This window comes from Oculina patagonica, chromosome 4 (assembly GCF_052425735.1).
Source record: "Oculina patagonica isolate OP01 chromosome 4, crgOcupat, whole genome shotgun sequence".
In the NCBI taxonomy this organism is placed as follows: Eukaryota; Metazoa; Cnidaria; class Anthozoa; order Scleractinia; family Oculinidae; genus Oculina; species Oculina patagonica.
The window spans coordinates 51,683,552-51,741,748 of NC_135761.1; the positions used below are offsets into that span (position 1 = coordinate 51,683,552).

Sequence of the window (58,197 nt, forward strand, 5' to 3'; positions counted from 1 at the left end):
TTTTAGTTTACTTAATTATAGTTAACGATGGAAAGTTCAAAACTCCCTAAGTTGATAAAGAGATAAGGTACTTTATTGTACTATCAGGTGTTATGGTAACTTATTTTTATCCAAATTTTAAAGAAAAACAGAACAAAAAAGGCATGGCGAAAAATGTATCATAAGTCAACATGTTATAAGTAAAGCAACATGATTTGTGAAAAAGAGGTTGCAATGGCAAAGCTTATTGCTTTAAACAACTTTCGTGCGGCATGTAAGAACCGAAAATTCTAGTTAATACTTTACATATGCTGGAGTGTGGTTCGCCCAACTGTGTTTAAATATAAGATGACCTATTGTTTTCTATTTCCGTAATAAAATAAAACGTCGCCTTTTTGTCACATAAACAACCATGATATTTGAAGAGCTCATCGATACGACGATTTGTACGTATGGAGGGTCATAGAGGGTTACAACGGGTAAACCCTATCGGGCCCTTAAATCACAAGATCTTCAGAAAAATTGCTATATTTTAAACTAATAATATTACGCTACATAAACACTTTAAATTAACCAATCGGAGCGCGCATTTTCCATGGAAATAAATTGCCGTTAACGTTTTAACAGAGAGAATTTTAATAATTTAAACCTACACTGCAGTCAATTGCTGAGCGGCTACAAGATAATGTGAATTTCAAGCTCTTTCAAGAAAGTCGAAGGTTAGTATTTTTTAATCACAAGTGAGCTTCCATAAAAGCAGCATGCCTCAACTTAGTAATATAGTTCATTACGTTGCAAAGGAAGCGTAAAATTCTACAGTGGGACAATAATTATAATTCAAAACAAACGAATTTGGTAGAGGTTTTAACCATTCACGCAAAACTGACAATTCTATCTATACTAAGTAAGACTATTTGACATAAATATGTAAAGAGACCTTTTCAAGATAAGGCCTGTGTCGCCATCTTCACAAACGGCAATGGAAGTACAAATCGTTATATTTGAATTTTTGAATTTCGATCAAAGGTATTAAAAATTCATAGCTTATCGACAACAAAGTTGGTCTTTGTTAATTCAAAGGAGCGATCTAATATTGTTCCTTCGGGAAGAAAGCTCAAACAAACAATGTCATAAAAATAAATAAACTGCACATAAGAAATAGTTCAAAATTACATAGAACACAGTTCTCTTTCATTCTTCAAATTTCTTTGTAAGGAATTCGGCATAGTTAATTCGTTAGCGGGCCACCTTGGTGGTCCATATTGGAAAATTCGCACTACTCAGAGAACCAGTTGTCATCACAAACCACTTTGCCATATAATAATTGCAAATACAGATTATTTACTATATTCAAAACTAAACTGAAATAACTGAAACACTTTTTGCACTTCATATGTTACTATTCGGTTGTAATGTGCAGAGTAGAAAATGCTTAAAAATATTTGGTTTGTAGCTAGATAAAAAAATAGGTTAAAAGACTGACACTGACTTCCAAAAACTATGTTGGGAGGAGAGCTATAACAATGGCGCAATAATTGTTCCACTTTCCATGTTCCATCTGCTGCACAGTGAATTCAAGTGATTAACTATTAAACAGCGAGTTACAAAAATACATATTTACTAGGCAAAAGATTGTTATAAGTTTCTATTTGTAAAACACGAAGAAGTGGTCTAAAACGGCATTTTCTTTCAGGGCATTTGAAATCATGTTGCATCAGCGTTATTTTGGTATTCTGTTCATTGTAAACTCCGCAGTGCTACACGATGCCTTGAAAACGTGCAAGGAACAATCGAGATCTACTTTTGGTCACTACTTGAGAGGCCACGTGATTTCAACAAGGACTTCTTCCAGTCTTTCCCAGTGCGTAATCATGTGCTCATACGAGTTCCGCTGTAAAAGCATGAACTTCGTCATGAACGATAAGTCATGTGACTTGAACGATGCTGACAGACACACCCACCCAGAGGATTATGGACCAAAGGAAGGATCCGTGTACATGGATACTACTGACAAACACTTAAAGGTCAGTTGATAACATTGAAACATTTTGATGCTGGATTTCGAAAGAAATAAAAACAATCTTATACATGTATGATGAAATGTCTTTGTATTTTTGAAATTTACCGCAAATGAGAAAAAAAAAATGAAGAATAGAAATAACAGAATGAAAGTCACACCTTTATGTTGCAATATCTCAAAAGACAGGATACCCAAACAAAACAAAGATGAAGTTTTATCATAATATCATAAATACTACTTCAATCAAAAAAATCAATCTTTATTAACGTGGTCACCACGCTTCGCTAAAGAGCTAATTTGCAGGGGCGCCACGAAATAAAAATACAAACTAGAAAAATAAAAACTTCTTGGAAGTGTATAAAAAGTGTATAAATTAAGCTATAATTAAGAATAATTATAAAATCATTAAATCATTTTTGGTACACTTCCTTTTATTTTAGTTGTTACTTTGAAAGTGAAAATTGTATGGATGCGATGTATTTGTGTTTAATTTTTTCTCCACAGAAGGGTGGTTTTAAGTCTTGTGCGGAAATACACCAGGAATTTCCTCAGGCCGGAAGTGCTTATTATTGGATAATGATAGGGAATAAAGAAGCACAAGTTTATTGTGACATGGAGAATTATGGTAAGTAAAATGTGTATAGTGTACGATGTGTACAATGCTTATAGCTTTTAGGAGAAATCGGGAGCACCTGACAGCTTCGGATGTAAAAGTTAGAGATAACAGAACTATCTAGGAAAGTCATGGAAGCAATGTTTCTTTCTCAAGATTTGTCTTACACATTGGCCATTTTCACACTAGAGACGAACAAATCGTCTAGACGGACAAATCGTCTGAAACGGAAAAGTCGTCTTAGTGTGAAAACGGGACGGATACGATTTTGGACGTACAAGTCGTCTGACTTTGTTCGTCGATTTGGCCGAGGACGACTTGTTCGTCTAGGCGGACAAGTCGTCAAAAGCCTTCTTAAATTAACAGACTTGTCCATCTAGACGATTTGTCCGTCTTCTAGTGTGAAAACGGCCATTAATGGTATTGGTTAATTTAGCTTCAAGTCTCCTAATCTGCTGTCTCTGGCAGTTGCGTTTTGTAGCCAATGACCATTGAGACTAACAACCTTTTTTTATATATATAAAAAAAAAAAAAATCATGTAATATTCATCCAGGTGGAGGCTGGACTTTGGCCGTGAGTATCAGTTCGACGAATATCCATCATCTTCGGAGAAATGCCATCAAATGTCTGAACTCAATACTGTGTGTTTCTTTTACTGATACTGACAACACGGGGCGGAAACTGAGCGACGAAGACATCCATAAGCTGGCACGAGCTGAAGGTAGAGTAACATTGCGATACTGTGAGATTGAAAACTAACTTAAATCTCATGGCGACGATCTGCAAATGAACCTTGAAATAAATATGCATATGGAACAGCCAAAACCATACATCACTTCGTCGCTTTGTTAAAAGTAACAAAATAGAAAAAGAAATGTTTAACTTTTTTTATTTTCTTTACAACAGAGCGAATCTTCCTTATTTTTTTACTGATTAGTTCCTCTATTACGCAAATACGTAGGTGTGCTAACAAATATCTAAAAAAACAAAACAGAAATAATTAATTGGAACCACACGTGAAGATAAGACTTCCTATGTTTTAGTTAATCGATATCGAAAGAACATAATTATAATGGAGATCCCTGATTGACCTCTCCCCCCCCCCCCCCCCCCCCACCCCCTCCCCCCCCAACTCCCTAAAAAAATGGAGAACAAATTGACAAGCATGTCTACTCTCTTTGAGCTAATGTGGTTATAAGTATGTGGGTTTAAACTTAAAAGACTGTTCTCCGAACTAACCTTGGATTCAGACATGTTTGGAGTGGGCTGACGGCTCTGTTGGTTTTCTTTGAAGAAGCTATGGGTGCTGTATTATTGAAGTGAAATTTGTTTTTTTTTTTTCTAGAAAAAAAAATCAGGATTTATTGTAATTGTGAACAGATTTGACTTTTTGTAATTTCAACTTGTTGCTGTGCTACTGGCGAAAATACATGTCACCTAAACGTTTGATCTGTTCACGCGTACAAGAAATTAATCCCTTATCGTTTCTCGAACAGACCGATTTCATATATTAATATTTCTATGAACAATTCATGTATTGTGTCATTTAGAGTTGCTATGCGGTGGAGCAGGTCCGAATGCCTTGGCAGATAATTGCTGGCGTTAACCTGCACAGATGACGAAGACCTAACAATAAGTCCCAAATATTTATATTTTTCTAGGAACTTTTAGAGTCGATGTGTTGGATACCCAGGTCACTATGTTTTATCAGGTATGAACTGGTTTGTTATGTTTTAACGTTAAGGGCACTGTTTCAAAATAAAAGATAATTCTAGTTTGCAAATTTAAAAGTACTTTTGTTTGTAATTTCAAGATTCCGAGTGGACCCGAAAATTTCGACTCTTCATGCAGCAGGGGAGAGTAAGTGCGTCTTTTTTAATCATAGTTTATTGGTAAGTTTAGCTGCATTATTGACTCCATATATTGGGGTAGTGTTATTTTGTAGTTTAGTGTAGCGTAGCGTAGCGTGCCGTGCCGTGCCGTGCCGTGCCGTGCCGTGCCGTGCCGTACGGTGTAGTGTAGTGTAGTGTAGTGTAGTGTAGTGTAGTGTAGTGTAGTGTAGTGTAGTGTAGTGTAGTGTAGTGTAGTGTAGTGTAGTGTAGTGTAGTGTAGTGTAGTGTAGTGTAGTGTAGTGTAGTGTAGTGTAGTGTAGTGTAGTGTAGTGGGGGGGGGGGGGGGGGGTAGTGTAGTGTAGTGTAGTGTAGTGTAGTGTAGTGTAGTGTAGTGTAGTGTAGTGTAGTGTAGTGTAGTGTAGTGTAGTGTAGTGTAGTGTAGTGTAGTGTAGTGTAGTGTAGTGTAGTAAGGGACATCGCATCACAGTGCAGTGTGGTAATACAATTACCATAGAGGTTTCAGTTATTTATTAGCTAATAGCCTCTCATTATGACCTTCACCAATAATAAACTAATAAAATTGGAACATTAAGAATGTTGGTACCTATGTTGAGAGACATTTTGTAATTCATTTTAGTTGTCCGCGAATCATCATATCCGATACTTATCCGTATCAGTGGGAGACGAACCCTTGTACAACTACTGCTGTGGGATATCGCATTTCGAATGAATGTCACAGAGGTAAAGGCAATAGTGAAGCATGGTGTTGACCCGGCTAGGAATTAAAAAGTCGCATCATGTCAAAGCAAATAATAATTAAAAGCTAATACAAGTAATGGAAAGGGAAATATTTTTTAAAGAAACCGTTGCGCTACGTTAACGAAAATCATAAACAAACTTTACTACCAACGTGAGTTATTGAAATGGCTATCAGTTTTTGACTGTAAGAAAAATTATTTCTTCGTCACTCATTTCTCTTAATTGTAGCAAAATCTAATCGTGTCGTATCTCTAATTTTAGTTTTTGACGGACATGATGATTCTGAGTGCGGCAGTCTATGGCAATCATCTGGTTACCGTAAGTACAGGATACCTTGTTTCAATCTAAGTAGAGCAGGCATTTCAAACGATGAAGAATCAATACCATAAGGGGAGACGTAACCAACGCGTCGCAACAATGTTGCGTTAAAAAGTTGTCTCGAGAGACATGCCGGATAACTGAAACGTGAATTAGAATTGCAGTTGAGAATGATCTTGTAAAATGCCACATTTATAGTAGCACGACTGCTACGCCATTGGCATTGCAGTTTAAAAAAATCTAGTCCACTTATAAATGATCCAGCTTATTGTGTTAAAAGAGATCGGCGCTTTGTTCTACTCAAAAAAGGTTATATTGTTAATGAAGCCGTCTCAAACAATAAAGAGGGAAATGATCGTCAATAATAAATTCATGTGTATGTGCACAGCTTCCAAACTTGTTGTGTATCGTTTTTTTTTTTTTCATAATCCAATCAGTGGCTGAAAACGGGCCTTGTATGGTTATCCTATCCTTTGCTTGTTGTGTATAGATTTTTTTTCATAATCCAATTAGTGGCTGGAAGGCGGGCCTTGTATGGTTATCCTTGCCTCGCGGAGAATCCTCAAAAAAACAGTCTTGGTATATATTTGAACAGTACCGGGATGCTGTATGTAAAGTAACAAGTTCAGCTTATGGCACTGATGTATCTTGGACGTATACCGGAGTATTACAGACGAATCTTTGTTTGCAGTATTTGCCAAAGGATGAGCATTTAAGTTTTAGCAGAGCCCTATACCTATAGAAAATCAACAGAAATAGCGGAGCCCAAACAAGGCGGCCATACTCCAGAATTAGGTTAACGTTAAAGGTCAAATGAACAGAACTTTCGATTTTTTTGTGTGTTTTGCCCATGTGTTAATTAAGAGCCAAATAAACATATCCCGAAGTATCAACGTAATCGGACATTGCATCGCAGAGATATAGCAAGTTGAAAAATGCTTTTTTGGCTTTCATAATCGTAGAGTGCTCGGAAAAGTTGTCGGAAAATTGACGTAAATAAAAAACTTGTGACTTCATATTTGGTGTTTTTGAAGACGATCGCAGACCGATTCCGCAGACCGCACCTTAGATTTGAAATAAATGTTTTTGGTAAGATTTCAAGCAGTTATTTCGTTCTGTTCGGCCCTTTTGATTGATTGTTGGTTGTTGTTCAGAGACGCGCATTTTTTTTTACTAAAATAGCTAAAGCTCAAAAAGAGCTTAAAGTTTTGTTTGCTGTAGTTTTGCATAATCATATGAGACAGGTAGAATGCACGCTGGTATGAAAACAAATCTAGGATCTCTATTGTTCTGCACGTGCGTTAACTATGCACGTGCGTTTTGAATCTTGGTACACTTCAAAGCCATTCTCTACCGAACAACAACGTGAAATGCGAAATTCTGCGTATTTTGGACAACGTCAGCCACGGCGGCTAATATATATTTTTTTCGATTTGGGGTTAAACACTCTCTTTGAATATTCAGCGGGAGCTAGTTCTCATACCAATAAATAAGCAGAATACGTCCGGAAAGTTGCGAGATTCTCAAGTAAAATATAAATTCATTTTAAACCAGACTTTTTCGTTGACGTTGCTGTCGGTGCGGTCTGTGGAATTGGTCTGTGGTTGGCTTCAAAAACACCAATTACGATGTCAAAAACTCGTTCCATTCCTTCCATTTCAGTGCGCAGTCATTCAAAAACGTATTCGTGAAACCTTCGGAAATCTTCGTATTTTTGCTGTTGTTCACGCTTTAAGGCTCGGAAAGCAAATTTTTTTCTTAATTTTACTCAATAATGGATAGTTTTAGAGTTTGGTTGGTTAAAATAGCATTTTGAACTTTCTGTTTATTTGACCTTTAAGGTAAACGTCAGCTTACATCTTTGATATTAGACCTTTTACACTATTGTCAATTGACAGCTGTCAAAACAAGGTATCTGCTGACCAGTATCACATGACTATAGAGCGGCCTCAGGTGATGAACTCATCGTGGTTGCGTGTTTTTTTTAGTAGACCGCTGACCAGGTAATGGTTTTTCATTGGATCGCAGGCTAATGTCGTATTTTTTTCTGTCTATAGCCAGTAAAGTCAAATTTAAATAAAGGGCAAAGTTAATAACCGGGGAGTTCCACTTTTAGGCTTGGCTAAATCTATTTAATAGATTGAGCCACAACAATATAAACACAGAACAATGAATCGAAAGTGCATTAAACTATTTAACACTTAACGAGGGAAAAAGTTAATTTTGTTTCTCGAGAATCTCAATGTTTCCCGAGGCGGAAACATTAAGCATTTAGGTATATTTAAGTATTAAGCAGCGTAAAAACAGAACAGAGAATACACAATTGATTAGTGTACGTAACAATACTCGTCAATAGGAACATAGAAGTTCAGTTTCTGATACGGAAACATAAGTCATAGTCATAACAATTTTTCTTGGTCAATTCTGTCCAAGGGGGAAACGCACAATAAATTATTGTTAAATCATATTGCAAATATTGCAAAAGATATATCTGTCACTGCAGAAACAACACACAACTTATTTTCAGTGTCTTTTTATCAAGACTTGATTCATTTTATCAACTCAAAAATAGGATTGTTAGATGCATGTATTATTACGTGGGGCAATCAAGTATCATAATTAAATGTAGACCAACCAATGAATATAAATTTTCAAAACATGCATATTTCTACATATTCTTAATTTGAATCTTAATTTACAACTCTAATCTTTAATTTGTCCGGTCCATGTAAAGGTCTGTATGTAAAAATATTAATGTTGGTAATGTAAGTATTTCGTTTAAACTTCTGTACTCTAAATGAGTATTTTAATAGAATTATTTTGTATTGTAAGTATTGTAATCTAATGTAAGTATTTTGTAGCGTAAGTACCCAACTTTTTTCTTTTGCAAGCATAAAAAGTAAATTAAGAATCGTTAAGTGTAAGCATCGTGTATGTAGTAAATATCGTACTGTTTAATTTGTGTAGTATACCATTAAAAAACAAATAAAAGTACCAAAAAAAAATAACGTTGCGCTCTTTTAATTACTTATCTTTTTATCACTTTTTAAAGCTGTTAATCTTAGGAAGATTGGTATTAATTTTAGTTATATTCTGATTCTGAAAAATGGTGAAGTCAAATATGGCGGACCCAGTGACGTCGTATGGCGTCAAATGACGTCATAGCCAACGTAGTGTTATTTTGTAGAATAAGGTCGGTGGGGTCATTAACCTCGATCTCCCTTATGCCACGTTGTGGGTTTGAATTTGCTTGTACGTGTATAGGACGCTAAAAGGTCCTCTTTTTGTTCATCTTTGAGCGCTTTATTTAGTCTTTTATGGTGCTCGTGATCATTTATATATTAATTAGAACAGAGCAGTAGACATTCTAGCTTTTCTAGCAAAGCACTTTTTACTTCCAAAAACAAAACAAAAGGCTACTCTACAATACACTTTTAAGTCCAAGATAATGACGCGATACACATTTTTGAAATCATAATCAACATTCCAACAGTTCTGTTGGATATATCGATATAACCTCACAGGTGCATTACATTTTGATGCAGGTTACAAACTCTTATTATTATAGGAATTATGCAAGAAATACTAATATATATATTTTTTGATGGGAGTTACTTTTAATCTTAATCATGCGATGAGTTCGAAGATAGTTGCCTATGACTGGGGCAATTGTATCCCTGTTACATGATGCAAGGTAGTTGAATTAAGTTGAAAGAACCAGTCTTGGCACTGTTCAGATTCAATCAATCAATCAATCAACCAAACTTCATTTAACGAGGGTGACACAGCTAATGAATTTGTGGCCCTCTCAAACATATTTATATAGATTGCGCATGGCACTCTTTGTCTCGTGTTGTCGTCTGTCAGTCTCCGTCTACTTCACCACTCCACCTTCCATATGCCCTTCGTGTCTGTTTTCTTTCACTCTCTTTGTTTCTTATTTCACTATTTCACTTTCTCCTTGCCAGTATGACATAACAGAAAGGGTTTGCGAGCAAGTTGGCTTTGCATAGAAACCGGGCAATAAATCTTGATGCTATAGAAATACAGAAACGTGCTTTAATCAACTGACGGAATCGCATGCGTAAGGGAAAGAAGCGCTATGACCCAGTGAAAGTCAAAAAGACGCATTCTTATCCGGAGTCGGAATCTCGATGAGAATCGGCATCAGAAGGATCAGGTCAGTTTCTATTTCTCCCAAATCCGACTTCACTTATGTCGCTTACGTGGCTAGAGTAAACAAGTGCCAGAGTAAGATAAAAAAATAGTTTCTATCAGAAAACGCCAAACTTCAGCGAAGTTCGATCAGGCCAATACATGGAAGTAAACGAGGTAAGAACTTTTTTCAATGTTATTTACTTCTATAAAAAGTTTATTTTGTATAGAATCAGTTGCTTCACTGAGATAAGTTATTTTTTTTCTGAATCTTAACAATGGTTTTCTTGATCAAAATTCTCTTTCTGCCGCCGGAATAAACGTCGAGAAAGATGTAAAAGTTTTTCTTGTTAGCCACAGTTGTGAAGCAAGGTCATATACTGAAGAACAGCTTATATTTATTTCAGCAGCACGGAAACAAAAAAAAAAGTTAATAGAAACGTAAACAAAACCCGTTGTGTTCAATGATAAATTGAGAATTCAGCAGGGTGATAATTAATTTAAAACCTTTACGGCATCTCTTATTACCGCACACATAATTAAATAGTGTGGGAACACCACAAAATAAAGAGAAATGTTAGAGGAAAGCAAAATTACTTATAAGGTGAGTTGCAATGTCGTGAACTTACTTACTTCTGAATTACAAAGACATTCATGTCGCAACTAACGACTAATAATTATATTCTATGTCCTGTCTGCTTTGTTTACATACCCTGCTGTTTTCTTTTGGTAATTAAATTCGCTAAAAAAACGGTCTTTTATGGTTCTATCAGCCATGTTCTTTTATTCACTTTCATCAAGTTAAAAATTTCCCACACAATTCAACGGTATCGAGGGTCTTTCATAAGTACAGGGGTTCTATATTAGAATGATAAAAAACTCTAACTTTGCAACGGTGCTTGGGGGGTAAAACAAAATAAATTATTTATTTATCCTTTAAACTCGATGCGATTTTTTTAAATTTTATTTTCCTATGGAATAATCGGAGCTATAAGTTAATACTTTAACACATCGAAATTGGCCAATTCAATGAATAAAATATTCATTTGGTACAGGAGAAGGAAGCAATCATTCAGTCTCTTCTTGTGCATTAATAATTTAAAAATAAACACAAGCACTCACACGGCTTTCCCTTGGCCAATCAGAGCACGTATTATCTACAGGTTGTTTGACGTTATAATGGAAACCAGTTCAATAATTTAAGCACACACTGTTTTAGCTTAAACGGTACGTAATTTTGGTTGCTAACCAGAGGTGATCTTTAGTGTTCCAAAACACTATGATTTTTAAGCTCTTACATGACCGAAACAAGGTGAGTATTCTCTACCTTCGCCAATCAGAGCACATATTATGTACAGGTTGTTTGACGTTATAATGTAAAACCCGTTTAATAATTTAAGCACACACTGTTTCGGCTTTTAAAACGGTAATTTTAGTTATTAACCAGAGATGATCTTTAGTGTTCCAAAACACTATTTAAGCTCTTAAAAGACCGAAACAAGGTGAGTATATATTCTCCAACTTTGTATAAAAGTTATCATCGTTATCTTGCATCTTTACTTTGCATTATTCACCGTTGTTAAATACTTCAAAAGGATACCCATCGCTCTGCAGTCATAAACATGGAAGGTTATTTTGAATTTAGGAAAAACAAATTCAGTAGGTAACATTTGAAACCTCAAAATTGGCTATCCACTGAATTGCTTAGGTTACCATGTCGTTTCTTAGTAATTTTAATCATGACAAAAAAATGTTTTCTAGTTAAAAATTTATAAAAGGGTATTGCTTTGGGCTTCCATTCAGCAGCCTCTGACGAACGATACACATGATGCGAATGTATTAATATATAAGATTAGTCAGTGTGAATTCGTATGCAAAACAACATAATATGTACAAAGAAAGTAAAAACAATAAAAATTTTCTGATTAAATGTGGCAGTGTTTACAAAAGAGTATTGCCTTGGTTCCGGCTTAGAGCTATTATTTGCTTTGTTGTTCCTGGTTGTTTTTGAGGACTCAAGGGCTTAATCAATCACTCTTGCATTTTCAAAGTCAATTAGATGAGGTACAAACAAGATCTGAAACATTAGATACTTTCTTACATTTCTTTGTGATAAATTTATTGTGTTGAAAATGAATCGAATTTCGTATTTTAAAGACATGATGAAGTCGTCTAATTAAAATAGAAAATTTATTGCAGGTTCGGTGACGTCATGTGGCAGAAGTATTATTTTGGCATTCTATTTCTCATCAACTCAGCAGAACTACTCGAAGCCTTGGAGAAATGCAGTGAGCCAATGAAATCTACTTATGGTCATTACTTGGATGGTCACGTGATTTCAACAAAGATTGCTTCCAGTCTTTCCCAGTGCGTAATACTGTGCTCATACGAGTTCCGCTGTAAAAGCATGAACTTCGTTATGTACGATAAGTCATGTGACTTGAACGATGCTGACAGACACACCCACCCAGAGGATTATGGACCAAAGGAAGGATCTGTGTACATGGACACTACTGACAAACACAGAAAGGTCAGTTGATAATTGAAATAAAATAACCAGTTATGATCCAATATTCCTTAAGGTATCACGGAAGGAAAATTGGCGTTTTCATTCCAAGTGAAATTGTGTGAAAACCATCAAAGGTAACCCCAAAAAGTATATATTTTCTGAAAGCTCATTGAATAAAGAGTGTAATTTTGGATTTTGTTTTGATCATATAGACCATAATAAGCAACATCAGCATTTTGTTTGCAATTGTGATGTTGCAGAACATTAGGTTTATTTACGCGAGAGCTTAAACTTTTATGTGGAATTTAATCTACATATATTAGTCAAAAAGCGGTGTCTCAGATTTTTCTTTTCTTTCTCCATTATATTTTTATAAATTTTATTTTAATGGCGTTTTAATGGCTTCTTTAGGATTAAAGGCACCGTTTTTTAGATCAGTAACTGTATTGGATCATTTGTATTACTCTATACTGAACAGAAAACAGAAAAAAACGTATGTTTTGCTAATCATTCCGCATGGAAATAAAAGTTTCATCTAAGCAATTGGTATATGTGCTTTTTTTTTTCTTTAGAAGGGTGGTTTTAAGTCTTGCGCAGAAATACAGAAAGATTTCCCTCATGCCGAAAGTGGTTATTACTGGGTAAAAATAGAAAATAGAGATGCGCAAGTTTATTGTGATATGGAAAATTACGGTAAGTGCAACCAGTTACTTATTGAAATCCCAAAAAAGAAAAAGTCAATACGTATTCAACATACTGTTTGTATAAAGTATTGTTTTTTTGGATTTACCGCTGGCCGGACTTTGTCCCTTAGCAAAGCGGGGGTGGCGGGAAATGAGGTATAAATTACAGCATGTAGTTATCAACCTTATTATGGTATTTAAAGCCACCAAAGTGTTAGAACACCCTTTGAAAAAATGGTCGCCATAAAATCGTTAACTCACGTGTTCAAGTAATTAACACACCAATAATAATAATAATAATAATAATAATAATAATAATAATAATAATAATAATAATAATAATAATAATAATAACAACTTTATTTAATGAGGGTTACACATTACAGTTAAAAACTGAAAAACCTGTGGCCCTGTGTGACCAAAATTATTTTTTCTTGCTACTTCTTTTAGCCATTATTGCGTGAAGGCTTTTAAAACTAAGATAGGTTTGAAATCAGCACGAGCACTTTGCGCCCCTCTCCCAGCGTAATTTTTTTAAGTTTGCGGCAAACTTCTATCCTAAATACCCCCCCCCCCCCCCCCCGCCTCCTCGCATATAACCCAGACAAGAGAATAGCGAAAATGTTTTTAGGTTTACACAGCTCTAAACAGTAATGCATTTTTTTCCTTGATTGTTTAGGTGGTGGCTGGACTTTGGCTGTGAGTATCAGTTCCAAGAATATCGATCATCTTCAGAGAAATGCCAATAACTGTCTCAACTCAATACTGTGTGTTCCTTTTACTGATAATAACATTGCTGGCCGGAAACTAAGCGACGAGGACATACATAAACTGGCAGGAACTGAAGGTAGAGTTACATTGTTAATATGTAAGAGAGTGAAAATAACCAAAAATACCAAGGTGGCCACTGAGGATTAATATTAAGAATTATTTAAATAAATGTTACAGCTAACCTGTCTTCAGTTAAAGTGCCAGCGAGGTTGAAAAGGGAATTTATTTAATTTGGCTATAGAAATACTACCATCGTCAATACTTGCTTTTGATTAGTCAAAAGCAGCTAATTTTATTTCAAATTCAATAATTGTGTCGATGGCTGAACAATAAAATTTAATTGTATCGTTCGCATTTTGCGTTACGCCAAAAATAAAAAATTAAATTAAATTAAAAGTTAATAAATAAAAATAAAAAAGAATTCAGCCAGGATAAGAGCACAAAGAACATGCAGTCACTTGAAGAAAGAAACAGAAGTTTAACATATCAATTGTGATACTCTTGGTAATGAAAGTAAAGAAGAATTAATGGCCTACATCTTAGAAAAATAAATAAATAAATAAAAAGATAAAAAAAATAAATAAAAAAATAGATAAGTAAATAAGTAAATGAATACATAAATAAATAAATAAATAAATTCATAACAAGGTTTGCTAACATTTGAGACAAATGATAAGCACTATAATTGTAAAGAAGCGGCAGTACATTTGAACACACGAAACAAAAAAAAATCCACCCAAAACTTCCATTTGGACATGTTTGGATTAGGCTGACGGGAGATCTTGACGACATTGTTGGTTGAAGCCATGGTTGCTGCATTATTAAAGGAAATTTCTTTCCTAGGAAAAAAAAATCAGGATTTTTTGCACTCGTGACTGTCAGATCCGACTTCCACTTGTTGCTGTGCGACTGGCGAAAATTATTCCCTTATTGTTTTTCTATACTAATGAATTATCTCTATGAACAATTTATTGTGTCATTTATAGTTGCTATGCGGTGGGGCTGGTCCGAATGCTATGACATATAATTGCTAACGTAAACCCGCACAGATGAGAAAGACCTAACAATAAGCCTAAAATATTTATATTTTTCTAGGAACTTTTAGAGTCGATGTGTTGGATACCCAGGTCACTATGTTTTATCAGGTATGAAATGCTTTGTCATGTTTGAACGTTTGGAGCACTGTAAAAATAAAAAATAGTAAAATAGTACTTTTGTTTGCACATTTTTAAGTGCTTTTGTTTGTAATTTCAAGATTCCGAGTGGACCAGAAAATTTCAATTCTTCATGCCGAAGGGGAGAGTAAGTGCGTTTTTTATCACAGTTTATTGGTTAGTTTAGCTGTATTATTGAATATTGACTCATATATTGGGGTGGTGTTCTTTGTAGCGTAGCGTAGCGTAGCGCAATGCAGTGCCGTGCAGTGTTGTGCCGTGCCGTGGCGTGCAGTGCAGTGTAATGTAGTGTGAGGTAGGGTAGGGAAGGGTAGGATACAGTAGGGTAGGGAAGGGTAGGGTAGCGTAGGGTAGGGTAGGGTAGGGTAGGGTAGGGAAGGGTAGGGTAGGGTAGGGTAGGGTAGGGTAGGGTAGGGTAGGGTAGGGTAGGGTAGGGTAGGTAGGGTAGGGTAGGGTAGGGTAGGGTAGGGTAGGGTAAGGTAGGGTAGGGTAGGGTAGGGTAGGTAGGGTAGGGTAGGATAGGGTAAGGTAGGGTAGGGTAGGGTAGGGTAGGGTAAGGTAGGGTAAGGTTGGGTAGGGTAGGGTAGGGTAGGGTAGGGTAGGTAGGGTAGGGTAGGGTAGGGTAGGGTAGGGTAGGGTAGGGTAGGGTAGGTAGGGTAGGGTAGGGTAGGGTAGGTTAGGGTAGAGTAGGGTAGGGTAAGGTAGGATAGGGTAGTGTAGTGTATTAAGGCACATCACTTTACAGTGCACTGCTGTGGAGTAATAAAAATTACCATAGAGTTTTTAGTTATTTATTAGCAAATAGCCTCTTATTATAATCTTCACCAATAGTAAACTTATAAAATTAAATATTTAGAATGTTATATTTTTATTATTTGGTTCTTCTTAAAGAGTGAATACTGAAAGGGAACAGTGATAAAGAAAAGAAGGCAAATAACAACTAAAATGAGGATTGGGAAACCTGTTACTCTTGTTATTGTTAACATCAAGTCATTCAAGCAAAAAACATCCATAAACTAAATAAATATTATCAAGCAAATTTGGTTTTATTGATGTAAGTAAAAAAAATGCTTCATTCAATACAAATCTCTACCAACTAAAGTATAAATTGTCCATTTAGAAGAACGACAATTTGGTGTTTGATTTGTGCCCGTCAGGATAAAATCGGGATGTGATTACGTATCCTGACACAAATCATATTTGTGAATCACAGATAGTAATCTTAAAGTTAAAAAAAGAAATAAATGTAGTTGATAAAAATATTTAGAATATTCAGGCATCCATTTAGACTGAGAAACAAATTTATATTTCCGTTGAGGCCTACATTGAAAGACATTGTTAAATTCATTCTAGTTGTCCGCGAATAATCATATCCGATAGTTATCCGTATCAGTGGAAGACGAACCCTTGCACAACTACTGCTGTGGGATATCGCATTTTGAATGAATGTCACAGAGGTAAAGGCATATATAGTGATGCATTGTGTTGACCGCCAGGAATTAAAAGGTAGCATCATGTCAAAGCAATTGAAAGCTACTACAAGCAGTGGAAAGGGAGAAATCTTTGCGCTACGTTGACGGAAATCATAAATAAACTTTACTACCAACGTGAATTCGTACGAAAGCAAAGATACCTGCTCTACGGTGTGGCTACCGCTCAAAACTTTGGCTGTAAAACTGTGATTAATATTAACTAAATCATAGCTCTTGTCTATAGGAGCATTTTTTCTTACTCAATACTTAATACTATGGGAGGCGCGGTGGCCTAATGGTTAGTGCGCTGTACTCCGGATCGAGCGGTCCGGGTTCGAGACCTGGCCGGGGTCCTTGTGTTGTGTTCTTGGGTAAGACACTTTACTCTCATAGTGCCTCTCTCCACCCAGGTGTGTAAATGTGAATGGGTACCGGTGGCATAATGCTGGAGGGGGGGGGGGGGGGGGAATTCTTCGTAACTTATTTTTCATAATTGTAGCAAAGTCAAATCGTGTCACTTTTATCATTAATTTTAGTTTTTGACGGACATGATGACTCTGAGTGTGGCAGTCAATGGCAATCACCTAGTTACAGTAAGTACAGGATACCTTGTTTCAATCTAAGTAGAGCAGGCTTTTCTAATGATAAAGAATCAATGCAATAAGGTGACACGTAACCAACGTGTTGCAACAATGTTGCGTTAAAAAGTTGTCTCGAGAGACATGCCGGATAAAAAAAAAAAAAAAAGAAACGTGAATTAAAATCACGGTTGAGAATGATCTTGTAAAATGCCACATTTAGTAGCACGACTGCTATGCCATTGGCATTGCAGTTTAAAAAAAACCTGGCCCACTTATAAAATTTATCCAGCTTAGTGTGTAAAAAGAGAACGGCGCTTTGTTCTACTCAAAACAGGTTTTATTGTTAATAACGCCGTCTCAAACATTAACGAGGGTAATGATCGTCGATAATAAATTCATGTGTTTGTGCACAGACTTGTTGTGGGGGAGCAGTGATAGCGCAATGGTGGGAGCGCTCGCCTCCCACCAATGTAGCTTGGGTTCGATTCCCGGACTCGGCACAATATGTGGGTTGAGTTTGTTGTTGGTTCTCGTCCTTGCGACGAGGGTTTTTCTCCGGGTTCCCCGGTTTCCTAAAAACCAACACTTTTAAATTACATACAAAAAAAAACATACATACCTTATTATCTTTCCCCATGGGGGCTTTTCGAAAATAATATGCTACTAAAATCAATAATATTACATTCTACTAAAATTAAAATTTTAATTTTAATTAATACTATTACGTTACGTTTCAATGCTTTTTTAAAAATTGAAATAGATCTATACTGAGTTTTAATTTGATTGGGAATCCGAGGGCCACAGGTCTGTCAGTCGAAAGACTGACACGTGCAACTCTCGTAAAACAAAGTTTATTTATTTATTTTTTTTTTATTTGTTGTGTTTCGATTTTTTTTTTCATAATCCAACCAGAGGCTGGAAAGCGGGCCTTGTATGGTTATCCTTGCCTCGCGGAGGATCCTGGACATCACAGTCTTGGAATATATTTGAACAGTACCGGGATGCTGTATGTAAAGTAACAAGATCAGCTTATGGCACTGATATATCTTGGACGTCTACCGGAGTATTACAGACGAATCTTTGTTTACAGTATTTGCAAAAGAAAAAGCGTTTTAGTTTTAACGGAGCCCTAAACCCATAGAAGTAGGGGAACCGTGCATGCCTTTATTATACGACGTACAACGTACGTCGCCCTGGTCGACCAAACATGGCGGCCATACTCCAGAAATAGGTTAACGTTAAGGTTAACGTCAGCGTACATCTTTGATATTAGACCTTTTACACTATTGCCAATTGACAGCTGTCAAAACAAGGTATCTGCTGACCAGTATCACATGACCATATAGCGGGCTCAGGTAATGAACTCATCGAGGTCGCGTTTTTTTTAATTAACCAGGTAATGGTTTTTCATTGGATCGCAGGCTCATGTCTTTTTTTTTCTGTCTATGGCCAGTGAATTCAGATTTGAATAAATGGCAAAGTAAATAACCGGGAAGCTCCACTTTTAGGCTTGGCTAAATCCATTTAATATATTTAGCCACAACAATATAAACACAGAACAATGAATAGAAAGTGAATTAAACTTTTCAACATTTAACGAAGGAAAAAGTTAATTTTGTTTCCCGAGAATCTCAATGTTTCCCGAGGCGGGAACATTGAGTATTTAGGTATATTTAAGTATTAAGAAAAGTAAAAACAGAATACAGAATACAAAATTGGTTATTATTTTTATTTGTTTGTTAAAAAGCCGAGGGGAAGACCAAAAGCAGGAACAAGTTCCCTTACAAATGGCCACCGAAAAAACCTAGAATGTACGTAACAATAGAAACATAGAAGTTCAGTTTCTGATATCGACAAAATGCTAGGTCCATAGAAACAAAGCAATTTTTCTTGGTCAATTCTGTACAAGTGGAAAACGCGCAATGAATTGTTGTTAAATCACATTGTAAATATTGCAAGCGATATATTTTTCACTGCAGAATCAATACATAACTTAAGAACATCTTTCAGTGTCTTTTTATAGCAACTCAAAAATAGGATAGTTAGATGTATGTATTGTCACGTGGGGCAAACATACATCATAAATGTAGACCACCTAATGAATATAATCTTCAAAACATACATGTTATTACATAGTCTAAATTCGAAACTTAATTTACAACTCTAATCTTTTATTTGTCTGTCCATGTAAAGGTCTGTATGAAAAAATAATGTTGGTAATGTAATTATTTCGTTTAACATCTGTACTCTAGATGAGTATTTTAATGGAATTTTAAATTTTTGTTTTTTTGTATTTTGTAGCGTAAGTACTAAACTTTTTTTCTTTTGCAAGCATAAAAAGTAAATTAAGAATCGTTAAGTGTAAGCATCGTGTATGAGTAAATATCGTACTGTTGTATTTGTGTAGTATACCATTAAATTAAATTTTAAAAAAATCAAGTTGCAATCTTTTAATTACTAGTGTTTTTATCACTCTTTTTATAGCTGTTAATCTTAGGAAGATTGGTATTGATTTCAGTTATTTTCTGATTCTGAAAAATGGTGAAGTCAAATAAGGCGGATCCAATGTCGTCGTATGGCGTCATATGACATCATAGTCAACGCAAATAGTGTTATTTTGTAGAACAAGGTGGGTGGGGTCATTAACCCCGATCTCCCTTATACCCGGGGGGGGGGGGGGTTTGAATTTGCTTGTACGTGTATAGGAAGCTAAAAGGTCCTCTTTTTGTTCATCTTTGAGCGCTTTATTTAGTCTTTTACAATGCTCATGTAAAAATTACCTGGTTACGTATTATGAAAGCCATCAACGTGTTAATTAGAACACAGCAGAAGACAGCTTCTAGCTTTTCTAGCAAAGCAATTTTTACTTCCAAAAACAAAACAAAAGACTACTCTACAATACACCTTTAATTGTACTTTTTTTTTTGAAATCATAAACAACATTCCAACAGTTCTGTTGCATATAAAACCTCACAGGTGGATTACAGTTTGATGCAGCTTACAAACTCTTTTTTATGCATGATTGCCAATTTTAACTCACAACTACGGATGTAAATGTTCACGATCAGAGAAATAGCCTAGAGCAGCTATTGCAACGCATTTCCCTCCTCGGGATCATCATCATCATCATCATCATCATTTCATTTGCCACTTTAGAAATTAATACATACAAAATAACTTAAATAGATAGGGCGAGGAGACCTCCAAGAAACCAGAAGGCTTATGGGGGAAGCCACCTCGGGTTAGCAATAAGTTAGTAATTTCGCTGTGAATGTGCATCTAGGCCAATTTTAGACTCATTTTAATAGAAATTTAATCATTTTTTTTCTTAAAAGAAGAGAAGCTACTCGAACCACTGATTGATTCTGGTAGATAATTCCAAATTTTAGAACCCTGGGAAAAGATCGTAAACTGCTTAAGATTTGTACGACAATGATGTGGTCGATAACACTTGGCTATTCTTGTGTCATAACTGTGTATTTGACTACTAGTAGAAAACAAATTGAGAAACATCGGGGGCAATAATTAGCAATAATTGGGGTCGCTTTCACACGTTCAATTTATTGACAAAATTGACGTCCAGTCTTCCAGTCTGCCGATACTGGCGGTTGTTTGTTTATTTTTTTGTACTATTCATGCAGGTGGTGGCTGGACCTTGGCTGTGAGTATAAGTTCCAAGAATAACGATCATCTTCAGAGAAATGCCAAGAACTGTCTCAACCGTCCATACTATGTGTTCCTTTTAAAGATAATAACATTGCGGGCAGGAAACTAAGCGATGAGGACATACATAAACTGGCACAAGCTGAAGGTAGGGTGAAATTGCGGATAGGTGAGAGAATGAAAAATATATAAAATCTCGAGGCGGCCAGCAACAAATCAATGGCACTAAATTTGAAGTTTTAAAAGGGTAAAAATGGTCAAGCATTGTATGTTTTTCCTTAACTATAGAGTGAATCAGCTCTATTTATTTACATGTTAATTTCGCCAATATGCACATATGCAGATGTGTGAATACATATTTTCAATTGTTTCCAATGCAAGATAAGGTTTCTTCTGTGTGTAGAAACGTCTTTTAGTTTATCAGTCATTACTAATAGGAACGAATTCTGATATCACTTTGGGTTCTGTGATATGCTGTCAACAGATTTAAATTTTCTGTCATTTAGAATCCGAACATTGAGATTAAAGAAAATTACATGTACCAGGATCTCATATAAATTTTAAATATTTATGTTCTTCTAAGAACTTTTAGAGTCGATCGCGATCCGTTAAATAATCGAGTCACTGCGTTTTATCAGGTATGAAATTATGTGACACGATCTAAAGCTATTTCCAACCTTCCAAAAACTTTTAATTGAATAAAACAATAATTTCAGTGATAAAATAGACCGTGAAGGCAGCTAGCATATTGTTCAAAAAATAAAAAAGGAAGATAATGAAGTAGAAACAAAACAAAACGAAACAACACGCAATTATGATATCCAACTGTGAAATAGAACTGATAATTCATGTCAGCTTTATATAACATTTTTTATTTTTCAAGTCAAATCACCTCCTACCAGGAGATCACCGTTTACAAACAGCAACGAAATTTCTGATTTCTATTCCTTTTTAGGATCGAAACAAAGTAAAAATATTCCAAAAATGTTTCCATAATTATGGCAATTAATTCTGCAGTTGTTAATAGGTATGAAAAAACCGAGCAATCTCACAAAATATCTGCGTTTCTATTTTATAGTGAAATCTAATAAAACGTTCTTTGGATAAAAGAAAAATGTGTTAAACACTAAGCTTAAGGCTACCAGTCTATAGTCTTTGAAGAAAAGTTATTTTTTTTTACGTTTAGATTATTTTTAACCTTGGCTGTTAGTTGATTTTTACTCCTCAGTTTTCATTCATTATTTTTGCACAAAAAATGTCTTGCCAGAAGGTGCAAATATTTGAATGATAAAAAGCTTTTTCAAAAGCCTTTGGAGAGTGACAGCGTTCAATAAATTTCTGAACTTTTTGCCTCTATAATAAGATTAAACTGCTTTTGATATTATGGCTCTATGGTATTAGCGTATTTTTCTAAAAATAATCGAAACAAAAATAAGAAGTAAAGTTAAACATTTAGAAACTTGAGGATTTTTACACCAAACAGGTGTGTTGTCCTTGCCTGCTGGGCTTGTATGCATGTCCTGCTGTTTTGTTTTTCTTAAGTTATCTGCTTCTGACCGATCATAACCATATGGCAACAAGCTAATTTTGTGATCCAAGGTGGAGAAAAAAATTCAAACCACTGTTCAGTTAAATTCTCTTGAAATTTTTAATCAAACAGCACACGCACGCTTTTGTTCATGATACGAAAACACTGCTATTAATGTTTTGTGTTTTTTTTTTATTTTTTTTTTTCTCACGTTGTCTTTTTCAATAGTGCCATGCGGACACGAATTTCACATAACCAATCAGAGCGTGTATTTCCGTGTGCCACTGATAGTTGTTTATCGTTTTACATATTGTGTTAACCTGGGGAAGTAACTAGTACTCATTTCAGCTATTATAACTGGAGGTTGTTGTCAGCAGCTGCAGACTACGACAAATTACATGAAATGTCCTTTCAAGCACAAAACAACGTAAGTTTCAATACATATATATGCCATGTAACTCTGTGAAGCTTTCTTTAATAGACTTTATGATTTGTTTATATCTGTGAACTCACAGAACATCCTTCAAACCTTTGCCAGGTTAACCAAACAACAACAACAACAATAACAAAAACAACAGGACCACAATAAGTTGATAAGTTTTCTTTTTTGTTGAACACAGATACTACATACTTTCGGTTTGTTGGCTTTAGGTTTGTTACAAAGGCGAAACAAGCTTTTAAAAATACAACAATCGCAACAACAACATGAACAAATAAGGTGAATAATAGAATTCAGTAAAAATTCGGGTCTAACTGCTTCTATAATTAATTAGGATATTGTATCAGCGCATTGTTCATGGAATTTTCACAAAACCGAGAAAAGATGAAAAGATGCTAACCCTTTTGGACTCTGTATGCAAAAAGCGGTAAAAAGTGTCTCTGCATATTTCAAACTCGTAAACTCAAAAAATAGACGAATTCGGCTAACGTGTTTACATCCTTGTTGCCGCACAATTCAGATCATTTTATGATTCGTTTGGGTGGTTATAACTGTTCTGTTCGAACATATTCCCATGTACTTGGTTGCGTGTGACAAATTGCACAATTGTAACCTCCCAGATGAATCATCACATGACGTGAATTGAGTAGCAACAAGGATGTAAACACGTTAACCGAATCCGTTTATTGCAACGCTCTTAGATCCCGTCCACACTGACCAGGGTAAATTTGAAAACGGAGAAATTTGAAAACGCCGTATAAAATGTTTTTCGTCCACATTAACCCGGGTAAATTTGAAAACGATACGCTTCATCGCACGCAGAGTAACCACGCATGCACAGAGCTATTGTTAAGCTAATTAAACCTTTTGTTTTGACAGAAAACACATGACTATTTGACGAGCGACTATTTCGAGAGCGTTTTTGAAAAGTACCGTTTTCGGTAACAGAAAACGGCGGTTCAGTGTGGACGGTTGGCCAAACCGAGGGAAAAAAGATGCATTTTCAAAAAATAACGCTCTGAGAAATTTTGCTTATCTTGAAATATAAATATTTAGATTAAACTGTACCTAGAAAGATGAATATAAATGTTTAGTTGTAGAACATGATAAATTCAGCCAAAATAAAATTTTTTTTTAGGTATGTGAAATAATGTTGCAGAAATATTATTTTTGTATTCTGGTCGTCCTCATAAGCTCTGCAGAGCTACACGAAGCCTTAAAAAACTGCAAGGAACAAACGAGATCTACCAATGGTCATTACTTGGCAGGACACGTGATTTCAACACGGATTTCTTCCAGTCTTTCTGCGTGCGTCATCATGTGCTCATACGAGTTTCGCTGTAAAAGCATGAACTTCCTCATGAACGCTAAGTCATGTGACTTGAACGATGCTGACAGACACACTCACCCAGAGGATTATGGGCCAAAAGAGAGATCCGTGTATATGGACACTACTGACAAACACTTAAAGGTCAGTTGATAATTGAAACATTTTAATTCTTGATTTAGAATTGTGAGTTCTTACAAATGACCTCGCTCTCAATGTGAGGCTTCAATAGCTCAGTTGGTAGAGCATCGCACTGGTATCGCGGAGGTGACGGGCTCGAATCCCGTTGAAGCCTTATTATTATTTTTTTTTTTTTTTCAGGCTTCTTTATTCCAATTGCTTAAATTGGAAATTCACTGCGATGATCACTTATAACTTTCATATACATCCGCATCAAAAGAAATTCTGACGCAATCTCATTATTCCCCTATAACTTTGTAAAGTTTTGGCGAAATTAACTTTCAAAACTTTTTGATCTAAAGTGTTTTAAATTAGCACTCCTACCAATATTTTGCTAAATGAGTATATTCATGACAGGATGTATCCAAGCAAATGCTTAGAGATAAATTATCATAAAATAATAAATACTACAAAAAAATTATTTTTTTTGGAAAAAAATCCATTCGTGTTAGCTCTTATGTTGAAAGTGAAAATTAAATGGATGCGATGCGTCTGTGTGTCTTTTTCCTCTACAGAAGGGTGGTTATAAGTCTTGTGCCGAAATTCACCAAGAATTGCCTCAGGCCGAAAGTGGTTATTACTGGGTAATGATTGGAAATAGAGAAGCACAAGTTTATTGTGACATGGAGAATTATGGTAAGCAAAATGTGTATAGTACGTGTACGATGTGTACAATGCGTATAGCTTTAAATAGAAATCAGGAACCCCTCACAGCTCCATATATAACAGTCATAGATAGAGAAAGTATCTAGGCAAGTCATGGGAGCAATGTTTCTTGCTCACGCATTGATTATATTGATAAATTTGGCTTCCGGTCGTCGAGTGTGACGTAGTGTGCTGTCTCTTGCAGTTGCGTTTTATAGCCAGTGATGATTAAAACTTGCGACATTTTTTGTAAAGAAAATTACTTGTAATATTATTTCAGGTGGTGGCTGGACTTTGGCTGTGAGTATCAGTTCCAAGAATATCGATCATCTTCAGAGAAATGCCAACAACTGTTTGAACTCCATACTGTGTGTTCCTTTTACTGATAATAACATTGAGGGCCGGAAACTAAGCGATGAGGACATACATAAACTGGCACAAGCTGAAGGTAAAGTAACACAGTCGATACGTGTGGGAATTAAAAAAATTAATTAACTTAAATCTTATTGCGACCATCTGCAAAATACACACAGTCAAATAAACGCATACCTCTACGCTTTATTAAAAGTTATAAAATAGTAAAAGGATAAATAGTATATAAAGGTTAAACATTTTGTCTTTTGTTTACTAGATATTGAAACTTCTTTATTTACAAGCTATTTCTTCCAATATACAAATTTGTTGGTGTTCTAATAAATATGTGAAAAAAATATTTGTTGAATCGACACGTGAAGGTAAGAATTCTCCTGTCTGCCGAATAGAAAAGTCATCTCAAATATTGCGAAACGTACCACAGTGTCCCCTGACAATGACAATCTATGAAACTTAATGGGTAAATGGATGTAAAAAAAATAGATATAATGAAGAGTCCGCTTGCACCCCCCCCCCCCCCCCAAAAAAAAAAAAGGAGAATAAATTGAAAAGCGTGTCTACTCTCTACGAGCCAATGTGGTTATAAGTATGCGGGTTTAAACTTTGCTATCTTAAAAGTTTAAACCCGCACTATACCCATGCGACGTTTTGGAGCGAGAGCCGATGCTAGCCAATTTTCATCGGACAGTCGAGTGTTTCGAACGTCGCATGTGTTCTCCGTTGTAATAACTCAAATTGACCGACATAATGTAAGACTGGGTCCCTTTTAAAGAAAACACTTCTAATGTCATTTTAAGTTCTGTGCTATGCTGTGAACAGTTCTAGATGTTGTGAAATTTGGATTGCGAACATAAACTGAGACGATAAGAGAGAATTACCAGTATCTTTTATAAATGTTTATTATTTATGTTCTTCTAGGAACTTTTAGAGTCGATCGCGATCCGTTAAACTCTCAAGTCACTGTGTTTCACCAGGTATGAATTATATGTTTTAAAGTCATTGGGTAACCGTTTGTTATTTTAAACGTTTTTTTGGATAAAACTGTTTTCTTTTTGTTGACAGATTCCGAGTGGAGCAGACAATTTCGACTCTTCTTGTAGAGGATCAAAGTAAGTGCGTTGTTTGTTTGTTGTTTTCGGTTTTTCTACCATAGTTTATTAATTTAGTTGCGTTATTCACAGGGGACCCAAACGCTGTGCTAGCTGTTACGAATCTTAAAATAACCTGCGTTCCGTTTTTTTTTTTTTTTTTTTTTTTTTGAAGCGATTTGAATCGGAGCGAAGGCGGTTTACTTTGCAGTTGTTTACTGGTCTGTCGCAACATAAGGCGACGCGCCTAAATTGATAGTAATAATGGGAACCTGAGCCAATATTGGCGCGTTGCATTACGAAGCTACACAAGCCAAAGACTTATAATAAGCATTTTACGATATGAATTAAAGATGAACAAAAAAAAAGTGAAAAAATATAAATTCGCGTCTTTGTGAACCAATAGGAAAATTTTCAATTACCATTACATCACAGCTCTTAATGTTAAACACTGTCGGTTTAAAAAGGTACTAAGGCCTCCATTGGTGCCCATGTTTTAAGACATGTTTCCTTTTCTTTTCAGTTGTCCGCGAATCATCATATCTTACAGTTATCCGTATCAGTGGGAGACGAACCCTTGTACAACTACTGCTGTGGGATATCGTATTAAAAACGGTTGCCACAGAGGTAACGGGAAAGCTAAGTATTGTGCTGTCCACTAGCTATTGACGTAAAGTATGTGAAATAATTCATATAATATTATGTGAACTGTGGATGACATGTAACGTGAAGAAATGATCCTCGTAGTGAATTGCAAAGAAAGAAACCAGAAAAATTCTGGCTTCAACGGAATTCGAACCCGTGACCTCCTCAATACCAGTGTGATGCTCTACCAACTGAACTATTGAAGCCGCACAGGTCAATTATGATTTCATATTTTTCCGTGAAAGGAATAGAATTACGTAAAGTATATGAAATAATTCATATATGGACCATTAGCCATTCTTAGGCGAAAAGGCGAACTGTAGTTAGAACAAATACAATGTAGGTAACTAATATTCCATTCACACCAGAAAAACGTACTTATTAATACAGGTTTTAAAAAAGGAAAATCAGAAACAAAAAAAACTGAAAGACTGAATTTGTCATAGGGATCAAGTACTCGCTAACTTGTTATTTTAGTGTCCTTAGCTAAAAATCGACATATATCAGTTTGCAACGCCAGCGGAAAAGAACTACCGTTTTGAACTAAACAGTTTTAAACTTGTGTTAGTGTAAATGGGGTATAAAGAACAAACCAACCAACCAACCACCGAAATGACTGACTGACTGAATAACTGACTGACTGACTGACTGACTGACTGACTGACTGACTGACTGACTGACTGACTGACTAAATGAATGAACGAACGAACGAACGAAAGAACGAGGACGGACGGACGGACGGACGGACGGACGGACGGACGGACGGACGGACGGACGAACGAACGAACGAACGAACGAACGAACGGACGGACGGACGGACGGACGGACGGACGGACGGAAGGACGGACGGACGGACGGACGGATATTCCAGACTATCAACATACAAAACAAAAATGACCATGTAAAAAAAACGGGTGCGCTACGTTAGAGAAAATAAAGAACATTTTTGCTACTGTTATGTATCTGATAATGTGTTTGGTTATTGCGGTTTTTAGTGATATGCGAATTCTCAAACTCAATCCTCAACCAACGGTTTACGCTTTTTGCTGTGGTCAATTATCTTAGCGGACCTCATGGGAAACAGAAATCCAACCGGGTCTACATCTACTTTTTATTAGTTCGGTAATACAATACAATAATACAATACTTTAATTTGACACTCCCCTTACGGGGCTTTTCAGTGACAATAAATTACAATAGAAATAACAATTTTAAAATTACAATGATAAAAAATTACAATGATAAAAATTTGGATAAAATGAATTACTCCTAATTAATCTATGTTAAAAACTCCTCCATTAATTTTGATTTTAAATGAAATTTAAAAGATGAAATAGTTTTAAGAGTTTTTAAGTTCGATGTAAGATTATTCCAAATGTTCACTGTTCTATAATGAAATGTTCTTTGACCAGAGGCAGATTTAAAAAGGGGAATATTTAAAAGCTGGCAGTTCCGGGTCGCTCGTTTGGTAATTTTGTTGTGGGTGGTGAACTGATCGCTAAGATAGCGAGGCGCGCATCCAGTCATACATTTAAAGGCTAACACAGCGTCACGAAGGTAGAGGTGTTGTTTAATAGGAAGCCAGCGTAGATCTTTCAATGCTGGCGTGATGTGGTCGAATTTCCTCGTATCTGTGATGATGCGGGCGGCAAAGTTCTGGACCAATTGCAACTTTGCAGATAATTTAAAGATATCACACTAACCGTTAAAAACTAAAAAAGAATGTTAAAAATTACAATAAAATGTTAAAAATATTAAAAACTTCTAACTAACTTAGACTTAAAACTATTTACAGACGTTGTATTTACAATATAATCTGGAAGGTAGTTCCATTCACTGATTGTTCGTGGGAAAAAGAATACTTAAAAACATCTTTCTTTGCCCTCGAGTCAAAAGGTCACGTCCGTCAGTTGTGATTGTCAGATTTCGATCTATTTTGTTTGTTTCTGTTTTTTATAGTTTGTTCGCTATCACCATAATTATCATCGACTTATTCTTATTTTTCCAAGTTAAGTAGTCTTTTTTTTTATCTATGACTTTAGTTTTTGACGGACATGATGATAGTGAGTGTGGCAGTGTATGGAGGTCATCTAGACATCGTAAGTAAAGACCCAATATAAGTAGATGGGGCAATTCATGTTAAAAGCGGTATAAACGTATGAGACTTAAGGTCGGTGCCTCTTAAATACAAAGATTTTTTGCGCAAATGATGACTATGCAGGTAAAGCAGATGATTTCTAAAACAGACAACGAGGCCCACCATCGTGTTCTGTTCGTGAATAGACAGTAAAACGAAAACCAATCAGAAACTTAGGGCCGATTATTTAAACGAAGTTAAACGTGGTGTAAGGCTAAACCGAGGTTTAGACGTCGACTCCAAAAACCATGGGTAACCGGATTGCTTACCATATTTGGCCAAAAAATCCGGAAATTTGCACTACGTTTATAGGTAGTCATTTCATTCCGGTTTGTACGAACCGTCGGAAATTTTCTTACCATTTGAACGAATCTTCCGTTTCCAGGCCCTTTTCAGGACCTTCGCGCGGTTTTAGTCATCTTTTTAATATAGTGCCTTTATACCGACGAGCATTATTTATGTTCAACTCGACCATTTAAACGACACCACTTCTTTTACAAAAAGGGCCTCTGGTATTCCATGTTGAAATCGTTCATGAGTGCATAATATCTCTGCACAGGAACTCGAACGTGCCAATTGTCGTTCGAAAATCGGACTGCGTAGCCGGGTGAGAAGAGTAACCAAAAAATAAACTTTGTATTCGTTTAAGTCGCGTCTCATGGAACAGCTGACGTCACTAAACAGCATTTACCCATCTTGTTCGTCAAAAAGTTTGTTTTTTTATGATTTTTAACTCAAAATATACAGGTATATCGACAAGAACACTAAATTTCGCGTTAGATCAAGTGAGCGGATAGAAACGCCTGGTAGAATAATGGTAAGCGACATCTCATCCGGTTGGTTGGTATATTCGGAAAATCGCTCACCATTATGCAACGGTCACATCAACTGGATTTTTCTTACAAATGGTAAACACCCCCAGAGTCTAAGGGCCAATTCGCACTAGTGGACAAGTTAAAATGTACTGACATTTTTGACGAAAACAAAATTGTCGCACCAAGTCAGAGAAATCTTGAATTAAGAGAACAGGGGTGAAATTATTAGTACAATAGCTTTGCACGTGCTTCTGGCATCCGGCTCTGTTTATTTCTCAGCATCCCAGACGTGCGCTTATTAAAAAAAAAATCTCGTCACGCCGATGGACGCGGCTTATGATAAGCGTTGTTCAAACAATTGGCATCGCAGGATAATTCCCATTTTAGTCCACGACTTTCTTAGCCGCGACCTAAATTTCGTATAATCGGCTCTTGTATTCCCAACGAACACGCTGATTGTCCACTTAGTCTATTCATGTCTTGACGTTACTTTACTACAGTAGTCAAATTATTTAGTGTTACGTTACTAACTTGCCACATCGCTAACTTTTATTTAATCAATTTCAGCTGCTAGACGGCTCCTGTATGGTCATCCATGTCCAGGGACCCCCCATCTTGATAGTCTTGGCATATATAAAAACCTTGACGGGATGCTGTATGTAAAGTAGCCGGATCAGCTATGGGATGAAAGCATCTACGACAGTCCCCTTCCAAGATATACTTTCACGTAGTTAGTTTGGCTGAGACTCATATAGATGGTTCCCGCCGAAGCCAAACCAAGGGCACCATTGTTGTGCACACACTAACGAACACTTTTCGTCTTTTATTCATTTTTATCATTCTGGCCGTTGTCTTCTTACAGTATGTAGTGTTCATTAGAAATGTGTAAATTGTAATAAAATAGGAAGTGAAGACGACTGATTAACAGACCGTAAATCAACCATGTTGTAAGGTCGTTATCGAATAATGCACAGCTGTGAAAGGTCATGTATTTCCAGATTTGCATGTAGATGGACGTGTGGATAAAATTCATTTTCATATGAATGGTTTCGCACGTAGACTCCTTTTGAAACAGACGCAAAGGCTAACTCAGAAATGGCTTATTGAACAACAGCAAAGTAATATTTTAATTCATTTCATTTTATATTTGCGTTTTATTGTAGAAATTTGCGTCATATTAACGACATACGTTAAACGCAAGCAAACGGTGTCTTGCTCGTGTTATATTGTAGCGTGCCATCCGAGATTCCACTACCAAGAACTTAATATTAAACGATGAATCGCAGACATCGTTTCAAACCGGCTTCATACAATGCACCAGCAGGGTTTATCTTTTTTCGTTTGCTTCGTCATCAATCCTTCAAATTCAACAGCAAAAAGCCTGTTTGCCTATTTGCCAAGAGTGTATAAATATGTATAAATATAAACTTTTACGCTTTTTGTCAAACTTTGGAAAAATAAAGTTGAATGAGCTTGACACTTTAATTAAGATAATAACCAAACCTGACAGAAACTTTTGCTTGTTTATCATAAATAAGATATAACACATATATATATATATAACTTTCTCGTGTAATTTTGTATAAAAAAGCACTGCAGTCTTCAAAGACTACAAACTGCCCTAAGGGATCGTGCAGTTTTTTAGAACTGCTCATAGATTTTTAACCAAACTTTGCCGAATGGTTGTTTACCTTAAGGGATCTTAAATTTTGGAACAAAAAAAGGGGGGAGACCGTATTTGTTTAGGAGCAGGAAGACCTACACGTACACGTACACGTACGTTTCATGGCAACGTACACGTTTTCGGTAATAATGTATTATTCTGTCATAGAAATTGATCTATATTTATTTTATAGAAGGAATTTGATCGCTACTCTCGAAGTAAGAGAAAAATATGATAGGTCACCGTACTCGTTCACGAGAGAATGATGATTTATCTCTCTCGCGAGCCAAGCCGCATATGCATAGAGAAAAGCGGCCATTTTGTTTGTGGGCGCGCTTATAACGCATAAACTTCTACGTAGTAAGGATGCGCAATGCAATACTAGGGAATCACCTTAAGTCATTGGACACTGCCTTGCGACCGAAAACATATAAGATGACGGATGACAGAGTCAATGGAGCAAAACCGGTCAGGAATGAACATTTTCGAGCGAATCTTTTTCAATGAAGAAAAACTTATCTTTTACTAGAACTAACTGATCTTCTAAAAGATTGCCTCCAAAAGATTGGCTGTTGATGGGAATGAATGGGTGCTGTAATTCAGATATGTAATAGTCACCTAAAAAGAAAAAAATCCGTCAGTTCGGTTATTGGCTGGTGACAGGAACAGGACGAGTGGTTCCGAGTTATACACTTGTCTGCATGGAAGTAAGTCTACAAAAAATCTAATTTCCATTTTATCTGTGGAACTCTAAGGCAATATTTTTTGTTTTTAAAACGGTTCTTAAGCTACTGATAATGATATTAGCTGATTTCAAAGTACGAAAAAGACCTAAAGCTGCTGGTAGATTTTCTTTATGTAATTACTCTTTTCATGATTTCAGTGATGAAAAATGCCGTGAAGGCAAGCTAGCATGTTGTTCGAAAAATAAAGAAAAGAAGATGATGAAGCAGAAACCGCAGAACAAAACAAAACGCAACAATGATATCCAACTGTAAATTGGAACTTATAGTTCACGACAGCTACATTACATTTTTTTTTTTTAATTTTTCACAGGAGAAAAAAAGTAACAACAATTACCTTACTCACTGTGCTAAAAGCTAAAAAAGGAAACATTTTTTTCTTTCTTTAGAGTTAGGGTGACATTTCAGCCACTCGGAGCATGCATTTTTAATGGCCTCAGTTGACTCCTTACTCCAATGTAGAAATTATTCAAATCACTTCCTACCATAGGCCACCGTTTACAAACAACAACACATTTCTGATTTCCATTCCCTTTCAGGATCGAAACAAGGAAAAAATTTTCCAAAAATGTTTTCTATATGGCATTTAATTCTGCAGTAGTTAATAAGTATGAAAGAGCGAGAGGGAATGCGTATCGAGAGGGCGTAACGTTTCTATTTTATAGTGAAATCTAATAAAACGCTCTTTGGCTAAAAAATGTAGAAAATACTAAGCTTCAGGCTACTAGTCTGCAGCCTTCGAAGAAAAGTTTTTTTTAAGATTATATCGTTTTTAACCTTGGTTTTTTTTGTCGATTTTTACTCCTTGTTATTTCCATTATTTTTTTTTGGTACAAAAATAGCTTAGTTGGACAGCCATTTAATTATTAAAGATAACTGTGCCCGAAGGTGCAAATATTTGAATGTTAAAAAGCTTTAACAAAAGCCACAGACAGCGCTCCTTAAAATTCTGATTTTTTTGGCTCTGTAATTAGATTATACTGTTTTTGATATTATGGCCATGCTCTATGGCAATAGCGTATTCTTTAAAAAATATCAAGACAAAAATAACAAGTTAAGTTAAACATTTAGAAACATGAAGGCATTTACACCAATTATGTGTGATGCCCTTGCCTGCTGAGCTTGCATGCATTTCCTGCTGTTTTTGTTAAGTAATCTGCTTCAATCGATCAAACCAATACGGCAATAAACTAAAGTTTATTTTCTAATCCAAGGTAGAGAAATAACGTTTAAACAATTGTTCAGTTTATTTCTCTCGACATTATTTATATATATTACAACACACGCACGCGTTTTCGTCATGATACGAAAACATTGTTATTAATGTTTTGTGTTTCTTTTTTAATTCAAGTTGTTTTTTTTTTTCAATGAGCGTCATGCAAACACGAACTACTTTACTTGACCAATCAGAGCGTGTATTTCCGTGTGTCATTGATTGTTTTTATCGTTTTACATATTGTGTTAACCCGAGGGAAGGAACTACTCACTTCAATTATTGTAAGTGGAGGTTGTTGAGACTACAACAAATTATATGACTCTCTAGCCCTTTCAAGAAAAAAGCAACGTAAGTTTCAATATTTCATGTAACTCTGTGAAAGCTTTCTTAGACTAGAGGATTTGTTTATATCTTTGAAACTCACCGAACGTACTTCATACCTTTGCCATGTTAACCAAAAAACAGCAAAAAAGATCGGAACAAAATAAGATTTATTTTCTGTTGGTCACATATACTACATGCTTTTGGTTTGTTAGCTTTTGGTTTGCTACGAAGGTGAAGGATAGAATTTATTAAAAATTCGCATCTTGCTGCTTCTATAATTAAGAGTGACTTTTACGAACGGCCGAGCAAGAATTTGATTTCTTGGCAGAAATTGGATAATCGATTTTTCTTCGTTTTTTGCTCATTATTAGCTTTAAGGTAGATAAGAAACCTGATGTAGTTTGTTTCCCCTAGAGGTCTTCTAATTTTAAGAAAACAAAGAAAATCCATTTCGGTGGACGAAGTCACAAATTTCCTAACTTTTAAACCCGAAATTAGCTATTATGAACACTCCTCGCGTTCGCCTACAAAACCGCGCAGAGAAATTTGGTCACTTCCTATCTACATAAAAACTCTTTTTCTTTCGCTGGAATATAATTTCAGGGCTTTATCGCAACTCTTCCAACTGAAAAAAATGAACTGACGAGGAATGCTTTTTACGATAACAAAAATTTGAATGAAATAGTAATTTTCAACGGCAGTATTTAGCATGTGGTATAGCATTAAATTTTTTCAATTCTCGCTCAAACATGCATACAGATATTCTTATTAAACATACCTGAGAATTGGCTCGGGTTATTGGAAAGATTCTCACTTAGAGGGCATCAAACTTCGGCAAATTTTCACAGCATGACCGTAAACTGTGTAAATACTTCTAATTGCCAAACGCCACGATAATGAATGTTTTAACCCCAAATGCTCGTCTTTTCTTCTTCTTGCCGAATGTTCCATTGCAAAATTCCCTTTTCAACGAAAGAGTGAGATAAAAAAGCCAACCTGGGTCAATTAAGGTCCATTTTGATCGCAAAACCTCTTCGCCATTTTGCTACAAGATTAGATTTGTGACTTACGTGACATAATACACGTGACATGAAACACGATATTGTGACGTAAGTGAGTCTGCGCAGTAAGAGCTCTGGGGTCGAGAATGTCACGGAGTTAAAATAACGCAAAACAATTCTCCAGCACCGACAACGCAGTTTGAGGAAGCAAATTGAGCGTTCTGGCGTTCTGTACACACTTTCGTCAAGAGAAAAGAACCACGATAAAGGACAATTGCTAAGGATGAAGATGCAAAAGGAATTTCGCGCTTAAGGTCATTGCCCTGTTTTGCATTGCGCATCCTTACTGCGCAGAATTTTACGCGTAATTAGCGCGCGCGCGCGCGAGCACATCAACAAAATGGCGGCTTTTTTCTATGCGGCTTAGTCCGCGAGAGAAGTAAATTGTCATTTTCTCCTAAACGAGCCTGGTGACCTATCAATTTTTTCTCATATTTTGGGTGTAGCGATCAAATTCTTTCTGTAAAATGAAAACAGATCAATTCATGTGTTTGAAAAATAAATTATCGCTAAAAAAGTGTACTTTGCCAGTACTCGCAGAGGAATTATAAAGGAATTATATGGAATATACATGGTCGTCCTGCTCCTAAACGAATCTGGTGACCCCCCTTTTTTATTTCAAAATTGAAGTAATAAACCAGTAGGCGAAGTTTGGTGAAAAATCTATGTTCAGTTTTATTCGGGGCAATGACCTTAACAGTTGCTTTGTTGCATTTTGGAGCCAAGAAATGTTTAGCTGTAAGTTAGGCTATTTTGATCGATATCACAACATTTTGTGGGACTACGATGCATTGATAAATATGCTGCCTTCAACAACCCAAGCAAATTCTCAGGTATGTCTTAGATAAACATTTACATGTGTGTTTAAACGACAATTGAGGAAATTTGGAGTTATACCACATAATAAATAATTCCGTTGAAAACTGCCGTTTAATTCGACTTTCTAGTATCGTGAAAAGTATTCCCCACCTTTTTAATTATTTCAGTTCGAAGAGTTTTGCTTAAGCCCTGAAATTATATTTTAGCGAATGGAAAAGAGTTTCTCTGTTGATAGAAAGCATCCAAAGTTTTCAATGTGGCTTTGTTTGTGAACGCCACGAGAGTAAACGATAGCGAATTTCGGGTTGAAAATTGTGTCACTTTGAGGCTCCGATCACGAAAACTGACTTTGGTTTTTTTCTCGAAATTAGAAGACTTCTGGGGGGGAACAAAATACATCAGGTTTCTTATCTACCTAAAAGCTATTAATGAGCAAAATAATGAAGGAATTTGATTGAATTTGCTTTCTGAAAAGCTGCAGAAGCTTCAAAATCGAGCAAGCCCTGTTTTTATGTCCGCAGCGATTTGAACCGAGCACTGGGTTGGTCTAAACTTAACCCTTAATATGCTGAAATAACTCCAACCATTTATTGATTTTCTTGACTCTACGGTACTAAATTTCTCTAAACTTTGCTAGAAATGCACTTTCTGACACTGCAGTAAACTTTTGATGAAATTTCCATGTAAAAATGTACAATATTTTACTTTGGCGCGTGCGCATGCTTCTTTCCTTTTCGTTTTTATCTGCTTTCTTATTCTCTCTATGTTTACTCTGTGCACCTCTTCTACTGGCCTGAAAATTTTTGATCTTAATCAATGGTAAACACTGGAAAGGAGACCTTGATCAAGTACGGGTATATTGGCCTGTTTTAGCACCGATTTTACACCAAAAACAGATAGATGACGGTTTTTTCGATTAGCTCTGTCGGAATTCAGTCAATACTCAAGATGGTCAGTGCTGTTGAAAGATCTATCCAGCCTCTATAAGTTGCACATCACAAAAATCTGCTGACGTGTAAATTGGTGACGTCATAAGTGGTTGAATGGCCATTCCTCCAAATCCCGGAAAAATCCGGGTTTAGCATGTTAAGGATTAAGCACCAGAGATTAATATTGGCATCCATTATGATGTACCAAACTGTACATGGGATGAATCCTGAGTATCTGAGATCTTGATTTGTGTTTCGAGACGACATCACTTCTTATCGATTAAGGTATACTAAAAATAATTGGATCTTCCACAGCCCCGTACCAATCATTTAAAGAAAAGCTTCTCTTATGGAGGAGCTGAGTTGTGGAACAGCCTATCCCATGATCCTACGGCTGAGTTCCGTACGCGGTACCCACGTAAAGCAGCTTAGTGTAATTAGATGTTACTCTGTAATTATGAGCTAGTTAGGTAGATAGATATTTATTTTATTTATTTCTATACTATATGCTGAGGGATTTTTAACCGTGTTTAAATAAAGTATCTTAAATCATCTCATCTCATCTCACCTCATCTCATCTTATCCCATCTCATCTCATCTCATCTCATCTCGTTTCGTCTCGTCTCATGTCATGTCATGTCATGTCATGTCATCTCATCTTATTTTATCTTATTTTATTTTATCGAATCTTACCTTCTCTATTTTATCTCTGAGAAATCTTGCTGTATCTGAAAATATGAATATATAGATTTAACTGTATCTAGAAAAAAGAATATTAATTCCTAATTGTAGAACATGATAAAGTCATTCAAAATAACATTTTCTTTTAGGATATGTAAAATAATGCTGCAGAAACATTATTTTGGTATTCTGGTCGTCATCATAAGCTCTGCAGAGCTGAAAGAAGCCTTAAAAACCTGCAAGGAACAAACGAGATCTACTTATGGTCATTACTTGGCTGGTCACGTGATTTCAACAAGGATTTCTCCCAGTCTTTCTTCATGCGTCATCATGTGCTCATACGAGTTCCGCTGTAAAAGTATGAACTTCATCGTCAACGATAAGTCATGTGACTTGAACGATGCTGACAGACACACCCACCCAGAGGATTATGGACCAAAGGAAGGCTCTGTGTACATGGACACTACTGACAAACACAGAAAGGTCAGTTAATAACTCAAGAGGCTCTGTTTGTAAAAAAAAGGTCTTGTCGAGGCGCCTTGAAAATAGATTTCGCTTATTTCTTGTGTGTTGCAAGACTTTCATATACTTATACTAAACCACAATCCGCTTGATCGGATCATTTATTTTTTGCGAGTTTTTAAGGATATTCGGTTCACCCAAACGAGCACTCGTAATGGCCACTGTCAAGGGTTAAATTTACCACAACTTTGAAAATAAGTTAAAAAAAAAATAACTAACAACTTCTACACTAAGCAAACATGACGGCAAAGGATCGCAGAGCGGAGCACCATATTCATGGAAAAAGGATAATAATGTGTGCAAGAAATAGGAAACCCACGGATTTTATTTTTTATGTTCATCATTGCTAGCGGCATGACCCACGGACGCGTACTAACGTATCTACGTCGCGCAACATGGTGGCCAAAACATACTGCCTTGGATAATGAAAACCGGAAGGTTAACCTAGATACTGAACATCCATGATATTGCAATTGACAAATGCCAGAACGAGGTATCCGCTGACCAGTCTTACATGACCATGTCGAGGGGTCAGGTTGCTCGAAATTTCTAAAAAAAAGGTGCTCAAAAGTTGCTCCACAAATCAAAAACACTCTTTCGATTAAAAAAGTTGCTCGAAAGTTACTCCCAAAAATAAAAAAGCTGGCTTTTATCAAGAAATGTCCTCCAAATATATGCTAATTTCCCGTTGAAGGTGCGATTTCTAAGCAGTTTCGTGCAATTTCACTGCAACAGAGGTATCTAAATAACATTTTAAGGCAAACACCCGTAGAATTACAAGAATTTCAGAAAAAACCAAAATCTTCGGCAAACCTTGGTAACCTTCGGAAACGTTCGTATGGCCTTCTGACAACACTCGGACAATCTTCGGAGATCTTCGGTCTAGAAATTGCTTAAGAAACAACATGTTGCTCGAAAGGAAGAAAGTTGCTTAAAGGAGAAAAAGTTGCTCGAAATATGAATAGTTGCCAAAAAGTTGCCGAGAAACTTGTGGAAAGCCTTAATAGACCTAAGACCTAAGTTTCAATGAACATGTCGAACACTTATGTAAGAAACTAGCAAAGCGTTTAGGTGTTCTTAGGTCAATCAGACATTATCTTCCTCTAAACGAGCGCATACTCTTCTACAATGCAACTATTAAGCCTATATTTCTGTACGGCGGAGCAGTCTGGAGTTTAACATCTAAAAGTAACATAAGAAGAATTTTTCGTCTCCAGAAAAGAGACTAGACTGGTTGCCCTTTTATGATGACATCACTGTTAATAAGCTATGCTTAATTTACAAATGCCTAAATGGACAATGCCCAGAGTATTTAAGGAACAGACTTGTAAGTGTCAATGACATGTCCACCAGAACCTCGCGCCATGGTGATATTACTTTACGCTGTCCTCGGTATAACCGTGAAACGGAAGGTGGAAGAACTTTTCTTGTTTCAGCCACTAAATGTTGGAACTCTTTGCCTATATATATTAGAACTAGCACTAGCATTAAGGCCTTTAAACATAATTATAGTAATTTTATTAAGGAAGGTTATGCCGACTTAGATAGCTTTCCCATGTCATAATTTTTAAATTTTTATACTGTCACACCCAAATTACTGTTTGTATTTTTATCTAGTTTTTATCTATTTTATCTGTTTTCATTTTTTATTGATAATATATTTGTAGTAGTATTAACTTTTATTCTAGGGGAGGGCCTAAACTTGCCAAATTTAAACGATCTACATGTTTGACGCCATTTTGAAGAACTCGTCAGGGCGAGGCGTTTTATCAACTTGCCTCACAGACATACCTACCACCAGCAAAAATAAAGAAATTTTCAATATAAATGTATTGCAGGTCAATCGAAAGAGAATACCTCGTGTTTAAAAATGGAAGCCCGACTTACATGTCACCTATTTCTACGGGCGTAAGGTCATTCCTATTCGAATTTCGCTCGATATCTAAAATCAAAAATACGTGACTAGCAAACTTTGACTTGATGTAGCGTTCGAATTAGGTTAAGAAAGTAGCCTCGTGCTTTTCGTTCTTTACAGGCGCAAAGCAAAGATTTTCCATCACAAAGCGTCAAACGTAAAGCAACAACTGAAGAACCAACATCTCGGTCACTACCTCATGTATGTGGCACTATGCACTACAATACTGTACCCCATGTAGCGACACTCGGAAGTTTGCTCTTCTTTACCGATGTTCGCTGTTTGTCGTAAAACCAACTTCGCTGTACGCCAGTAAGGCCGGAAGGGAAAACACGAGGCTACCACCATTTACTGATTCAAACGCCGCTACATTTACTCAGTTTGCTCGTCAAATATCATTTTACAGACACAGCCTCTTAAACATTTTGATGCTTGAATTCAAATAAAGATAAAAAACAATCGTATACATGTTTGATTGAAATGCCTTTGTATACCAGAAATTTACCGCAAAAAAGAAAAAAAATGAAGAACTGAAATAACAGAATGAAACGTAAAGGAAAATAATAAAATAAAGTAACACTCACAGTTGCCTTCACTTGTTAAAGGGACTGTCACGCAATTTTAGGCAATTTCGGCACTGACCAACTGGTCATAGAATTAACTGAAATATTACAATTACGGATTAAAACTGTAAAAGTACTCAAAAGAAACACAGAAAGGTAAGAAAGGGGCATGGGTGGGCAAAAATCGCGAAGATTAAAACGGATTGCGTTCGGGTAAACTTGAACAACGTCGGCCCGACTTTTTTCAAGTTTATCTCAATTTGTATGAAAGTGTCATTTACAATACTCGAAAAGCACCCTTGTTTGTTATGGGGCCGTGATTTAGCCAATAAAAGACTTTTGCTCTGCCTTGAAGTTGAGAGCTCTTATTAATTAACATAAAAATATGTTAGGGATGCTAGTGGCAGATTTAATTTAAGGTCAAATAATGGAATACTTTTAAACGTTCCTACATTTATTACGCTGGGTGACAGATCTTTTTATATGGCTGCTCCAAAATTATGGAATGATCTTCCTATTTTTATTAGAAATATTCTATCTGTAAAGTATCTTAAGACTCATTTGTTTCAGAAGGCGTTTTTAAGCTAATTTTTATATTTTATTAATCGGAGTTTGCACTTATCTTGATTGATACTTGCGCAATATATGTTCAATAATTATTATTTATTATTATTACATAAAATTACGTAAAACATCGCCCCTTTAAATTGCAGTGAAAGATGATCGAATTCACACTCTCCTAACTTTATAACGTATAGGACAATATCTCAAATGACAAGAGATACCCAAACAAAAGCTAATAGATTTATTACTTGTCATTATTTCGTAAGCTACATAAAATAACTTATTTTTAAACAATTTTCCTTTTGAGCCCGTGTCATTGTTTTTCTCCATAGAAAGGTGGTTTTAAGTCTTGTGCGGAAATACACCAGGAATTGCCTCAGGCCGAAAGTGGTTATTACTGGGTAAAGATTGGGAATAGAGAAGCACAAGTTTATTGTGACATGGAGACTTATGGTTAGTAAAATGCACATAGTCTTCTTTTGCTGTTTCGCATATATTGTATGGAATCTGCATCTACAATCTCGGAAAAAATATCGAGATACTTGCTCATTTGGGTACCACAGTTTATTTTTTCACCCCCCCCCCCCCCCCCCCATGTAATTGTTGTCAATATCGTGGTGTTGTAAAAACAAAGCCGGGTGAATTGTAAACCCTACGAAACAACGTCGAGCAGGGTGATAGGGGGATGAAATAATTTTCAAGCGCATGTAAGTCGAGACATCGCAAAACGTGTGTGATATTCGTTTGTCCAAACTAGTTTCGTCAAGGATTGTAACTCAGCAAAGCTTTCTTCAAGACCTAACTGCTTGAATTTGGAAAGACACAATTAAAGGTAATTTAGGAGCCTATCATACTTGCGGATGCAAGAGATTAGCCAACGAGATGACCTTAAGCGTTTCATGACGAAGCATTTTCCTTCTCCCAATTTATTCCATTTGGTTTACTTTGAAACTTCGTATTAGAATTGCCCAGATATTCCTTCACTATGGAGTATCTATAGCGCTACTGACAGATATAATAAATGGCACGCAATGCATGCAGAAGCGATGACGTTTCACAAGGGGTCTTCAATTATTGTTTACTAAATCTAATAGAACTCGTCTAATATAATGTGTCTCTTACGCTTTTACTGCCCTGGCGTATTTTGCTTTGTGTTTTATGCGGCGATTTTTTTTTGAGTTAAACTTGATTTTTGGTCTCGTAATGTTCCTACTCATCGGTCGATTGTGCGCGACAGAATTACTGAATTACCGATTCCGTCCACTCGCTCATCGCTTAAAAATCAAGAAATTAATGAACAAATGGGTGAATCTTATGTCTTTGGGTCAAAAATAGAACTGTTTCCAAGGAGAGAAACATTTTCTTTATGCTTTTGTCAAGTGAGACCCAATAGACATCGTCATATATTCCAAGATATGACGTCTTTCGAAGGTATAACGAAAAAATGGAGCAAGCTTTTACTAAAGGCATAATGTTTTTAACCCTTTAAGTCCTAACAACGCATATGTGCGTGGAAAATACCAGCAGTAATTAAAAAATCTGCAGCTTTCACATATCTGAACAATTGATAGTAATGAGCTCTTGTTATGGCAAAGTGATAATTTTCAAAGCTTTAAAAGCCAACTAACTGACTACAGCTCCAGATTTCCGTTGTATATGGTTGTTTGTTCTACAGCAATTCCGAAAATGCCCGTTTTCTACTTCATGGGACAACAACAAAAAACGCACATCTTTGTCTCCAATTTTTTTAATGAAAAAATAATTCCGAATCCAAAAGTGTACATTTGCAGCAAACTTCAAACCTATTTCTTTCCGTTCACTAAGAAAACTTCTCATTAATCGTTCAGCAGACTGAGCAATTACCATTCGATTAGAGCAATGCTTGCAAACCTGTAATTTCCTTATTGGTGACCGAAAGGAATGACTGGATAATACAGCCGTTTCGGCGAAATGCAAGTCCACTCACCTCTATTTCATACGTGTCGAGCCACGCAATCCTACCAGCAAAATACTGCACCGAACGCATTCTTTGGAAGTCAAAAGTTGTCCAAATTGCCTTGGCAGGTCTCGGAATCCATCCACAGAACGGCCAGTTAGACAACTTAACTCATGGACCAAAATGTTTCGATACAAATGTTTTTGGCGTTCCAATCATCGTCAAATCGTCTCTCACCTCTGGTTTCTTTCAGAAGTTTGCCTCTACCCAGCATTCTAGCTTAATGATGCCAGCCTGGGGGCTTCTGCAGTGGAAAATGACTCGAAAAAAAAAAAAAACTTATAAACGAAATATTCGCCAGATTTGAGCCCGTATGCTCGCTCACCAAGAAAGAAACGGTCGAATGCTGACGTCTTAATGAAACTTTGAGCCCTCAGTGTTTTGAAACAGCACACATTTTTACTTGAGCTTCTTATATGCAATCACGAAATTCGACAGATTAGCTTAAGCCCAGAAAACTGCTTAAAAAATACCAGAACCTTAGGATTCTAAGGGTTAAGGTGTCTTATAATAAGGAATGCCCAATGGGTCTCCATCAATCACCATCACAATTTTGAGGTAAGTTCATACGGGCAGATACCACTGAAACAACTAGCACCCACCCCCCTCAAGCACTTAATCGTTTGGTTGAGCTATTGGTTAGCGTTTGTATCGTAAAAGTATCGCATACGATTGCTGTAGGCTGTAAGAAACAGTAATTAGAGAAAGAAAAGAAAACAATACATCCTTGAACATTTTGCAAAAGATTTAAAAGTTGAGTTCTTTTACCCTCTCCCACTGTTGTCAGCAACCTTACGAATGTAACTTAAAGTGAGTTAACGCATCGTTATTGTTCTCTTGAAATATTCAGGTGGTGGTTGGACATTGGTTGTGAGTATTAGTTCCAAGAATAATGATCATCTTCAGAGAAATGCCAACAACTGTCTCAACTCAATATTGTGTGTTCTTTTTAATGATAATGATATCACGGGTCGGAAACTTAGCGACGAGGACATACATAAACTGGCAAAAGTTGAAGGTAAAGTCCCATGGTTGATAATTAAGTGAATTAAAATGATCTAAAATCCCAACGCGGCCAACTACGATACAATTTTAGAAAACATTAAAGAAACCGGCAAAACGAACCTTCTTTGCTTTAAGTGTGAAGTGGGTTATTACATTGCTAGGCTTTACGAAAGAAGAAAAGACCAGCCATCGCGTACACGCCGTTTGGTGTTTGCGGTGAGAGAAGAGTTGAACCAGTTCTCTTATATTGCGACGCGTCTGCCCTTATATTTATAGGAACGCTTCTGTAAATTCATTTCTTTATCCGCCATTTTATTTTACACCATCTTACTCTGCATGTAGTTACTGTACATATCATTTTGTAATAAAAAAAAATTCCACAAGGCACCTTTAACGAAATCTATGCGAAGTCTAGTCGTTTGATGAAACAGATACAGAAGTTCCTGATCTCTACCTCCAAGAAAAGCATTTTGTCTTCGTAGGACGGTGTTTGTTTTTGACGTACATTAGGTAAAAGCAGGACTAAATTCGCTACATGACGAACAATTGCTAGCGTAAATCGATTTGAAAATTCGAACGATAGAGAGACATCCAGGATCTTATATACTTATATTCTTCTAGGAACTTTTAGAGTCGAAGTGCTGAATACCCAGGTCACTATGTTTTATCAGGTATGAAGTGATATGTTAAGTTTCTTGGTTTGAAAGAACCGCTTCTATTACTAGTTGTTGAAAACGATATTCTAATTCTTTAATTGTACATTTATTTTAAGATTCCGAGTGGACCAGAAAACTTCAATTCTTCATGCGGCTACGGACAGTAAGTGCGTTGTTTGTTTTTAAAGACATGACCAGATGTAGCAGATGTTAAGACCTTTTTTTATTATTCAAGTCATTTCTAACACAAGTTATTAGAGTTGATTCCTTTTACTTCGAAAGCGCTCAACTTCAACTCTCCGCCGAAACAAAGAAGTATATACTCAACGCTGGCTAAGCAATTCCTGATAAAATGAATTGATAAAATGAATCGAAAGCGCTCAACTTCAACTCTCCGCCAAAACAAAGAAGTATATATTCAACTGCTGGCTAAGCAAATTCCTGATAAAATGAATTGATGGCATTTGTGAGTAAGTGAAAGTTACAGCAGTTTTCAATTGTGTGTTTTGTCTAATCCGCGATTGCTTGGTTTCTGTTAATGTATTTTTTGTTTTGCTTTTTGACTCGTGCTATTTACCCAGCCAACAGGGCTTAAAACCAAAACTGATCTCTACAATAACCACCGTTCCCCGCACTTCTGACCTGAGTAGCATATAGTTGCTTCGAGTTCTTAACGTTTGTTTTGAATGATTGACTGTAATAACCTTGGGCGCGGGCTCGGTGACGATAGTCAAATAAATAGTCAAATAAATAGCGCTCTACCTTACATTTGTAAAGCAACTTAAGCCTTTCACAATTAAGCCCATGGAAAAGCTTTTAAAATTCAGTGTACCACCTGAGAACCTGAGATAGACCGACTGTGGAGTTCCATTTGTACCCTACCCTTTCTAAGATGAAGATGCAATGATGAAAAATAACGGATAAACAGTGTGAAACTGAAAGAGCCTCTTATTACATAATAACCTAATTAATTAAGTTACTAATTAACCTAATTTTTACAACATGTCTTCTTTGATGGGAAGGTGTTAGGGTTTTCTGCCACACATTTAAACTTTTCCGAGTTGTTACTAAAACTGAGGCTATTCATCAACTTGAATAGCCTGAGGAAAACTGGCCGTCTCTCCTCTTGCGATTTCATAATAAGCACTACTGCTTCAAAGGCGGGAACACGTCTACTAGTGTCTACGTTTAAAGATGTGTTTCATCCATTTCAGTTGTCCACGCATCATCACTTCCTCAGGTTATCCCTATCAGTGGGAGACCAACAACTGTGCAAGTCTTGATGAAGGATATCGCATTTACAATTCCTGCCATAGAGGTAAAGGGGAATAGTTAAGTAACTGAGATGCAGCGTCTTACACGCTGCGAAGCGCGCCGAGCCTAATGGTTAGTGCGCTGGACTCCGGATGAAGCGGTCCGAGTTTTAGTCCTTGCAGAGGTTATTGTGTTGCTCTCTATATTTCGGCGGTGCCCCTTCCCACACAGATACAGATGTATAATTGGGTACCGGTGAGTTAGCTGCTGAGGGTAATCCTGCGATAGTCAAGCGTCAAATCCAATAATACTCCTTGTCTCCTTCATGCTACTGAAACGAGAAATAAGCGCCGGCCTGATGGGACACTAAGCTCAAACGAAGTAATCCACCTTACGTACATTTCAACAAACATAGGTGAAATCTAAACAACAACATCGGCAAAGAGAACTTACTTGTTTTTACAAATAAACTGGTCTGCTCGTCGAGATAAAAAAAAAACTCTTTATTATCAACGTGTAAGAAAGCACCATTTATATTAAAAACCTCTTCGCCTAGTAAAAAATCGTAATGCTTTGACGACAGGCTTTGAAATGTCAGTTGTGGGAGGCGCACTATAAGCTTTTGTTTAGTGCGGCCGAGCTCCGTTGCTGTAGTACCCGTGTTTTTACGCAGATACCTTGAACTAGTCGGAGGTGTACGTGTATATAGATGGGAAATGGTTAGGGCTGTAGATTAGAATCCCTCCAGGCAGCGGCTTGAGAACCACTAGCTAGGTTCCATGCAGATTTGAGCTTTTCTTTCAAAGTTTATGAAAACGGTGCTACTTTATTTATTCAGGCGTATGTGACAAGTTAGAAAATCATCCACTTGTTTTCCTTAAATTTTACCAAAACATTCATAAGGATTTTCGTTTGATTTCAGTTTTTGATGGACATGATGATGGGGAGTGTAACAATGCTATCTGGGAGTCATCTGCGCAGTGTAAGTAAATAACTTGTCCAATGCATTAATGAAGGTCTAAAACTCAGAGCATTTAACTTAGAAATTGACGTCGCCGGGGATTGGTTTTATATGAACATACGTTCTCTGATTAATAAAGGTTTCAAAATGCTGCCTGTTATTTGCCCATGGTAATTGTTTTTTTTTTTTCGCAAATCTTACTGCTTTTTCTTCCAGCTTCGTTCCCAAAGAGCTGTTCTCTTTTAGGAAGCGATACGATGTTCGACAACAAATCTCCTTTGCAAAGGTTATTATTAAATAAGATACGAGAGAGCAAATTGAGGAGTACAGGTCTATGACAATGTGAATGTGAGACGTATATAACGTCACAAATTACCTTTACCTGTATGATGATTTCCTTATTTAATCCCTATCAGTGGCTGGAAGACGAGCCTTGTATGGTTTACCATGTCCCGAGATACCTGAAAGTGACAGTCTTGGAATATATAGAAACAATGATGGGATGTTGTATGTGAAGTGACTGGATGGAACATGGCGTGGATGCATTTTGGACTTCTTTACTAGTGTTCTCTTTATAATGGATTATAAGCTGGACCAAGAGGATTTTAATAAAAATTTTGCAACACGCTGTAACATGGTGGAAAATCAGCCAGTGATGGTGGGGCACAAGAAACATTTTACCAGAACAAAGGAAGTAGCACCAATTAAGATAGACTGCGTAACTTGTGGCTCAGTATGTCGGATTTTTTTTACCATGCCTACCAGATTGTGCAGACGTTGGTATTCAGGGATCATGATTCCCCCTATTTAAACCCCAAAAGTGGTATCGGTTTTTGAGCTTTTGTGATATCAAGAATAATCATGGGTAAGGTAAGTGCTATCGGCTGAAGCTATATTAACAATTATCGAGACCCTGACTATTCTAGATATCACGGAAAACCAAACCCAAAAATAACTTTCTTATACGTTGTTGCAAAGTAAATATGAACAATAAAGTTACCTTCAGTTAATTGTGTGTGGATCCCATTTAGAATGAACAATGAATGGAGTCTTCATTAGTTATAAATGTTTGTCTTTCTCTAAGCTTTATTTATCATTTCGCCTTCGGGTATACTTTTTATACTTCTTAGGCTAATTCGGTAGATCGTCTTGGCATTTTCTACATCTACATTTTTCACTTTTTTCTATATTAATTTTGTGGTTGAAAATGCGATCGATTTTAAACTAACTTTGCCACTATTGTATCGCATTCGACAGGTGACAAAATAAGTCTGTAGATAGGCATTTTGAGTTTACTTTGCTCATGAAATAAGAACTGTAAGTTAGTTTGTAATAGTTTCTAATAGTTAGTGTTAGCGTGTTGCAATTGTATACAAAGGAACAAAAAAAAACATGAAGTGATATATAGAGAGGGATATAAGGGACAGTTCATTTTACAGTGGGGTGGTGGTAGAGGAAGGATAGGGGCTGTTGGAATTTGATAGAAAGTCTCTGTAAAATGTCATGAGCCCCCTGTCGGTCTTTTTAGGTTATATAACATACCTTTTCCTAAGTTGAAAAAAGAAGTGACAATGATAGATCTAGAATTACAATGTCAAGTCAGTTATGTTTATGCGTTCAATATTGATAATAATGGGTCTTTATTTCAAATGATAATATGCATATCATAGGATCCATATGGGTAATGGATGAAATTTGTCACCTTCGTGTCAAATTTTATTGTAAAAACAATTAAGCACAAATATATCTCTGAACTTCAACTCCAGACAAATTAAAAGTATTTGAGAAAACTATAAAAATATATTACAACTAAATATGAGTTTTGAATTCAACTCAATAAGCACCACTATAAATGAGATGTCTCAAGGACCGCCCGCTTCCTCTATCAATGTTGAAACCTCATAATCACTTGACAATCCCGTGTGAGGTATACGTGCTAAAAGTTCAACACGGAATAAGGGAGGGGAGTGGTGCTGAACAAAAGTACTAACTATCAACGCTGTGTGTCTGGGGTTGTAAATTTTTCCTGAGTAAAAAGGGTTGGATAATAATTTCCTTAATAGACACGTTTAGTGTAAGTGGACTATTGTTGTACATGTTTGTTAAGGTGTTTCTGCTATATCTCGGTTTTTGTCAATACTGGATACAATTAGTAATAAGTAGAGATTTATAAGGGATTCAGAAAATACTAGTTTTTGTTTGTTAGCAGACAATTTTCAGTATTGATGTACATTCAAGATAGATTTTATCCAGTGCCTTCTGTTCGCTTTTTTTGGAGAGTTTTTAATTTTCTGGTTTTTGCAGAGGTTTTTCTGCATGTTGTTTGCTGTAACTGTAAAAAAACTGTACATATTTTAAAGATTTTATGTATTTGTTTGTGTCACATATGCATTGTAATCGTGTTAATAATATACATACAAAAATTTGTGCATGCTCATTGGCTGAGAGCACGTCAATTAATCCCAAACAGTGCAGAAAGTTGAAATATGAGTGCAAAAAGTTGAAATTGAGTGCAAAAAGTTGAAATTAAATTGATTGACAGGGAAGTCAAAAAGCGCGCCAAAACAAAATGGCGGCCCAAGTCGGAGTGCTTGAGAGAGCAAAAATCGAGCAAAAACATAACGATTCATGAAATGTTTGATCGATTTAACGAAAGTTGTAAGTATATAAACCAAAGTACTAGGAATTGGACGTTTGTACAACACAAGCGAGGCTTTACGAAACTACGGAAAGCTGCCAATCGTGGACTTTCTTACGCGACGGCTCGTAAAGAAGAAAGATTGCAAGTGTGAATTGAAGTTGGACATTTCAGCCCAAACCAATACAACTGAATGGGGATAAAAGCACCTGATAATGCATGACAGAGAGCTTTAAAATTTTTCTCGTACAATTTGGGATAAATCAGCACTCGTAAATTTTTCAAAGTCTACAAATTGCACTCGCCCTACGGGCTTGTGCAATTTGGTTAGCCTTTGAAAAATTTACTCGTGCTGATTTATCCCAAATTGCACTCGAAATCATGCGATTACCTATACTTATTGTATAAAAGTTTCTATTCGTCATTTACTCAGGCCCAGTCCACAATAATCCGTTTTCATTTGAAACCCGGTTTGAAAACACATGCTTTTTAATACGTTTGTGTCTTCCATCCACACTGATCCGGCGTTTTGGTAAACGGAAACAGAGTGGTGGAAAAATGTTCTCCACGTTAAACCTGATCAGGCTGAATGTCGATATAAGCCTTAAAAGGAACGAAGTCTTTGGATAAGTCCTGAAAGACCTAACAACTATTACGAAAAGCTCACTGTATGTACTGCTGGCTCAACGCACATGTCCAGTTCACACATGAGTATTCTCGTGTCGTTTCAGCGTATTAAAAATAAAGTGTGGACAGAAAAACGATTTAAAAAAGGATAACTTTAGATTCGATTTCGAAACTAAGACTGTTTTCACAGAAAAAACGATGCATGATTAGTATGTACTGGACCTATTACATCATTAATCAAAACTATAACAAAATTCTCGAACGTGATTGGTTATAGGACAGTTTAAGCGCCATGCCTGTGTAATTGGACAGTACGCGTCAGTTTGCACGCGTTGTTGTTGTGCAATTTGTTGAGTAAACTGTTATGTTTTTCAATATTCACAAAGATTTTTAACCATTTTCGCCGGTAAAGGTTGTTTTTTTTTTCTCGAAGTTTGTCATAGTTTTGATTAATTGGTAACAGGACTTCGTGTCGTCAGTCTGTAATCATACTCCCCCTCTTTTTTCTTTACGTAGTTCGTTTCTTCTATCAATTCGCTCCATTTTCACAAAAAGCAAAACAAAATCTGATCGTGAGAAATTTAGGGCTTTGCACAAGTTGCTCGGCAACTTTTTGGCAACTTTTCATGATTCGAGCAACTCTTTCCCATTCGAGCAACTTTTTTTCCTCTCGAGCAACTTGTTGCATTTTGAGCAATTTCCAGATCGAAGATCTCCCAAGATTATCCGAGTGTTGTTCAAAGGCAATACAAACTTTTCCGAAGATTTACGAAGTTTGCCGAAGACTTTCGAGGAACATCTGAAGACATTTCAACTTTCGGCTCATTTTGCATTAAAACATTAAAAAACTCGTCGGCAAACATGACGTCATTGATATCTTCACGATTTTTCTTAGTTAAAGAAATACTTAACAAATTTCCCCCTTAATATGTTATTTAGATACTTCTTTTGCTGTAAAACTGCATAAAACTGCTTAGAAATTTTATATTTAGAGAAATTCTGGTGATAAGAAGCAGCGTTTTGGATTTTTTGGAGCAACTTTCGAGCAATTTTTATTGTCACAAGCAACTTTTTTGGATTTTTGGAGCAACTTTTGAGCAACTTCTTGAGAAATTACGGGCAACTTTTTGGGAAATCTTGAACAACTTGTTGAAAGCCCTAGAGAAATTATATATTTTTCGTTTTTCGACTCACGTACGCTTGAATTAATGTATTTGGCGGCCGAGCACGACAACAATTTTCTCTTGAAAAGGTTAATTTTATGCCATCATAAGGTAGATCTAAAATGCGTTAAAACACAAAGTCTTTACTGGAGTTGTAAAATCACTTTAAGTGCAGGCATATAGAAAGAAAGTGACGAAATTCTAATTAACAAATAAAGCCAATGTCATGTATAATAGAGTCATAAAATAGGACGGATTCGCCGGCACAATAAGCCAAATTAAATCTAATTGAAGATGATGGGAGAACACCAAATATGGTAGTCGCGCGCCGTAAAAATAGACTCAACAAAAGGAAAAAAAATATTTAATCTCGTGATCAAATTGTTTATTCTCAAAACATTCATCAGATGACGCGGGAATAAACCAGTCACAGCGACTGCAAGCATGGAAACACAGTTTAGATCGACACATAAAATTTACGGACCAGAGGGAAAATGTTTCATTAAAAATAATTTCACGTGTGACCGAAATTAATTACCACTGTTTTACTTGAAATGAACATTACCATGCTTCTTCACGCGAAAGGGAGATGTGTGTCGTTTTACATGTGACTTGAAAAGGCTTGTAAAGCGATATATAATTGTATTGCCACAATCTTTATCCGCAGATGATAGTGTTTAAAACGACTATCAAGTCTTTGTACTGTCTCCTTTTTTTTTTCTTATTGACGTATTCCTGACTCTAGCCATGTTATCTTGACAAAAATTGTTCAAAAGTTGTTTATTCAAATTTACTCATTATCATAAGTGTGACAAACAATGAGTTTCTCCCTTTTTAATAATTAAAAAGCATACGTTTTGAATACGAAGAACTCCAAAGCGAATTCAATTATTTACAAAAGTTTGCCACCTAGTTAAAGACAGATACGTATACAAGGTAAGTGTATGTCGTACGTTGTCTTAAAAAGTCTTCCTGTACGGACGTTATTTGCATAAGGAAGGTATATTTATGCTGAGAGCTATTTACAGGACTAGCTACCTTAGACCGCTTGTTTTGGCTGTTTAGTTTGAGTATTTCGGTGAAGTTTGTAGAGATTTGTTCCTTTTGAACATTTTTATGATATTGCGACGGTTCTGTGCGAAGGCGGTTCAAAGTCGAGATCAACCAGGGTTATTATAATTAGAACATAAGTTCCTTCCTTGCACTTGGTAAGCGAGTATTTATACAAATGCGTATCTACACAATTTGGGGAAATTTGCGCAATTAAAAAGCGAATACATGAAAGAAATTTGCAAAAGGAAAATTAAACGTTTTCTTGAAACCACCATTTCTATAAAAGTTAAAGTTTTTTCGTTGTCCCCATTTATATGCCTTTTCCGCCAACTTAACAAATATACAATAAGAATATGATAATTAACAACAACCAATCTACGTAAAATGCTATAAAGCTTAAAAACATCTACTATAAAATGCTACGAACTTTATAAAAAGTGGATATATCATGTCTCCTTAATTCAAAAGGCCTTTAAAAACCTGCTTTTTAACATTCGGTCTTAAAACCTAAGAACCCTCTAAAAAAAGACTGGTATTTCATATCAATACTACATTCTTTTCTTTTCAATTCAGTTTTATATTGTTTTGTGGCATTTTGGACATTTCTTCCTTGAAAACAAGTATATTTTTGGTAGGGGAAAATACAAGCCAAAATGCTTCACACCGCATATAAGCCAGAAACAATTTAAAAATATTTTATCTGGTAAACTATCATATGTAGCACTTTGCAACCCATATTATATCGAGGAAAATGAATATACATATATAATTGCTTGATAATTTTTTTTTCTCATTTCATGCCGATGACTAGTCATGCTTTTGGACTTATAAATTCCTGTGGCCCAAAACTAACTAGGGCACATGTACAGATGGGATGAATACATGTATATGAACTCTTACGTCGTTGTAAAATGCGTAACAAGGTGGAGACTAAACAGGAAAAAAATTGTGCCTCTGTCTTCAAAGTTTCTCCTTCGAGAAACTTTTCAAGCGTTTCTTTGCGTCATATGAATCATATTTTTTTCTGACACCTATCACTGAAATGAACTACTACAGAAATTTATCATATGAAGTGGAAGCTTGGATGATACATTAGCAATAAAGAAATTTCGTTCCGATATTATATAAGACGTTAAGTCGAAATATTCGAGATAACACAATTTGTAAATTAACTGGGTTTGGCAAAAAACTTTATCAAGTTAGCGAAATTATCGTATCTCTTGCTTGATTAAGCGTTCTTACGTGCACGTATTGAATGGTTTTGGCCAAAACCCAAGAACAAAGCAAACATTATTCTTATTTCTAATTAGACTAACTCTGTTATGTCAATGAAACTAGCAGCCTCTGAAAGAAAATAATTAGCTGCTTGCCTACACTTTTCGTAGTTAATCTTCGCAATTTTTTTTCTGCAAATGGTTGGTTAGAAACATCTTCTCAGTAGTAGTAACTAATCGGCATATAGGTTAGCTTTTTGTTAACATCTTAAGTAAAACATTTGACTCTGGAGCCTAAAACCTGCCAAGTGGCAGAATCGAGTATATTTCCAAATATATAGTATATTTGCATTTATCATATATATATATTTCATTGCTACTGCTGGACACACATTCATTTATTTCACATATACTTGGGCCGAGTATCATGTCCACCATAAAGGGATTACCCATATACGACCGCTCTCATGTGGCTTTGATAGCTCAGTGGTAGAGCATTGCACTGGCAACGCAAAGGTCGTGGGTTCGACTCCCGCTCAGAGCCTGAAAATTTTTTCAGGTCTTCAGTAGTGTAAGGCCGCATTTGCATTTATCTATATATATATATATTTCACTGCTGCTGCTGGACACACATTCATTTATTTCACATATACTTGGGCCGAGTATCATGTCCACCATAAAGGGATTACCCATATACGACCGCTCTCATGTGGCTTTGATAGCTCAGTGGTAGAGCATTGCACTGGCAACGCAAAGGTCGTGGGTTCGACTCCCGCTCAGAGCCTGAAAATTTTTTCAGGTCTTCAGTAGTGTAAGGCCGCATTTGCATTTATCATATATATATATTTCATTGCTACTGCTGGACACACATTCATTTATTTCGCGTTTTTATTATTTTCCTAGAATCAGAAAAAAATTTGGGCAAATTAAATTTTAACACGTTTATCTTAACCAGAAGCTTTTCAATATTATTTTTTAACAGAAAATCTACAGTGAATTGCGTGTTCTGTACACAGCTATTTTAATTGTGTTTCAAACACGCTGTAAAAAGGATGTGCCCTAGCGCGAAAAACTGTGTTTAGGTGACTTTCATATGGGCTTCAGATAAACGTCTTTATCTATCGCCCATTAATTATCCTCAAGAAGCTTGCAAGTGTCGAAACTCTATCACGTGTGGAAGAAATGAACCTTGTGACGATAGCAAAGCAAACGTAAGCTGACTCATAAGTGGGGATCGTCAGCTTCATATTTATGATTAGAAATAAGAGCCTTTACTTGAAAGGGAATATATGAAATGACATATTTGTTAGAAAGTTAACATGAAAATTAAATATTTCAATAACATGTGCTACACAAGAGATCGTCGCAGATGGCGAATAAAAATATCACTTAGATATAAAACGAACATGGCTAAATCGTAAGTGCGTTTAACGATCTTGACTGTTTCATAATATTCTTGTATCAGTTTAGTTTTATTTCCCAAAAATATTTTATCAATTAAACTCGTGTGCAACTAAGTCACCTTATAGTTTCTGGAATACGTCAATTCAATTTCATCGATTTGAATTTGCACTAATTTTTCCCACTATATCAATAAAAGTGCATTAACTTGGTTTTGAAAATTTTGTCGGCAATAAATAAATTATTAAAACCTGTTCGCGACATAGATAGAGCACCTGCAACTTTCTGCAAACGCAGTGAACAAGAAATTAGAGAAGAAGTATTTTATTTTGTTGCTTGTTGCAGTATTTTCTGTTATATTCTAAGGAAGTATGCAGCTACCAAAAAAAATGAGTTGCAGAGAAATTCACTGAAGACGTACGTAAAAGGCAATATCGTAGACGAGATAAAATTACAGAAACATTAAATATAATTAGCTTGCTTTGAAAGGAAGTCGTTTTGCGTTTAGCATAAATTAAATATTTTTCCACTTTATCAATAAAAGTCAGTGCATTAACTTGGTTTTGAAAATTTTGTCGGCAATAAACAAATTAATGAAACCTGTTCGCGACATTGATAGAGCACCTGCAACTTTCTGCAAACGCAGTAAACAAGAAATTAGAGAAGAAGTATTTTATTTTGTTGCTTGTTGCAGTATTTTCTGTTTTATTCTAAGGAAGTTTGCAGCTACCAAAAAATGAGTTGCAGAGAAATTCACTTAAGACGCGCGTAAAAGGCAATATCGAAGACGAGATACAATTACAGAGCCATTAAATATAATTAGCTTGCTTTGAAAGGAAGTCGTTTTGCGTTTAGCATAAAGATCGATATCTCAATTTTCTTTGCATTTTACAGCTTATAAATCAAGCCTGGCATTTGGTAAGCGATAACTTTTAACTATTTGAAATTTTGATATCTCCTAATGGGATTTCGAAGACGGCCCATGCATGTTTTAATTCCAAATGTTGACTTCTAAGAAATGCGAACGGAATCTTTGTAATTTGGAGGCTTTTAAACCGATTCCGCACAACCTTAAAAAAGCAGGCAACTGCAAAATGATCCGTATTCTAAGCTATCAAGGGCAATTTCATAATTCTAGTAAAACCAATTCCTTTTAATAATACCAAAAGTTCGGCCATCGTTTTCATCTCTCTAATATATGTAAGGCATGATTTTCTTTTTATCAAGAGTTCTCCCTTTATTATTTGATTGTATTAGAAAATGGCAATGTATATAAATTCAGAGATAAATATGGGAGCAGCAGCTATCATTTTCATTCAAGGAGAATGGCGTCAGGCCATTTGAATTAGTATCATTCCCGAACGTTTTGCCAGTTTATTTTAATTTCAACCAGTAAATGTTTTTTGGGGGTGGCATCTTAAATTGGGCTATACAGTCCCATCTAAAAATTACATATTTTTTTTCTTAGAATCTTTGATATCATGCTGCAGCTTTATTTTGGTATTCTCGTCATCATAAGCTCTGCAAAGCTACATGAAGCCTTGGAACAATGTCCTGCCTCAACGTATTCAGTGTATGGGCATAGCTTGTCTGGTCACGTGATTTCAACAAGAATCTCCTCCAGTCTTACTGAGTGCATAATGATGTGCTCATACGAGGCCCGCTGTAAAAGCATAAACTTCCGCTTGAATGGTAAGTCATGTGACTTGAACGATGCTGACAGACACACCCATCCAAAAGATTATGGACCGAAAGAAGCATCCCTGTACATGGATTCTTTAAATAAACACAAACAGGTTAGTTTCTAATTTAAAAGTTTTAATTCAAATGGCATATCAAAAGGAACTAAGAATCTAATTAAGGTGTGACTAAATGGCCTTGGTTGTTGGAAATTGACTGCAAAGCAATTTTGATTTATTTTTTTTCCATGTTTAATTGTTATTGCTTTCCGTACGAGCTAATACGCACCTAAAACGTCATACCAATCTCCAGATTAAACTGGTATAGTTGCCATTAACTTTTTTTTTGAATGGGCAATTGTTTGTGCACCTTTTAAACCATACTTACCTAACACTTGTGATTTAAAAGAAAGCGCTGGTAATATAAGAATTTACTTGAAATGAAATAGAATAAAATAGAAATAGAAATTACCCCTGTGTTAGTTCCCCCGTAAATTTTGAATAGGTGTGTACCCCTATTGTACTTAAACCTAGACCCTATTCCTTTTTATTGCCCAAACACAAAAATGCCATCCTATGTAAGGGTGAAGAAATAACTTATTGATTGTGTACAGAGTTTTTTTCAATTATTTTTTTTTTTTGTTCTGTTGAGTGACAATCATGTTGATATAAATGGTCTGTGTGTATTTCATTTTTATTCTAGGAGGGTGGTTTCAAGTCTTGTGCGGAAATACACCAGAAATTTTCCCAGGCCGAAAGTGGTTATTACTGGGTAAAGATTGGGAACAGAGATGCACAAGTTTATTGTGATATGGACAATTACGGTGAGTACATCATGTCCGAGAGTTTTTTGTTTATTTGAACAGGGGAATTTTTTTTGTGGTCTAGACAAATGAATTTCTCTCTAATAATTATAGTTAACAACGTTATCGTATCAAATCTGGGGGTCTTACTATCAGGCAGGCATATTAATATCGAAATTTCACGGTAATGCGGTTCGAGATTTTAATAACACGACTTGCACATGCATGTTATAGTGTGCATTTCATTATTTCGTAACTTTGATCGTTTTCCGTTAAGTTTCCCTTTGTAGCAGAGGATTCATTTTTGTTACGTGGGTAAAATAAATTCTTCTAATAATCAGTCAAATACCGATGTTGCGACGGAATAGAGCAAAGAGTTTAATAACTGACTCCTTTCATATCATTGAGCTCTATCTCGAAAGCTAAGTACATGACTACTACAACTATAAACAACATTTATCTTTATTTTTACATTGCGTCAGGCGGTGGCTGGACTTTGGCTGTAAGTATCAGTTCCAAGAATATCGATCATCTTCAGAGAAATGCCAACAACTGTTTGAACTCAATACTGTGTGTCCCTTTTGCTGAAAAGAACGTTACAGGCCGAAAACTAAGCGACGAGGACATACATAAACTAGCACGATTTGAAGGTACATTTTTACGGTTGATATTTTCACAAATATCCCCTTCATCTAACCTTTTGAATTGGAACTAGTATTGAATATACAAGTCGACTAGAAGCATTTTCTAAATGAAGACCATTACGTCATTCACACAATGCATCGACCCTTACTCTGGTAGTAATGGAGGAATTATTCGTAAACGACACGGGCATTTCTTTTGAATATAAAAAGTGGTTAAAGATAAACCACAAAGTGTTTAAAGCTACTTCACCCTTTCATTTTTTGTATAAAACTACCACTAACTTTTAGTAAAGAAAAATTATACTGATAAATTATAAAACTGATAAAATCATACCACGGCTCAAAAGGTAAATAGCGGTAGCTCTTTAGTACTCTAAAAAGGTCTTAGGGTTATGC

At 36.0% G+C, this 58,197-nt stretch overlaps 4 protein-coding genes and 1 long non-coding RNA gene across 13 annotated transcripts; 4 read left to right on the forward strand and 1 right to left on the reverse strand.

Moving 5' to 3' along the window:
- The first annotated feature begins 620 nt into the window (after positions 1–620).
- Positions 621–8,506, forward strand: LOC144650551 (uncharacterized). 3 transcript variants are annotated; one of them, XM_078510257.1, is made up of 9 exons: positions 621–698; positions 1,735–2,003; positions 2,504–2,624; positions 3,167–3,334; positions 4,275–4,324; positions 4,427–4,473; positions 5,083–5,186; positions 5,466–5,522; positions 6,036–8,506. In XM_078510257.1, the coding sequence occupies exons 2-9, from the start codon at positions 1,851–1,853 to the stop codon at positions 6,140–6,142; spliced, it is 807 nt and encodes a 268-aa protein (XP_078366383.1). In that variant the 5' UTR covers positions 621–698; positions 1,735–1,850; the 3' UTR covers positions 6,143–8,506. The 3 variants fall into 3 exon arrangements, with proteins under 3 accessions (XP_078366383.1, XP_078366381.1, XP_078366382.1); XM_078510255.1 differs by having other exon boundaries at positions 643–698; positions 1,673–2,003; XM_078510256.1 differs by having other exon boundaries at positions 643–698; positions 1,673–2,003; positions 6,013–6,037.
- Positions 8,507–10,777: 2,271 nt separating this feature from the next.
- Positions 10,778–31,108, forward strand: LOC144650546 (uncharacterized). 5 transcript variants are annotated; one of them, XM_078510243.1, is made up of 9 exons: positions 10,778–10,989; positions 11,863–12,207; positions 12,759–12,879; positions 13,549–13,716; positions 14,736–14,785; positions 14,896–14,942; positions 16,169–16,272; positions 16,824–16,880; positions 17,781–19,024. In XM_078510243.1, the coding sequence occupies exons 1-9, from the start codon at positions 10,957–10,959 to the stop codon at positions 17,885–17,887; spliced, it is 1,032 nt and encodes a 343-aa protein (XP_078366369.1). In that variant the 5' UTR covers positions 10,778–10,956; the 3' UTR covers positions 17,888–19,024. The 5 variants fall into 5 exon arrangements, with proteins under 5 accessions (XP_078366369.1, XP_078366371.1, XP_078366373.1 ...); XM_078510245.1 differs by lacking the exons at positions 12,759–12,879; positions 13,549–13,716; positions 14,736–14,785; ... (2 more) ...; positions 16,824–16,880; positions 17,781–19,024 and adding exons at positions 24,521–24,641; positions 24,931–25,098; positions 25,941–25,996; ... (2 more) ...; positions 28,798–28,854; positions 30,275–31,108 and having other exon boundaries at positions 10,793–10,989; positions 11,877–12,207; XM_078510247.1 differs by lacking the exons at positions 10,778–10,989; positions 12,759–12,879; positions 13,549–13,716; ... (3 more) ...; positions 16,824–16,880; positions 17,781–19,024 and adding exons at positions 11,166–11,179; positions 24,521–24,641; positions 24,931–25,098; ... (3 more) ...; positions 28,798–28,854; positions 30,275–31,108 and having other exon boundaries at positions 11,877–12,207.
- A 2,501-nt stretch (positions 31,109–33,609) lies between these two features.
- Positions 33,610–47,980, forward strand: LOC144650548 (uncharacterized). Of its 3 annotated transcripts, XM_078510249.1 has the most exons (9): positions 33,610–33,677; positions 37,293–37,626; positions 41,040–41,160; positions 43,554–43,721; positions 44,330–44,379; positions 44,481–44,527; positions 45,579–45,682; positions 46,541–46,600; positions 46,996–47,980. In XM_078510249.1, the coding sequence occupies exons 2-9, from the start codon at positions 37,306–37,308 to the stop codon at positions 47,097–47,099; spliced, it is 975 nt and encodes a 324-aa protein (XP_078366375.1). In that variant the 5' UTR covers positions 33,610–33,677; positions 37,293–37,305; the 3' UTR covers positions 47,100–47,980. The 3 variants fall into 3 exon arrangements, with proteins under 3 accessions (XP_078366375.1, XP_078366374.1, XP_078366376.1); XM_078510248.1 differs by lacking the exon at positions 33,610–33,677 and having other exon boundaries at positions 36,009–37,626; XM_078510250.1 differs by lacking the exons at positions 33,610–33,677; positions 44,330–44,379; positions 44,481–44,527 and having other exon boundaries at positions 36,009–37,626.
- LOC144650563 (uncharacterized) lies at positions 34,432–35,578 on the reverse strand. Its single transcript, XR_013570141.1, has 2 exons — positions 35,407–35,578; positions 34,432–34,962 (listed from the first exon to the last, which is right to left on the reverse strand). It is a non-coding gene; the product is annotated as an uncharacterized LOC144650563 (long non-coding RNA).
- Positions 47,981–55,420: 7,440 nt separating the features above from the next.
- LOC144647967 (uncharacterized) lies at positions 55,421–57,872 on the forward strand. Its single transcript, XM_078507631.1, has 3 exons — positions 55,421–56,471; positions 57,058–57,178; positions 57,640–57,872. Exons 1-3 carry the CDS (start codon positions 56,157–56,159, stop codon positions 57,870–57,872), a joined length of 669 nt encoding a protein of 222 aa, XP_078363757.1. The 5' UTR covers positions 55,421–56,156.
- The last annotated feature ends 325 nt before the right edge of the window (positions 57,873–58,197 follow it).

Coding starts and splice junctions, on each gene's coding strand:
- LOC144650551 (XM_078510255.1), top strand. CDS start 1,686: ATGTTGCATCAGCGTTATTTTGGTATTCTGTTCATTGTAAACTCCGCA. Junction 4,325..4,426: donor AGGTCACTATGTTTTATCAG/GTATGAACTGGT, acceptor TGTAATTTCAAG/ATTCCGAGTGGACCCGAAAA. Junction 4,474..5,082: donor TCTTCATGCAGCAGGGGAGA/GTAAGTGCGTCT, acceptor AATTCATTTTAG/TTGTCCGCGAATCATCATAT.
- LOC144650546 (XM_078510243.1), top strand. CDS start 10,957: ATGATTTTTAAGCTCTTACATGACCGAAACAAG. Junction 12,880..13,548: donor TTGTGATATGGAAAATTACG/GTAAGTGCAACC, acceptor TTGATTGTTTAG/GTGGTGGCTGGACTTTGGCT. Junction 13,717..14,735: donor TAAACTGGCAGGAACTGAAG/GTAGAGTTACAT, acceptor ATATTTTTCTAG/GAACTTTTAGAGTCGATGTG.
- LOC144650548 (XM_078510248.1), top strand. CDS start 37,258: ATGATAAAGTCATTCAAAATAACATTTTCTTTTAGGATATGTAAAATA. Junction 41,161..43,553: donor TTGTGACATGGAGACTTATG/GTTAGTAAAATG, acceptor TGAAATATTCAG/GTGGTGGTTGGACATTGGTT. Junction 44,528..45,578: donor TCTTCATGCGGCTACGGACA/GTAAGTGCGTTG, acceptor CATCCATTTCAG/TTGTCCACGCATCATCACTT.
- LOC144647967 (XM_078507631.1), top strand. CDS start 56,157: ATGCTGCAGCTTTATTTTGGTATTCTCGTCATCATAAGCTCTGCAAAG. Junction 56,472..57,057: donor CTTTAAATAAACACAAACAG/GTTAGTTTCTAA, acceptor TTTTTATTCTAG/GAGGGTGGTTTCAAGTCTTG. Junction 57,179..57,639: donor TTGTGATATGGACAATTACG/GTGAGTACATCA, acceptor ACATTGCGTCAG/GCGGTGGCTGGACTTTGGCT.